The 72,089-nt window shown below is 42.6% G+C and overlaps 2 pseudogenes; both read left to right on the top strand.

Moving 5' to 3' along the window:
- The first annotated feature begins 21,977 nt into the window (after window positions 1-21,977).
- LOC121489819 lies at window positions 21,978-22,484 on the top strand (annotated as a pseudogene).
- A 12,992-nt stretch (window positions 22,485-35,476) lies between these two features.
- Window positions 35,477-55,878, top strand: LOC121488687 (annotated as a pseudogene).
- Window positions 55,879-72,089: the final 16,211 nt, after the last annotated feature.

The raw sequence follows: 72,089 nt of genomic DNA, 5'->3' as shown, positions 1-72,089 counted from the left end.
GGTTTTTTTGGAGTTTTTTGTTTTTTGTTTGTTTGTTTTTGCCAGACCACTATAAAACACCAAATTTCATTTTCTGCAACAAACTGAGGCTACCTGGGCAGAAAAAGAGTAAGAATCTTCAAATTTTCCAAGGTGCTGATTTTTCACTCTGCACTATGAGATTTTTTTCTTAAAGCACAGTCTGAATGTTAGTATAATACCAGCTAGGTGGGATATTTCTGGTTTATAATGAGGCTGTCCCAACATTCCCAGGAGAGATCCCCAGAATCTCTTCCACGGGACTCTGGATAATGGGGCTCAGTGCTGAATGGTATGGTGAACACACTGTGATCTCAGACCTATAGGCAGTGCATTTACGAAGTTACTTGCCATAGAGAACTCCTATACTGGAAGTCCCTATATGTGGGACTCTCTCTACAGGAAGCACATTTTTCTTTAACTCTTAGGCCCAAATTAAGATGAAATTTTATGAGAAACACCTAAAACTGTAAGTGTACATAACCTTATTAATTATTGAAATGTTTGTCAGTGATTTTAAAGGAATGTTGTTTGAATGAACAATTTCATTATACAGGGTCCTTCACTCTGGGTTTCCCCAGATTTGGATGAGCTTTAAGACACACTCTTATTTCTTGGCCATGGCCCAAGGGTGCTGTGTTTTTGAGCTACTTCTCAGCATTATATTTTTACAACAGGAATTCAATTTTCCAAAATAATGTCCTTTATCCTGGGGTAAAGGGATCCATAGACCTCATGAACCTATCCTAGTATCTCTGACAGCTACACTGGGTGGAGTTCAGTCCTCTGGCTTCTCTCCATTTCTGGTAAGAAAGGTCTGTGAAAGTGAGCTAAATCCTCAGCAGATTAGTTCATCAGCCCTAATAAAGGCATGTCAGGATGCTGCCAAGAAGAATCCGGTTTCAGAAGCAACTTTCCTTTTAAAGTGCCAGGGTCATCGCTTCCACCCAAACTCATGAGGATCGCATTGCAGGAAGCAAAATATGATAGCAGGACATCTTAGCAGACAAACGTCTTCCCTCTCTTACCCCAGCCTCCAAAGGAATAGCTCTCTGGAGGAGTGATGTCTACATCAAAGCTGCTTGTCACTCAGTGGGCCTCCCAGATGGGGAAGTGTTTACTTTGGCTGAGAACAACTATATTCTCTGCATCCGGAGCCAGGGGCTGACTGCAGTGGACCCTTCCTGGCTGCGGCAGGGTAGATTTGCAGGTGCCATGCCTCTCTCCCATCATCTAGAAAAGTCGGAGGAAGCTAAGACAATACAAGGGTCTTGAAAAGAGCTGAATATCTCCAAAGTGTTCAGAGGCTGCTGGCTGTGCCTAGACCTCATAAAACCTCTTTTAAAGCTTCTGAGTTGGCACTATTCAGTTCTTGGTAAAATCTGGGACCTTGAGAGATGCTAAGTCTAGATTTTTAAAATAATACATAAGAGGGAAAAATATACAAATCTTCCTGTTTAACTCATTCTTGCATCCATAGACTTCCTCAGGAAATTTGTTTGCATTCAAGTCAGTGAAACATGTGACGTTCCACAGTCCTGGGGTGAGAAGTTTCTCTCCGTCAATCACTGAGCTGTGTAATGTGATCACTCCTAGATGTCCTGAGCCCCAAGCAATTTCCTCAATCATTGGTTGATTGATTCATAGAAATTTGTAGCAATGTTCACTTACTAAGGGCTATGAAAATCTAAGAAGTTTTCCCTAAGTCATTTTTACACACAGGTAAGACTCTCTCAGCTGTGAACTGTTTATTCGGCATCCTGGACAAAAGGAGGAGGGTGGCCCTAAGGGGAAAAAACTGGGGGTCAAAGGCATGCCTGTCCTGTGACTTCTACACATGAGATTGATAGATGCAAGGAAAAGATTATTGGCTTAAGATAACGATAGGAAACAATGGCCAAAATAAGTCAGTACTGAGTCAGAACTATTTAATCAATAGTTTCTGGGTGACTTGTCTCGCCAATTCTTGTTAAATTCTTGAAGAAAAAAAAGACTATTCTCTACATATTTTCCATCCTTCAGAACATGATCCATGAGGCAGTGGCCTCTGCTTTCCCAGGAACTTACTAAAACTTGAGAATCTCAGGCCCACCTTGGACCTACTGAATCAGAATCTTCATTTTAACAAGATCACCAGGTGATTTGTGTGCATATTCAAGTGTAGGAAGTGCTGCTGAGTGCCTTTCATATCTCTACATCACCGATCTTTAAGCCTATTATCATATAAATGCTTTCCTTTAAAAATACTTTACTGAGTTTGATTCACATGCCATATAATTACCCATGTATAGTTTACAATTTAATGGCTTTTAGTAAAATCAGTTTTGCACTCATCATCACAATTTATTTTGTTTATTTTACTTTTCTTTTAGGCTTTATTTTATTTTATTTTATTTCTTTACCACAACCAATTTTAGAACATTTGTATTACTCCCAAAAGAACCACCCATATGCTAGCCACCACATCCCAACTCCCATCCACCCCAGGCCTGCACAACTCCTAATCTCCTTTAGGCTTGCCTATTCTGGATTTCCCACAAATGGGACCATACAATATAAGCTCTTTTGTGACTGTCTTCTTTCACTCAGTATAATATTTTTGGGTTCCACCCATGCCATACCATATATTGGTACTTTCATTTCTTTTTATTGCAAATAATATGCCATTGCCTGGCTATACCACTTTTGATGTGTCCATGGGCACTGTGGATGGACATTTGGATTGTTTCCACTCTGGCTATCTGAAATAAAGCTTCCATGGACATCCTGTACAAGTTTTGTGTGGACATATGTCTTTATCTCTTTGGGGTATATACCTCGGGGTGGAATCACTGGGTCATACTTTGTGTTATTAAGTGTTTTCACATTGTGATTAGCAGAGTACAAGTGCTGCTGTTCCCACGTAAAGGATAAGGAGACAGAAGTCTAAGTGGTTGACTTGCTTGTGGAAGGGAAAGTTATCTGGCTCTGTCTTGGTACAGGGTATAATTAAAAAAGAGTAGGTTAATTGGTTTTTCCAAGCTCACCCAAAAGATTTAATTTAATAAGAAAACTGTAGTCTTTAATTTATCATTTTACTCCTCTAAGTCCTAGAGTCCTAGATAGTGACTGGGAGCCTGGTACAGTGTTTCTAGCTTTTAGACTGTACTCAAATTTTAAAAATACAATGTTTTATAACTTTTAATTTCTAATTATGGATGAAAACAATGATTAGAAATTGAAGGCAGTCTAAAGAAGAGATATTTTTAAAGTTAATGACGCAAAAGCCAAATCCAAGATGAGTTCTCTATCCCTAGCTTTTCCTTCACTATTTTTTAAAATATTTTATTTATTTATTCATGAGAGACACACAGAGAGAGACAGAGACATAGGCAGAGGGAGAAGGAGGCTCCCTGGAGGAAGCCGGATGTGGGACTCGATCCCAGGATCACGACCTGAGCCAAAGGCAGACACGCCCAACACTGAGCCACCCAGGTGTCCCCTTTTCCTTCAGTGTTACACTAAGTAAACTGCATTGTTCCCTCTGTTTCCACCAGGCATTATGAATTTATGTCACAAGGAGTTGCTTGTCTTTAGTTAAACAACAGCTTGATGCATTATTTGTGATTTATTTACTAGGGTTCTGTAGTATCTTTCCACCTAGGAGCCCATGTAATATAATATAATCTTTATATAATCTTTAGGATGTTATTTTAATCACAAATATTTCTAAGGATTCTTATGTTGACTAGACAATCAACAGGAATGGTTCCCAGTATAGCTAAGAGAAGAAGCAATAAAGAAATTATTAAAGTGCCATAAATATGAACTATAAACATAAAAATGACCTATCGTGGATATGCAAGCTAAGGTACAAGGGGAGTGCAAAAGAGGGAAATCTAATTTTGCCTTCTGAGGTGAGGGAGGGGAAGAACTAGGAAAGATCCCAGAGGAAGACATATGGAGGTGAGTTTTGAAGGATAAATCAAAATAATGTAAGACAGACAAGGTTGAAAAGGACTTTTTAATAGCTATTTTGTATATTTATTTGATAGGCAACTAAGCTGTGCATATTTACATTTCAGATTTTGTAATTTTTACAAAGACTTTATTTATTTATTTATTTATTTATAGGGCAGTGCAAGCAGTAGGAAGGGCAGAAGGAGAGTGAGAGAGAGAATCTCAAGCAGACTCTGGATTGTCAAGGAGCCCCATGTGGGGCTCGATCCCAGGACCCTGAGATCATGACCTGAGACAAAATCAAGAGTCATATGCACAACCCACTGAGCCACTCAGGCATCCTCAAATTTTGTAAGTTTTGACATGAATATACAGCCATGAAATCATGCCACAATCAAGATATTGAACATGTCACCACTCCCACACAGAACAGTGGCCCACGTAATCCCTCCCTCCTGCCTTGCTCTACCCATCCTACATTCATCCCACCACCCAAATAGCCATCGATAGGCTTTTTCTCACTCTCCATTAGCTTGTATTTTTCTAGACTTGTGTATACATAGAATCATACAACGTGTACCCTTTTCATTCCATTTTAATCGTTTTGAGACTAACCTGTGTTGTTACGTGTATCGGTAGTTTATTCATTTTTATTGTTGACCAACTTTCTACTGTATGAGTTTACCACATGGTGTTCATCACCTTTTGATGGACATTTGAATTTGTTTCTAGTTTTATCAAATTGCTGCTGAGAACACACGTGTACGAGTCTTACTTTCTTTTCTCTTGGTACATACCTAGTTGTGGAATGACTGGGTAATAGGGCAGATGTTAGTTTAACATTTTATAACCTCTACCAAATGGTTTTACAGAGTGGGGATGCCATTCTACATACTCACCTGCAGTGTATGAGAGGTCCAGTTCTTCCACGTGACCTGGCGTGGCCAGTCTTTTTAATTTTAATTTTAAAATTACATTTTTGTTTTGTGGTGGGAGGGAACATTTCTGAAGATTCTCTTGGGAGAGAGTCACTGAAGAATATATAAGCATTTTAAATCTCTTGCTTCACATGGGAAATTGTTTTGCATAAAATTCTTCATTCCTTCTAACAAAGAGTTTATCTTACTGACTTTCTTTTTTAAAAAATCTTATTGACTGTCACATTTTTTTTTTTTTTAGAGAGAGCATGAAAAGTATGTGGGGGCGGGGGAGGACGGAGTAGAGGGAGAGGGAGAGAAGTCCAAGCAGACTCTGTGTTGCACGCAGAGCCCAACTTGCGGCTCAATCTTATGACCCTGAGATCATGACCTGACCTGAAATCAAGAGTCAGATGCCTAAACCAACTGAGCCACCCAGGCCCCCCGGCCTTCCCATTTTAAAATCCTCCCTTAATAACTCTGAGAATTCCTGTACTGAAAGTCCCCAGGTCCATCCTTCCTGGGACGGGTGTGTAAAGGGTCTTTGAGGGGTTCCTAATACTGGCATGGGCCTTCACTGTGGCCCTACTCTATCACATATCTCTCCCAGGGGAAGGACTCCACTATACCAGGTAGCAGGAATTTGGTCCGGTAGAGACCCAGAAACACAGACCATGGTGGCAGCAGGAAGGTATAATTATGAGCATCCGGGACTGACTTCCATACTATAAGCTGGTCTTTTGCCCAATTATAAAACTTGGTATTCTTATAGCCTGATTAAGACAATAGCTTTTATTTTTCTGCCTCTCAAGCACTGCCTCGCTAGTAGTAATATTTATAAGTATATATTTTTAAATAATCAGTCCATCTAAAATCTTTTTGGGAAGAATTTAGCCTGGAGTTTGTAGTAGAAGATAATCTGTAATGTCTTTTCCAGCTTTGTGGCTCTCTGGACACTATTTCCCCTTAAAAAACAAAACAAAAACACTACTGCTTCTGCTTTTCAGCAGTGAATGTCTCTGCCTTTCACAGATGTTAGGGAACTTTGTCGTTAATGCGACCCCAGTGCCTTGCCTTAACGTTTAGCATGAGAATTCAGGGATTTATCTTTCCTGTCAAGTTTTAACCCACTATGATTCTTCCTAGTGGACAGTCTGACAGTATTTTGAAGTTTATCTCCTTAGACAAATGGCTCATTCCAGCCTAAAAAGGGAGTATACACGATGGTTCTTTTTCAACGCTGGCAGACCCAGCTGAGGGCCATGTGCAAGGGATGAAGCCTTCCCGGCTCACAGGGGGACCCTAATCAGAGAGACATGGATTAGAATTAAAATTAGAATCTGCCCCTTTGGAGGCACCTGGGTGGCTCAATGGTGAGTATGTGTCTTTGGCTCAGCTTGTGATCTGGGGTCCTGGGATCGAGTCTGGTATTGAGCTCCCCACCGGGAGCCTACTTCTCCCTCAGCCTATGTTTCTTCCTCTCTCTCTGTGTTTCTCATGAATGGATGAGTCTACCCCTTTGTTTGAGCCCTCCATGTGGTTAGAGGTCCTGGGGAGACATCTGAGTCATAGGTGTTCTGAGGGCCTTGTCCTGGGCATAAGGGCCTTATGTTGCATCGCGGGTTCGCGGGTTCCAGATATTAACATTAGCTTTCACCTGACGATGAATCCCCCTATACCAGACATTGTTTTTATTTTTTATTTTCTTTCCTCTTCTCACCTTGTCTTTCTCTCTTACCCTCTTTGGCTTTCTCTTGATTTCCACTTTCCATTAGTAGGGAGACATTTCTACAGGTTAAAATCCTGCCCTGACCATTCCTCAACCCATAGGAATTCGCCCCCTCCCCCATCCATCCCCCCTGTCCAGGTGGCCAGCCCTTCAGGGAGTCTGTGCATTTTTCCCCCTGAATCTGCCCACCTTCCCAGGCAGAGCTGCAGACCTGAAATCCTAACCCAGCAGCTAAAACCCACCAAAGAATTTCTCCACCACACTCGTTCTTTCCTGATGATTTGTCAGGTCAATGCCAAGTCCCACTTTGGCATAACTGAACTCTCGAGGGTTTTGACTATAATGCCACTACCATCTAAGTGCTTATGTGCCTTCTGCCTCCTTTGGGTTAATGGCAGGAGACAACACCAGCTCCATTTAGATAAAGATGGAAACAGGACTCCATCAAAGTCACCACATCACCTGGTTACACAATGACTCAGTGGCCAAGGGAGGCCTAAATTTTCAGCGTTCTTTCAAGGTTTCCTCTGAATCAGTAGACCTATTATGCCCTTTGAACCAGTCGAACCTTTTCCATTTCCCCTCAGAGGGTTCTGTTTTCATACCTATACTGAGATTCTGCGCATGGACTCATGGAGATGTGGAATAATCCCCCCAAGTCCACACACCACCCCCTCTCTGCCTCTTTTTGCCTTCCTGGTGTCCCCCCCCCCCGCCCCGGCCTGTGAAGGGGAGGGTCCTTCAGCAGCCTCTTTCGCCACACAGGTGCTGTGACCAAGAACGTGTCCTGCTCCACAAGTGACCCCGACTGTGGAACAGAACCCCCCAAGCCCTGCTCTGCACAGGTCTCCCTCGGTGTGAAAGTGTCTGAGAAGGTGTTACTTGCCAATTCACAGGAAAGTTGCCCACTCTCAAAGAGAGTGAGGGGAGGCAGGAAGCAGCAGTGAGGGGAGGCAGGAAGCGGCAGTGGTCATGAACTAGTGCCCTGAGCTCAGTGCCCATGCAGATGTGGGTGAGATCAGGGCTGACTGTGAGGTCAGCCTGATGGAATGCTCCTAGGTGACACACCCTCCCTTGTCAGGGCAGTGAGTCAGAGGGTACAAGAGCAGCCCCACCTAGCTGTGAGCAAAACTGCACCCCAAGAGCGCGAAAAGGGGAAAAGCTGGGCTGACCCTCCCCCACAACAATGAGCAGCAGGTCAGTCACCCTTTTGCTCTCCTAGGGAGCCAGGCAGGGACTCCACAACGTTTCACTCATTGAGTCTGCGCCATCTTTTTTTCTAACCCATGGAAACTTGCGTTTGCCTCTTGGATGAGTTTGCTCTTCCAAGCTTCTTGGGAGCCAGTAGGAGGAAGCCACTTGCCTCCAGCCTCAACTTCTGTGAAGAAGGGAGAGTTTGTTCGGTGGTGGTCAAGGTCAGGGGGTGCCTCGCTCCTGGCACATGATAGGCAGTCAGCAAATATAGACTCACTAAACTGAGGAATGGGAGGGCTGCACTTGCCCCACTTTCCCTAGGTCTCTCCCTCTTATCCCTGCAATCACATTTTCTCAACAGGATGGACTGAAACTCAAAACAATGCATGGACTCAGAAATGGCACTGATGGGGATGCCTGGGTGGCTTAGTTAGTTGAGTGTCTGCCTTTGGCTCAGGTTATGATCTCAGGGTCCTGGGATCAAGCCTCATGTTGGGCTCATCTGGGAGTCTGCTTCTCTCTCCCACTTTGCTGTTCCCACTCATGCTCACACACACTCTCTCTCAGATGAATAAATAAAATCCTTTAAAAAAGGAAAGAAATGGCACTGATGAGCTCAGCACTTTCACAGATGAGATCCGGCAGCTGGGGACTGACTACACTGGCCTAATTGTGGGACACAGCCTATGACAGAAAAAAAAAAAAAAGTAGTTAGTAAAGAAAACCATATGCCCAAAATGGCATCCCTTAGGCCAAATCACCAAGCTGAGGCTTAACACCTAGCCAAACTGCAATGTCAACCTCCCCCAGAAATGCAGTCGTAACTGGTTAGTTTGGGAATTTCTGATGAGCATCAATGAGGTGATCTGTCAGGTAGGCCCCCCTCCACCCCGGGAGGGAGGATGAGGCAACCCACCTAATAGGCCCCTCTGCCCCTCCCTCTAAGGAAAGTAGACCTCGCCTGGGATAGTCTTGTGTTTTCTTTAACTAATAACTTCCTTGCTCCATCTCCTTCCTAGAAACACCTTCCATTTGGCACAGCTCCTCAGAGCTCCCCGCTACTTGCTACACGGGGCGCTGCCTACTGATAAGTCATTTTTTAAATGGAGCAAGTCAAATCTTCACATTAGCTCGGCTGAATTTTTGTTCTTTCACAGTGGTTCCCACAGAGGTGCCACAGGCCTCCCTGAGATGGGACCAGGGCCTGGGCTGGAGGCTGAGAGACAGGTTAAAGGAGACCTGGGAACCTGACCTGGGCCCTCAGCCACCCAGCACCAGGCGGGTTAGATGGAGAGCCCCAGCTGGGTGCAGCGGGGTAGGTGTAGGCTCTCAGGTAAGGCCCCAAGAGCCTGTCTCCCGGGAGGAGGGCACTGATTTCTTCCTTACAGTCTCCTCCACCTGCCCGCTGTTCTCACTTGCTTCTTACAACACGGAGACAGCCTACTAGCCTAGATTTTTTTTTTTTAAGATTTTATTTATTTATTTATTTGAGACACACACACACACAGAGAGAGAGAGAGAGGCAGAGACACAGGCAGAGGGAGAAGCAGGCCCCATTCAGAGAGCCTGAGGTGGGACTCGATCCCAGGTCTCCAGGATCACCTTGGGCCGAAGGCAGGTGCTGAGCCACCCAGGCTGCCCCTAGTAGCCTAGACTGACCCGAGTTTTGCTCTCGTCTCTTTTATCATCCTTCCTCTTCCATCATCGGGCCTGCTAGGCCACCACCAGGTGCAGCGGGTGCTGTGTGCCAACCCCTCTAGAGGCCCCGGGACACCGAGTCCCAGTTGGCCAGGGGCTCCTATTGGCATCAGGGGAAAAGCTCGTGGCATCACGAGGACCCCTGGTAAGTTCTGTGACGGTGGCCAGGGGGAAGGGCAGCAGGACGAACAGTGCGCGCCAGGGAGCTGGGGCGGCCAGGCCTCTGGGCCAAGAGGTGGCAGCTGAAAGGTGGAGCTCAGTTTCCCCAAAGACAGGTGGCACTCATTCCCGGAGGAAGGAAGGAACATACGGGGGCTGAGAAGTGCGCAGATTGGCAGGAAGCCCGCAGCTGGGGGGACCTGGCTCTGCTGAAGGTAAGGGACTTGAGGTGCCAGGGGTGGGCCTGGAACGTGCACCTGCAGACCCTACATCGATCAGGTCGTGCAAGGCTCACGCAGCCCCTGAATTCAGGGAAGGACCACACACTTCCCCCTCAGCCACCTCCTCCTCTGGGATCACGTCCCTCCCTCCCAGATGCGGCCTCAGGAGGCCTCACCGGGCACCAGGCCTCACCGAGCACCGAGCACCAAGCACCAGTCTGGCTTGGCCTTGCATGGACTCTCCAGCACCACCTGCCTTCCCATTTTGCTGAGGGTGGGAAGGAAAAACCGAGTGAGCTCAGCAACTACATGAATGAGAAAGCCACCCTATCAGGGATCCTAGCAAACAAGTTAAACAAAAGCAGGAAGGATGTTTTAAAGGAAAAAAGCCTCACGCAGGAAGTAGGGAGACAAAAATAAAAAAGAGAAAGGGAAAAGCAAACAAACTGAGGTCACCTGTGAAGACCACTAAGCTAAAGAAGTACAGGATATGCCAAAATGAATCAGAAAAAGCTAGGGAAAGAATCATAGCTAACACAGACTAAGCCTCTTCTTTTTTTAAAAAAAAGATTTTATTTATTCATTCATGAGAGACACAGAGAGAGGCAGAGACATAGGCAGAGGGAGAAGCAGGCTCCATGCAGGGAGCCCTTGATCCCACGACCCCAGGATCACAGCCTGAACCACAGACAGACACTCAACCACTGAGCCACCCAGGTGCCTCCAATCTCAGCCTTTTCTAAGCCCAAAATGTATTAAGCCTCATGGGAACCCTACTTGTTGAACCCTACTGTCCCCGCTTTACAGATGGGGTGACTGAGGAACAGAGAGGCAAGGGAAGTAAAGAAGTGAAGAATGGCTGTATGCATGAATAGGATAGTAGCCTGCCTGTGTCATAACAGAAGTTCACAAAGAAGAAGTTTCCTTGAGGGGTTTGGGAGAACTCCTGCCTCGTGCTCTTCATGTTCTGGCCAGAGAGGGTTGCATTACACGGAGGGAGCATCATGCCACTGAAGTCCACGTCTGGGGCTTGGACATGGCCTGGGTAAATAGCAGTCTTTTTACATGAAAGCCAAAGTGAGTCCTGGAAAAGAAAAGCCTATCTGTACAGAAAACTGGTCCCGAGAGAGAGACGGCAGGCAGATCTCCTTCTTAGCAGACTAGAGATTGAGTGAATGGTTGTGTTCAGCTTCCAGATCCATCTTCTGCTGCAGACCCAGGGACTCATTCATGCCTGAATCTCATTTCGAACAGATGATGAGTAGAATAATGGTAAGTAAATAGGTAGCTGTTTCACAAACCGCTGGGGTGTGTATCTTCTGGACCAGTTTATAGGTGTTTAGCTGTAAAAGGAAGTTAAGAATTCCTTCCCAATTTTCCAGGGAACAGCCTATAACTCAGAAACCCCCCAGCCAATCTCTCAACCCTGAGGTTTCAATGTCTCCGTTCCTTCTGTGTGGGCTGCAGGGTGTCTGGGTGAAAGTCAACAGGAGTTGATGCCAACAGGAGGGCAGAGATTTAGCTCCCAGCAGCCTGGCAGTGCCCAGCAGGAGTGTAGCCTGGCACCCAGTGCATGCAGCGTGGCATCCAAAAGACAGAGCAAGTCCCCACCAGAACCCTGGTACCCAAAAATAGCTGCTGTAGAATCTAGAAGCAATGAAGGGACCTGGTGATTATTGAAGCGTCTAGAGCTATATCCAAACAGGAAAACAGTGAAAGAAAGAAAAAAGAAAGAAAGAAAGAAAGAAAGAAAGAAAGAAAGAAAGAAAGAAAAGAAGAAAGAAAGAAAGAAAAGAAAGAGAAATAATCTTATGCACAAATATAATCTAAGAACAAACCGCAAAGAACCCTTGGGGAAATATTGTGGCAAGAGCAATAAATACAAGTGATTATTATATTTGGGATCATGTGACCTTAACAATAAAATTCAACTAGCCTTACAGAGAAATATTTGAGTTTGCTTTCATTTCAACTTAGACTTTAGGCAAAAATCTGTATTTTAGAAGACAAACATGCTCACAAAAAAAGAATTTTTCTGAGACAAGAAAACATATTTTAAGTTATTACAGTATCAACACAAAGGAGAGTTAGTGTTTAAAAAATTAGTTTCTTAGAAATCCGTGTTCATTTTTGTTTCCTTAAAGCTTTGCTAATTACTGATGAATCTTTTTTCTATTTCTGATTGTTTGGATAATATTAGTGTTTCTGTGAACAAAATCCAACACTCCAGAGTACGGAAAGAAAGCTCATGGCATTTAGGTCAAGGTTTGCTGCGCACCTCTCCCCTCCCTACCCCTGCGCACCCTGGATTTTGATTCATTGTGGTCTTGGAGGCATGACCTTATCTATTAATCTCAATGACATTCTGGGTTCTGAAAGGGCAATACTCTGAATAGCAAATAGTGAGATGAAAGTGTTGAATCTCTAGTCCATCTGGATCCTAGAGCACTTTATTTTCAAGGCTACATAGTACATATGACTAACCTTCAGAGTGATCACTCCGGTTATGCCTAATGCAACAAATACTATTCAACTTTAACAAAATAAGGATTTTATACTGTCTGGCTTGTTCCTAATTCTTCCCTAAGGGCCTGTTTGGTTTAGCATCAAATATAAGATTAAGAGACTCTAAATTTTAGCTGAACAGCCACTCAAGGGATTTAGATGATCTCTTTACACAACAGAGAGTTAGCGTGCAGCTGACACCTCCTGCTCAGGGAGCACAGGTTTATATATACGATACACCTCAATTTCTTAATGTTGGTTGTTTACTTGAAAACAAAATGAAGAATAATATTATTCACCCTCAAAAAAAAGCTCTACTGGTTGTGGAAAATTTGGGAGCCAAAACATATCTGTCAATTTATACTGAATAAAGCAAAAGAAGAGAATGAAGTTTATACTGACTATATAATCACATAAAAATATGTGTATCATCTACGTATGTGCGCATACATGTATCTCCAAACATCTTTAATCTGCACAGCAGAAATGAAATGGGGAATTAGTAACTCGACAGGAATTCAGACTTTGGTCTTCCAAAGCTGACTCCTGTGCTCGTTGTGTTACCTTGTGCTGTAAGCCAAATGGAGATAGAAACTTCCAGGCCAGAGGGAAAAAAATAAGTAGGGTAGTAGCTCTCAGTCCCACCAGCTGGTTAATAAATAAATACTTTGACCTAAGCAGTGAATCATAATATGTGCTTTTCTTGTGTATTTAGACTTAAGATTGCTTTAATAATTTCAAAGAGATAGCAAAGATAGGGAAACAGGCAAGGAGAGAGACAGTAATAAAGATAAAAGGAGTGAAAAGAAATCTCTCTCCCTCTCTCTCTCTTTAGAACAGCTTTTCTCCAAGGGCTTTATAGAGCCACATAAAGAGCTGCAAAATTCCAAAAAGCATTGCTGTGAAGTTACAAACCAGAGGAGAGCTTTGGAAATGGCTGTTGGGGATGGGGGAATGGAACAGAGAAGGTTCAGGAAGGCAGAGGAGCACCAGTTGGCCAGGCCTGGCTCAGCTGAAAATGTTTTCATTGTCACCGTGCACCAGCAGAGCAAAGTCACTCTCTATTTGCAGGTCAGAGGAAATAATATTTTTTAATATCTGACTGTATTGTGCTTGCAGGGTAAATGCAAATATTTGTGTACATAGGCACATTTGAATGACAGCGGCGGATGGTTACCTTTTCCAGAATTAATTATTTCCTTGTTCGTAATGCTTGAGTGCCTATCTAATTGCTGGGTGGAGGGAGAGCACCAGGACTATAGCAGCTCCTTCATTCACAGAGGAGCCAAAGGGTTTGGACCTCGCACATGGTTTGTGTATGCACAGCCTATGTAAAGTTATATTTTTGAGTGTGAGGGTGTGACTAAGCCTTTCAAAACTATTTAGCTTGCCTTGGATTTCTTTGATTCTCCAAAATCTGACGTTTTCTGCAGATGGAATTCAAGTAGTAACCTTTGTTGCAACGTCGTTTCCTCACACATGTGCCAGCTCTTCCGCTAAGCAGACCTCTTGCCCTGGTAAGAAATGCTAGTGATATGGTAACAGCAACCAAATAAAAGATTAGGCGCTGCTGGGGAAAGAATATTACTCATAACTCGGTATACATCCTGTCAATTTTTCTGCCCTGATGAGTAGTGCGTGACGGGAAACTAGGAAGTGATAAAAGACCTCTCAACCCCATCTCCTTGAAGAGAAGGTGGAGCGTTGAGTGATTGCACACCAGGCACCTTGCCACACATACCGCAGAGGAGGGACTGAGCTCATCCATCACCCAGACCACTGTAGACAGCCTCTGGCTGTTATAAAGTATAGGTATAAAAGGGTTTGACATTCAGGTCTGAGTAGATAAGTCAATAGTATAAAGGGCCCAAGAGGAATGTCTCATCCCAAACCAAAATATTAATTAAGAGTGAGGGGAGAAGCATAATCATGCAAGCAAAAGGGTAGCTTTGCCTAGAAAATACATCTTTTGTCCAATTTCTCCTTCCAGTTTATAAACCATGTGATCTAATCCATGTGCCGTGATTGAAACAAAATTTGTCACATCTCTGAGCATGTCAATGGGTAAGTAAGTAGCTTAAGTTTAGAAAAGCAGACCCAGCATTGCAGGTATCCTGGTGGCCTTGACATTGAAGTTTTCATCCAGTGAAGGGACTCCAGGAGTACTCTGGAGAATAACCCACATCCAGTTAGTCCTTGGACATCACCGGTATTGTGGACAAATCACAATTTAAGCAGGCACACCATTCTGTTTTCCGATAGTTCTAATTCTTAGGGAAGCTCTGATGTGATAGGTTGGGGGTGAAGTAGTGGATACTTTTCAAAGTTTGCCTGTCCCTCACCAAGTATCCATGTGCATGAAGTCATATGATTAGGAACTTGTTTTGATCAAAAAGAGGGGGTAGGGAGAATAAAGACTACACAGGGTTTCCTCCCTAGCCCTTTGGCCTGGTTGGAGCTCCAATGGAAAAAAAGAGTTAAGAGCCAGAAAATGAAGGACTCCGTGCACGAGTGGAAGCTCTGCTGTGGAAGCCAGGGACCAACTGGGGCCCCAGAGAGCCTTTGTCTGTGGTTCTCCACGCAGCCCAGCTCGGCTGCAGCCCCCAAGGATGGACAGCTCGGGGACAGAGGGGGAAGGAGGGAGACACTTCCTATGGCCATGGAGCCTTATGTGTTGCTCATTCAGCTGTAGCAAGAATGTGGCTCTCTCGGGTACCTGGGCCTGCAGCCCACACAGAAAAGAGAGAGACAGAAAACCGAAGGAGAATGCAGCAGATGTCTCTGGGGGTACTCTGTGGACAAGCTGGCTATTGGGAAAGTCCTGGAAGCCTTTTGGTTGGGAGGAAACAGGAAGGAGATCTTCTTGCAGGGAGCTAGCTGCCTGTGCAGGGGAAGTGTGGGCGGTTAGGTTGCCCGTTAACTAAGGCTGAAGTATACACAGGCTGGTGAGCCCAGCAACATTTGGGCTGCATTTATGCCAAACCATGGTCCCTTCCTTTGTGACAGGGGCTCATTAAATTACTCCTCATTTCTCCAGATTGTGAGGATCAAATGTGTGACCGACTTTCTCAGCAGTTTAAGTCACAGCTTGCTCTTGTCAATAGGAATAATTAATGACTCCTATTTTTTCACAATAGAAAACATATTTGAATCCTCAGTGATGGGAGTGGTGAGAAGCACTGCAGAAAGAGTAAAAGTGTCCCTTAAAGGAAGAGTGGCTGTGTCATGTATCAGCCAAACCAGGACACTCTTGAGAGTTAAGACAATGTTATTAGTTGTTGTGCTGGAACCAAAGACAAATAACAGGGACTGTTAGGATAAACTGTGCCACACGGGTTCCCTACCTGAGGGTACTTGGTAAGACATACCCAGGCACTAAAATCTAGTGGCAATACCTGTGTTTCTCCAACAACCCAGAATGCAGCCTGAGTACACTGAACCACTTTGAAGCCTACTTCTGCTAACACCAACCCTCCCTGACAATAACAAGGGGGTGGCGGTGGTGCAGACTCTTTGAGAAACCTCAAAGGGTATATACAGATATTTCTTACACATTTTCTTGAAAGGGGGGGTTCAGAGCACACTGCCAGGCATCCAAAAAGACTTTCTCCCCTTTAGGCAACCTGGAGTCTCCACTGCACCAGCCTCCCTGTCACCCCCACCATGTCCTACCCCCCTCCACAAAAGTGTCTCACAACTATTCTTCACTATCACTTTCTCCTCTGTCCCCTCAAACCTGTCCCCTCCCTTTCTGCCCATTTCTCCCTCTCATTGAACATGTGCAGTGGGGGAAAGCGGGAGATCGTGAACACGCATGCATTAATTTGTTGTGTGTGTTCATCATACTTTTTAGAGCCTCATTACAATAAAAATAAACATTTTTGTTAGGGAAAGAGATGACCCCCGTGTGGAACATGCTGGCGGACTGGAACTCAGATGGAAGGAAAAGAAACACAGGAACTTAACAACTGCTGAGCACAGGCCAGGGTTGGGGGCTTTGTTCACACAGTGTGAAAATGGGTACTTCCTGTCTCGGTTTGTCTGACACAGGAAGTCGGTAGACACCATGTGTCAGGAGATATATGAGATATACAATCCCATGGAATTTGTAAACTATGTCAGACAATTCACCTATGCCAAGGGTCAAAAGAGTTGTGTGGTTGGGGATTGACGGGATGTGTGCAGATTATTTATTGGAGATTGCTGCCAGTGTGTCATAAGTTTTGCCCATGCCTCTTACCTAGAGCAGAAGGGGGGCTTCAAAGGACCACTTAGAAGCCTTGTGTCCTAGCATTAGATAGAGTGGATTTGAATTTGACTAGCGACCAAGGAACGTAAGGTCTTGAAGTGCCAGCTCCCTATTCTGATGGCAGAGTGAAGGAGATTGCCAGGTTGGGGCCTGGCCAACTCACCTTTCTGGGTAGGCAAATAATTCGTGAGCGTTTCTTATTGACCTCATCTGATGAGCCCATGATGAAGAGAAGGAATGAAGTCTTGTCTTTGAATCCCTTCAGGGGGCCTCTAGAAAAGCACCAGCCTTCAGGAGAGGAGAAGCTGGAGTTGCTCTCCTCTTTCCACAGGCTTGAGAGGGAACTGAGCAACAAAATAAATTCCATTTGCCCAGGGCGAGGGAACCCAACATGGGAGCTGATCCCGGTTGGAGAGCCTGGGGATTGGCAACCGATGGCCAGCAGGCTGGCTGGCTGCTTTTGTAAATACATATTTACTGGGACAGAAACACACTCTTTCCTTGATGTCTTGTCCATGCAGAGTTGAGTAGCCATGACAGAGACTGTACCTGCGAAGCCTGACACATTTACTACCTGGCCTTTTATAGGAAACATTTGCTGATAGTTGGGAAAGATTCTCAGAAGAGTCTCAGAAATGCCCCAGTAAGGGGAAGAGTCAGACTTCCACCGCTCTGGCACTCGGCGAATAACCATCTTAAAACTTCCCACTGCCTCTTCTTGCTCTCCCCACATGGGTCTGATGGGGTCAGAAACCCCTGTGGCAGAAGTGGGATGGACTCGGCCCTCCCTTCCCATTGTGAAGGATCAGCCCTCAGCAGCCTGGGCTTGGCGTGTGCAGGGAAGGATTAGGCAGCGTGAGACTTTTACTCTTGCGTCAGATTTGAAATTTTGCTTATTACAGAGGCCCGGGCACTATAGATGACTAAACTTGAGAACATGCTGATGACAAGTAAATGTATTTTTCATTCAGAGGTGAGGAAGGAACTTCCACCACTGAGCAAATATACAGGAACAGTGGGAGACAAAAAAAAAAAAAAAAATCAACTTAGCTTTAAGCTAACAGCCCAAGAGCCCAGCCTGTTTAATATATTTCCTGGTTTCACATATATGTCTTCAGAGAGGAAAGCCAGATTCTAGATGAAACTCTCCCACTATTTATTTGATACAGAGCAGTGCTTGTCTTTTCCAGAATTTAATTTTCTCATCTGCAAAGTAAGGGTTGGACCAACACTAGATGAATCCTTCCCATACTGATGGTCTGTGATCCCAGAGCTCGGTGGACATCCTTTGAGATGGATGATGTCTCTTTGGGACTCTTAAAATGGTACATGTGACAATCGCTGTCGCCTATGGGTTACTTGCATTTAAATGCTGGGGAAATAGTGCAGTGTGTCCCTACCCTCACCTCTTAAGTCAGTCCTTGAGTGCTTCTTGACTACCCGAGCCTCTTCCATGCTTTTATGGGATAAAAGGAGCTGGAGCACAGAGGTCTTCATGTAAGACCTTATGTTTTTCTGGCCAGGAGTTTGGCCTTGTTTGTTGTTTGCTATAGGTGTGGTGTCTGAGGCTAAAAATTTCTTAAGTGTCCTTGCTTTTGGGACCCTTGTTGTCTTTCAGGTTTTCTAAAAACTCTTAAATAGGGTCTGAGGCTTGTAGTTTTTTAGCAATATTCCTCTGTTACGGTACAGGAGCCCTCCTGGTGTGGTGGCGACATGTGGGGACAGGGGAGGTGTTTCTAATCCTGCGATTAGGCCTCAAAATGTCCGTGAGGGAGCTGGAGTGGGTGAGGCTGGTCGGTGAGGCTTTGGTAAAATAATTTCCCTCTGGGCAGTCTTTGTTAAGGAGAACAAGAAGCTCTGGGTATATTTCAAAATACTCTGCCAGAAACACAGGGGATTTTTCTTCCATCTTCACAGGAGAACCTGGCAGAGCTCTTGGAGGTCAAATTCATGAAAGTGTGGGGGTCCAGTCCTAGGGGGAGTTTCTAACTCTCAGAGTAAACTGTGGTTCCCTCCACCTACTCATCTGTCTCTCCAGTTTTAGGGGCAACAGTTGAGTTAGGACCTCAGTTCTCTGCTGGGTCTAAGAAGAGTTGTTGATCTTTATTTGCTCAGTCTTTTTTAGCTTGTAATGACAGGAGTGATGAGTTTCAAGGTCTTCACATGTGTGACCAGAAACCAGAAGTCTTCTCACTAATATAGGAAACTATATGAAATCATGAAGGTCTATAATTTTTGTCCAACAAAATGGCCATTTCATAGGCTCAATCAGACTGGAGCAAATGAAGAAGATTCATAGAGTGCAGGGAGACTGACAAATTTGAGATTCGGAGTGCGTTGTTATAGGTACCCCTGAAATTGTTTTAAAGATTTATTTTGATGTTTTGTATTACAATTCCACTTTGGAAATTCAGTTATGTAAATCTCTAAAGCAATTTTCTGAGTACTGTTTCATAGGGAATTCTTACTCCAAGTCCTTCAAGCAATACCTGACACATATTTTATTTTAAAATTATAATCACTTTTAGCACTTTTTACTTTACACAGATGTTCACATACCTTTTCTCAAAGGTGGGTAGAAGCTCAGAGGTGGGTGTCTTTGTCTCAAAAACTTCAAGACTTCCTTATGGCAGTGGGGCCAGTATAGTGCTGTTATTTTATGACAGATACTCATGGAAGACATGCGTTTGCCAACTGAAATTCACGTACACCAGAAATGTAACCATTTCCTTGACTTAAAGTAATTCTGATTTGGGATTCCCATTCTGAGGAGACCAGTAGAAAATTCTGTTTCTATCGCTACCAGTGTCACTTTCTCCTCTCTGGTGCACCAAGATCCCAGAAAGCCTGCTTGGTACTCAAAAGAGAGAAGGACCTACATGTGTTTTGAGCTCATCTTGGCTGCCCCTGGGCCTGTGACCCTTAGACAGGGGCACACTCTCAGCTCAAAAAGAGCTTCTTCCTGCTTTGCCACGAAACACAGGTGTCTCGTTACACCACACAGATTACACCACCCCCACCCCCGCCCCGAGGTACCACCAAAGTCGGAGTGTGGGGTCTTCAATACATCTGTACTTTATGATCTCTTTTTTTTTTCATTTTTATTTATTTATGATAGTCACAGAGAGAGAGAGAGAGAGAGGCAGAGACATAGGCAGAGGGAGAAGCAGGCTCCATGCACCGGGAGCCTGATGTGGGATTCGATCCCGGGTCTCCAGGATCGTGCCCCAGGCCAAAGGCAAGCGCCAAACCACTGCGCCACCCAGGGATCCCTATGATCTCACTATAGAAAGAATGAAAGAAAGAAAGAAAGAAAGAAAGAAAGAAAGAAAGAAAGAAAGAAAGAAAGAAAGAAAGAAAAAGAAGAAAGAAAGAAAGAAAGAAAGAAAGAAAGAAAGAAAGAAAGAAAGAAAAAGAAAGAAAAAGAAAGAGAAGGAAGAAAGAAAAGGAAGGAAGGAGACAAACAACAGAAAGAGTTTCCTCCCTCCCTGGGACACAAAATACATTGAATTCAGTGAGCTCCAACTTTTGTAAAAGGCAGGTTGCCCTCCATTAGCTTCTGCTTTCTGCCTGGCCAGAAGCACCTGTGGCAAGGGCCAGTTTCCAGAAGATGGAAACAGGAAGAAGAAACACATTTCAATCTTCCAGTGAATTCTCCTGCCACACAACCAACCATTTGGTTAAAAAACCAAAACCTATCCACAATAATTTCTTAATCTGATTTGAGGCAATTTAACTCCTGGAAATTCTTTCTTCATCTCCTAGATTTGAATATTCATGATAGAAGGCATGTGATGGAATGACACAACACAAATGAGTCTGCGAGGTGACACCAAGTAACACTCAGAGAAAGATCACTCAGTTTCCTCTGAGCAAAGGCATCCAAAGACAAGCACATTATAACACGTGATTTAAGAAAGGGAAGAATGTAGTCAATATTGCCTTGAAATTAAGACAGAGCTGCACACATAGAGGTTTAACAAGTAGATGACACAATTAACTTGATAAAAAAAAAAGACTCAGAGTTAGCTTCCAACAGAAAATTAGAATACTGGGAACAAACAAGATGGAAATGAATAAGGAATAAAGAGGATGGAATGAAGCCTTACATGTAGCTCAAACAATAACTGTATTAAAGAAATTATTGATATTATGTTTTGTCATTGCGTGATTATCTATAGGAGTTGAAAAATGTTTCCTTAGTCGAGAGAGTGGCACACCTAGACAGAGGATCCTTTTCATTACTTAAAACATACTTCAAATGACCTTACCTGGAGTGTAATTTCAAAGTTATATAATACATATCACAACTGATTATTAATGGTCGATATCCCAGTGTCCTCTAAGACATAGAGATGTCTATGTTTTTAGGTTACTGACATGTACCTACCTTTTCTCTTTTTTTCATGCCTTCCTTTCTGAATATTATAGGCATTCATTAGTTAGTATAATCATTAAGTTATTTGGTAGCCCAGAAATTCACTGAAGCATGTGGTTCTCATTTTATATTTCCACTGGAGAACAGCCTCTGAATTCTTGTCACTGGATATGACAAAAATCCGGCCAAAGCAAGAATCTATCTTAGATGTTTTCAGGGTCTCAGGAGAAGGTAGAAGGGGGTATGAGGGTGAGGCACTTCACTTAAGACACTGAAATCGTTCAAGCAGTAGGGTAAGGCCCTATGAAGTGTTAGATTTTCTTGAGCAAGCCATCAAGTATGCACCTGCACACACACACACACACTCACAGAAGACTAGTTATGTTTCTGGAAATAAAGCAGAAAGATATTCAGATAAACCTCTTTAAGTATAACTCATCTAAAAATCCTAGATGTATATTTATATAAACATGAATATCAGTAGATGATGATGATGATGATAGGTAGATAGACGATAGATAGATAGATGTTGTATGGCTTAGCTGGTAAAGGAAATTCTCTAGTGTCCTGAAGTGACATGAGATCTTGAATCCACAAGGCATGCACTGGCATTGGAGTTGTCTCTGGACGTATCTTGGCGGCCTGGTGACAGAGAGCCTGAAATTTAACAATCCACACAGGGGGATTGGGAGACAAAGCCCAGAGCCAGAACAATGTGAGAGATCATGTATGAGACACCCTTCATGAAACTGTACTTCCATGAGTAGCATGCTCAATTTGAAGGGAGAACTTACTTTGGAGAGGAAGATAGCGAGTAGACCTGCCTAAATATTGGTTTTGATTGCTATTTGACTAGAGAAAGGTAGGGAAAAACTCTTTGTGGGCATTTCTAATCTCAAGACTATACTACAAGTATTTAAAGCAGAATTCCTTCCTTTCTGCTGGAACTGCCATCTTTCAGTAATTCGCCAAAATGACCAACACAAAGGGAAAGAGGAGAGGTACCCACTATATGTTCTCAAGGCCTTTTAGAAAACATGGAGTTGTTCCTTTGGCCACGTACACGCAAATCTATAAAAAAGCTGATACTGTGGACATCAAGGGAATGGGCACTGTTCAAAAAGGAATGCCCCACAAATGTTACCATGGCAAAACTCGAAGATTCTACAGTGTTACTCAGCATGCTGTTGGCATTGCTGTAAACAAACAAGTTAAGGGCAAGATTCTTGCCAAGAGAATTAATATACACATTGAGCATATTAAACATTCAAAGAGCTGAGATAACTTCCTGAAGTGTGTGAAGGAAAATGATCAGAAAAAGAAGGAAGCCAAAGAGAAAGGTACTTGGGTCCAACTGAAGCACCAGCCTGCCCCACCCAGAGAAGCACACTTTGTGAGAACCAATGGAAAGGAGCCTGAACTGCTGGAACCCATTCCCTATGAATTCATGGCATGATAAATGTAAAGAAAATAAAAGACCTCAGGATTATAAAAAAAAAATTAATTTAATTTAAAAAAATAAAGCAGAATTCCTTAAGGGAGTGCCCTTGAGGGAATCATGTTCCCAGACCCCTGGAGGAACACCCTCTAAAAGTAGACCTCCCTCCCACAGATGAGGAAGGAGGATGTAGGCTGTGACCAGGAAGATTCAGCAGAGACAGGAAGCTGTAGAGTCAGATGTGCAAAGTTGATAACTACTGGAATTATCAAAGAATATAAAGCAAATATGCTTAGTATGTGTAAAGAGGACAAAAAGGCAAATTGAGAGAATGACAATGTAATAAGAGATTACGAAAATTGACCAGATTGATATGAAAAAAAACTCAAACGAATACATTCAGATGAAAAACTGGAAATTGGAAATGTAATGACTGGATACATTGTCAACTATGGGGAAATAGAACTGGTGACATATTCCAGATGACAGCTGAGACAGACATGGAAATGGAAAATCTGAGCAATTAAGAGATACGGACAGTGGAGCAAAAATGGCCACTGTTAAAATACATCTGATGTTACCTAAAGGAAAAACCAGAGAAGGAGGAAAGAAGCATTTCAAGACAGTAAATGGGAATTTTCCAGGACTGGTGGACAACTATGTCTTGGGGTTCCATAACCGCAACCAATCCCAAGCAGAGTCAACAACAGGAAATTCAACACTAAGATATATAATAAAATTGAAGACCACTGTAGATAAAGACTATCTTAAAAGTAGCCAGAGGGAAAGGATAGATTGGCCATTAATTGGCCACCTATGTAATTTATTATCCAAAGCAGGATACTTTTAAGAAGGAAAGGGGATGCTAACCAAATAGGAGACCAGGGTAACAGGCATCGTCTGGGCCCGCAACAGGCAAAGGAGAATCCCTGGTCCACCAAATTTATAAAAAAATAACAATTTAATTGACAGCAAGGACAAGGAGAGCCAGGAAGACATCAGATAATATCTTCAAAGTGTTAAACAAACTATTTAATTGGAATTGCATATCAGCAAAGTCTCTTTTAATAATAAGGATTGGGGTGCCTGGGTGAAATAGTTGGTTAAGCATCTGCCTTCATCTCAGGTCATGTTCCCAGAGTCCTGGGATGGAGCCCCACCATCAAGCTCCCTGCTCAGTGGGGTGTCTGCTTGTCCCTCTCCCTCTGCCCCTCCACCCTGCTCGTGCTCTCTGTCTCAAATAAATATATAAAATCTTAAAAAAGAAACAAGGGTCAAAAAAAGACGTGTTTGGATAAGTAAAAACAGAGAGGTCATGATCAATAGACCCTCTCAAAAGTACTTCCTTGTAAGAGAAGGAAAATGAGCCCAGAAAGGGTTTGAGACACAAAGAGGTCAACAAAGAAAATTGAAATTAACATTGACTGATTAAACAACAACAACAACAATAATAATAATAATAGTAATAATGCCTAATGTATAAGGCTACAAAATTAAGCTAGATCTAAATTTCTGTACAAGAATAGCAAAGAAGTCCAGAGGGGAGGTAAATTTTTACAAAAGCTAATTAAGACTCTCAACGCTTTTGGAGGAAGGTAATGCTTATTGATTAAGTTCGCATGTTGTTAAATGAATTTCGCATGAATTAAATATCCATGTTATATTTTCTGGGTCACTACTAAAAAGCGTATGACTTACAAAATACTAGAAAGACAATATTAAGGAATGAAACAAACATGTAATCCAAAGGAGGGCAAGAAAAGCATAAGAGGGAGATAAACTTAGAAGAGTGGGGTAGGGGGAGAACAATTAGAAAGTATGAAATAGGGGATCCCTGGGTGGCTCAGCGGTTTCACGCCTGCCTTTGGCCCAGGGCGCGATCCTGGAGTCCTGGGATCGAGTCCCGCGTTGGGCTCCCTGCATGGAGCCTGCTTCTTCCTTTGCCTGTGTCTCTGCCTCTCTCTCTCTCTCTCTCTATGTCTATCATAAATAAATAAAAATAAATCTTTAAAAAAAGAAAGTATGAAATAATAAGCACATTAATTATAAGTGGACTAATATCTCCAGTTCAAAGATAAAAATAGACCAGATTTTTTTTAGAAATCTTATCTATAGGGGCACCTGGTGGCTCAGTCAGTTAAACATCCAACTCTTGATTTCAGCCCAGGTCATGATCTTAGGGTCAGGAGATCAAGCCCCTCATGGGGCTCTGCACTCAGCAAGGTGTCTACTTGCTATTCTCTCTCTCCCTCTGCCCCTCCCCCTACTCATGGCATGTGCATTCTCTCTCTCTCAGATAAATCTTTTTTTTTTAAGGTTTTATTTATTTATTCATGACAGACACAGAGAGAGGCAAAGATATAGGCAGAGGGAGAAGCAGGCTCCCTGCATGGGATGCAGGACTCGATCCCAGGACTCCAGGATCACGCCTTGAGCCAAAAGCAGATGCTCAACCACTAAACCACCCAGACATCTGAATAAATAAATATTTTTTTGAAAAAGAAAGAAATCCAGCTGTATTCTGTTTACAAGAAACAAACGTAGCACTTCAGAGCACAGTAAGGTTAAATAAAAAAAAAGATAAGGGAAGGTAATATGAAGCAAATACTTACAAAGACATAGGTAGGATGGCTATTTTAATCTTAAAAGAAAGAAACCTTAAACAAAAAGCACTAATGATAAATGAAGAAGATCACTATATATTGATAAAAATTTCAACTCATAAGGAAGGTTACAGCAATTCTAAATTTGTATAGAATTCAATAAAATAACCTCAAAATATATAAAGCAAAATTTAGAAGAATTACAAGAAGAAATTTACATATCATGATAGTTGGAGGTTCCAATATACCCCTGTAGCAATTGATAGATCAAGCAGGCAAGAAAAAGCAAGCTTGATCAAAAGGCCATTATATCTAAAAATCATATTTGGGGCCATAAAGCCACTATCAACCAAATAATTTTTTAAATCTACATGGTAGAGATGATAATCTCTGACCTCAACACTATTGAATTAGACGCCAATACCAGAAAGGTAATCCCTCACTGCATCCCTCAGAGAGCCCGGTTTTGGGGAAATAAGAATAAATAATCAGTGGGTCAAAAGAAGTCCCAACTTCCTAGAAAACAGAATTACAAAGTAGGGTAAATGCTACATGTCATTGCAGTCAAAGCTGTACTGAGCAAAAGGGGAAAAAAACCTTAAATGCTTACATTTTCAGAAAAGAAAGAAATATATGCACTAGCATCCAATTTAGGAAGGTAGATGAGTGCCAGAAAAAAGCCAAATAATGCAGAAGAAAGGAAACACTATTCCTTCCCTGTTACATTATAGTTTTCATTTAACATTGTTGCTCCTCGTTTTCCTTTCTTACTTTTATTGGTCTGATCATAGCACTTTGTGCTCCATGTTCATCTCGTTAATTTAGGAGTTTTACCGTCATGTGCCATTCGCACGATGACCTGCCTTTTCCCTGCTCTGGAAAGCAGACCGAGTGTGTCTGTTGCCCTATTATTTCAAAGCTGTTTCTCCCACGGAGACCCGCTCTTTCCCTACTGATTTCCTCTTTCTGATTTCATCATGTTTTGCTCACAGCCCTAATGGAATGAAATCTTTAGAATTCTTTCATTTTCCCCCTTTCTCCTCCATCCAGACGTCTCTTGCCCCCTAATTAAACCCTGGAATGTTTTCGCTTCCTCTTGCACTCTGAAGTCTGAGGTTTTGCTGAACTAGTTGGACAAAATTTTACTTAATATTTGTTTTGTGTGTTTGTCCTCAGGGTCCATGTGCAGGATTGACATTACACGTTATATTCTTATCCATTAATATTTAATGATGTATTTCTAAAATCGATGCATTATTCATCTCTAATTGTTTCCTGCTTTCCCCTTCCCCATCTTGAAGTCTCTGTTCCAGTTCATTGGTCTCTGGAAAGATCTTTTTCTCAAGTATTTACCTCAGATGGGGCATTCTGTGATTTATTCTCTGAATTAATGCACGTCCTTAGATATCTTCCGCTCACTTTAACAGGTAAACAACTGCAAAAGCCTAGTATAGGATTCTGGGGGTTCCTTTCAATCTCCTCTAGCTTCCAGTGTTGCAGATAAAAAGTCCAGCAACAGTCAAAAAAGGAAAAGCCTGGAAACTTGTTTTACCCAGCTAACGCCTCAGCATGTGTTTGCCTCATCAATCTAACCAAAAATTCTGAACCTTTTTACCCTGTACACTCATCTTTCTTTGGCTTAGGAAAATTTTCTCCTAAGTGATTTAAAATGATTTCTTCTACTTCCTATGTTCTTTCTTTCTTTAGAATGTCTATTAGTCAAATGTCTGGTGTCCTGCACCCATTTCCCAAATTCTTGGGAAATAATTGGGAAAGCCTGTCCCTTGTGATTTCCAGCATGTGATGTGTTTCACTCTGTGGTTCATGATGTGGATGGTCCCCTCTCTTGCAGGCCACTAACACAAATCTCACCAGTCATCATCTACGCTCTGCATTCATGCATTGATTCGGTAAGGTTTTTAAAAGCTCTAGGAAATCTTTCTATTTTATTTGTTATTCTGTAGTTCTGTTCCTAAGTGCTTCTTTTACTTTTTTTTTTTTTTTTTAAATTTAAGAACTGATTTGTCTGATTCAGCAGGTCTCTTCCCTGGGTGTGCGATGTGAATGTCGAATCTATTTGTCCTCTTTGGCTTCTGGACGTCTTTAGGTCCTTGATTTTTTTTTTTTTTCCCCTCCATTGGCCAACTGGAGTTCAGGCCTAATTTTTCAGAGCTACTTTTAAAAATCAGGAAACTCTCAGGCCAAGAGGTCTCACTCCTGTGAGCCTAGTATAGAGGCAGACAGTCCCCTCTGAGGCACCTAGGAAGCATCCCTGCTCTTAGGTCACCCTGGGCTCTCCCAACACCCATGGCAGGAAAGACATGCCCAAACTTTTGTGTATGTCCATGGGAAATCTTGACACACTCAAGTAAGAGAGGATGAACACTCTATCCCTGGGGTCTACATCTTGATTCATTAGCCCTATCCCTTTCTCTGAGCTCAGCTGGCTCAGCACTGCTTCCTTCTTTGAGAGTCCAAAGCCTCATTTATATACACAGTAGATGCTGGTTCTTGAGAGGCAAATTTTTTGGATTGGGAAATGGAAGGGGAATCTCATTTAGGTCGCCATAGTATGAAATCCTCTACCCAGGGCTTTCTTCTGTAAAATGAGAAAATTTAGACTAGTGTTAGATAATACTTAAGAGCTCTTTCAGCATCAAAAATCTACAAAACAGATTAAATAAGAATTCATGACTGATAATTTATGGGACTAGTGTTTGCATAAAAAATAGTTTAGGGAAAAAATAGTTTAGGGCAAGTGTTTTTTTTAAATGTTTATTTATTTGTTTTAGAGAGAGAATGTGTGAGCATGGGGAGGGACAGAGGGAGAGAGAGAGAGAATCCTCAAGCAGAACCCCCACTGAACGTGGAACCTGCACGGGGCTTAATCCAAAGATCCTGAGATCATGACCTGAGCCAAAATCAAGAGTCAACCACTTAACTGACTGAACCACCCAGGCACTCCTTTAGGGTAAAAGTTTTTAAGAAAAGAATAGTTTTTGAGCTGTAATGCTTTTATGAAAACCTAGATAACGTGGTGACAGGAGATCTAGCTTGGAACTAGATGGTAAGATACTCTGAGTTTTCAAATCTGCTAATTCCGATCGATTATAAACATAAAATGTTTTCTTTCCATAACTTAGAACAGTGCTTCTCAAACTTCCCTGTACCCACAAATTGTCTGTAAATATTACAATGTAGGTTCCGACTCGATAGGTCTGGGGGATGGCCAGAGAGTCTGTATTTCTTACCAGTTGGTTTGTCCATACTGCTTGTCTGTGGCTCACATTTCAGCAGCAAGGCCTGGAATATTTGTAGTAGTGAGTAGACCTCTGGTGGCCATAGGAGAAATATGCCATCATTTGTCATGCAGCTATAAATTCTTTTTCTGGGAATGTTAAAAAAATATCCCCCACAAAAGCCAGCAACTGATATATCTCTGATATGATATAGATAAAACCAACATAGTTTATTAGTTTGGACACTCTTAGTCTAGAATTTGGTGTCATTTCAGACAGACTACATTGCTAGTGATCATCAAAGATGGGATATGTTTATTCAGTGCTAAAGGAAATGCATTAAAAAAAAAAAAATGGAAACCAACCTAGTGGTAGCCTTTGTATACAAGTAATGAGTGAACTTCCAATGATTAGTCTTTATTTAATTAAATAGTTTTGTCATTCTTTAAGGCTGTTAATGTAATTCTCTTATCCCTGTGAAGGGTGGCCATAATTTAGTTTTTTTATGAAACATTCCCTAATTCAGGCCCATTTCTGAATCAGAAGAGCCTACTCTTTAATTATGAAAAATGAGGGCAGTTTTATAGTAGGTTTAAATTTCTCAGTCTTTTGGCTCCTTTCAGTCTGTGCTTCTCAAACAGAAAATAAAATGTGCTATGCCATTTGACTAACTCCTGTCAGTGTTTCAAATTAAACAATCTATAAACCCTATAAAGGTGTTCAGTTTGGGGAACTATTTTTTCCCATTTTTTCCCTAGCTGCAAATATGTCTTTTTATTTTGAATGTCAATAGATATATTTCCTGGCTTTGCCATGGTAAACAGATTAAATGTTCCAGAAATCATCCACTTTTTTGAGATAACCAAATTAGTATCACTTCAGGAAGGAAGATAAACATCCTACACCAAGAATGTGCTATTTCTCAAACTGGAAGTCTGTCTAATGGAAACAAACTTGCATATTGGTATCGATATCAACTTGAGAGTGGTATAAACTTTGTCCTCCTGTGCAACTCCCTTTTGCCAGTCCTGAGCAGTTTCCAGAAAATGGTTCATTGGCTCATGGAAACTTTCTTGACTTCAGTCATGTTCCAGTGTCCATGCATTTGATCGATAAATCAGACTCCAAAGCAGGTCTCTTCCTTTGCTGGCTTCCCCAGTATCATCATAGACAGTTATGTTGTGAGAATTACACAGATCTTATATGTTGTGGGAAGTTCTGGAAGTCTATTCAAACCTCTAATTAGTCAGCTCTAGAGAAACATCTGGAATTATTATGACCACTGACCCGGACATGGCAGTTACCAAAAGAAGGATTTGTGTAGATCATTTCAGAGGTTCCTGTTCTGGTGTTTAAGTAGAGGTTTGGTGAGAAATGCAGGTAAACGGTTAATTACAGATATATGTTTTTCTATCTTTAGAGTCTCCAGAATCACACAAAATTTCACATGCATTTCTGACTCAGGAATTGACAGGTGGTTCATGTGTACAATCAGACATCACCTGGTAACGGCCCTGATACCCATTAGTTACTAAATGAAAGGAAGAACTCTATTCCTCTACTCTGCACTCACAACACTTCTGACACCAGATGCGTGGGGTTTTTCTCCCATCGACCAATCCTCTGACACCAGCTGAGTGTCCTACAACTCAGCAGAAGACCCTATGGGTTAAGGGCTCACTTTCACAAGACAACCCCACTTCAGATGCCAGCTGAAGGTAGTGTGTCCCGGGTCATCTACCCTCCATTCTGATTGGGCCACAACATATCAGGGGTTCCAGGGACCACCCCCACCCCAACTCAGGTTCAATAATTTGCTAGTATGTCTCACTGAGCTCAGGGAAACACTTACATTTACCAGTTTATTATATAATAAAGAATATGATAGGGCACCTGGGTGGCTCGGAGGCTGAGCATCTACTTTTGGCTCAGGTTGTGACCCCGGAGTCCTGGGATCGAGTTCCATATCGGGCTCCCCACAGGGAGCCTGCTTCTCCCTCTGCCTGTGTCTCTGCCTCTCTCCGTGTCTCTCATGAATAAATAAATAAATAAATAAATAAATAAATAAATAAATAAATATCTTTTTAAAAAGAGAGAATATGATAAGGACACAAATGAAGAGATACATAGGATAGTCCAAAAGAGTCCCAAGCGCAGAAGTTTCTGCCCCCATGCAGTTAGGATGTGCCACCTTCCCAACACATGAACGTGTTCACCAACTCAGGAGCTCTAGAACACTTTACAGATGTTTACAGAGGCTTCGTCACGTCGATGTGATTAATTATCAACTTGTTTTCTGGTCTCTCTTCCCTCCCTTGAGAATAGGGAGTGGAGATGAAAGTTCTGAGATGCTAATCATGGCGTGATCTTTGTGGTGACCAACCCCCATCGTGAAGCTGTCCAGGAACCACCCAGAGCCTCCTCATTTGAACCAAAGACACTCCCAACACCTGGGAAATTGCAAGTGCCATGAATTGGAGTCAAAGGACACTTTCGTTGGTTTCAGTTATAGCCTGTAGCCGGTCAGCCAAGGTCAGGAAGCAGATGGTTCTCCTTCTGATGTATTGTCAGAAGATCAAGATGGCTTAATGCTGCATCACAATGCCTATGTCACTCACCTTGCTTCAATTAGTCACACAGGCATTTTATCATCTCACATCACCACAAGAAGAAGGGTGAGTGCAGTACAGTAAGATATTTGAGAGAGAGAGACCACATTCACAAAACTTTTATTATAGCATATTGTAATAATCGTCTATTGTAAATATTGCATAATTGTTCTTTTATATTAGTAGTTGCTGTTGTTAATCTCTTACTGTGCCTAACTGATATTATTATAGGTATATGTATATAGGAAAAAGCATACTATATATAGGGCATGGTACCAGCCATGGTTGCAGACATCCACTGTTCTTGGAACAAATCCCCCACAGACAAGGCAAGGGACCACTGTACTAAAATTCAAGACACAATTCAAGTACTTATTTTACACTTTAAAACCCAACTTATTCCTTCCTTAAGATTATTCCCCTTCTTGCCTTTCATCCTGTGGAGCTCTTCTATTAAGTGAGACGAACAACAAAAAGGTAATAATCAGAGTGACTATTCAAGCTAGAATGGGAAGTAGCTCCAGATGGCAAGTCACACACAAAAACACTGAGTGTATTTTTCCCTTATCTGTGTACCCACTGTGATGACCATAGAAGTCGTTTGAGAAACTGAAACACTTATGGGTTCTGTGATTTCAGCAGTTGAATAAGAGATGTGAAAATAAGAGGCAGCTGAGGGTAGACTTGGGGAGATTTCACCTCCCAGGAAGAAGTGACTTATAAGCTTGAAACTTCTTATACCACCAATATTGAATACTTTGTGTTATTACCTTTGTTTACCTCTAAAAACTAGAAATAGGGCACCTGGGGGCACTCAGTCAGTTAAGCAGCCAGCTCTTGGTTTTGGCTCAGGTCATGGCCTCAGGGTTGTGAGATTGAGCCCTGCATCGGGCTCTTACCGGGCGTGGCACCTGCTTACGATTCTCTCTCTCCCTCTCCTTCTGCTGCTCTTCTAAAATAAATAAATAAATAAATAAATAAATAAATAAATAAATAAATAAATAAATAACATTAAAAAAAAATAAAGCCCAGAAATATGCTTAAAACAGAAGCTTAGGGGGATCCCTGGGTGGCTCAGCGGTTGAGCACCTGCGGGATCGAGTCTCACATCGGGCTCCCTGCATGGAGGCACCTCTGCCTGTGTCTCTGCCTCTCTCTCTGTGTCTCTCATGAATGCGTAAATAAAATCTTAAAAAAAAAATAAGCTTAAGTGTGGAACAGGTATTGTTAATTCACACATGAAATGGAATCAATTCAGTCAGATTGCCTTCTTCCTACACCTGCAGAGCCCTGAAGTAGCAGAGTGTTCACTGGCGGAGGGGAAGGAGAGATGAGTCTCCAGCACAGAATTCTCTCTTCCTGGGGCAGGTGGGACTGGCCTCGGTCTTTGGGTTGGGATGGGGCCCAAGAGTGAGGCATCTACTGCTGGCCGTTGCAGTGCCGTGTACAGACAGGTAAATCCTGAAAGTCACGTCCCCAGAGGAATGCAAGATCCGAGCCAAAACAAACATTCGACACTGGGTCAGCCATCCTAGGGGCCAAATAACAAGTAGAAACTAGGGTAAGGTGCCAAATGGGTTAGAAAAACAAACTGAAAGAGGCCAACTGCCGAGTGAGAGTATCACAGGCGGTACCCGAGGAGGCAGCTATTTGAGGCCACGCTGACTGCATTTAGAAGAACTAAAATAGCTGAACTAACACCAACCCCACCGCCCCCACCAGGCTTTCTCCTGTCAGGCTTCCCTGGATTTGCCTAGTAGAAGGCTCTGAAAAAGTCTGAAGCTTGCATTTCCAAGATGGAAGGAGGTCACTGTTGTCACAGTGGATAAGTCACCAAGAGTCTTGTTGGGACCCAGTGTTCCGGGTGAGTTGTTGAGGTGGGGTAGGCAGTGCAGGGGTCTATGGGGCAGGGTGGGGGTGTTTGCAGAAGGAAGCTAGAGACAGAAAGCTTGAAGGGCCCAAGTGGGTTTCTGGTTTCTGAAGTGTTGGGTCTATAAGATTCTGGAGGAAACCCAGGCATCTTGCATTGAGATGCCCTTCTCTAGGGACGGACAGCTATCCATTTATGACTTTTGAACCTCCGCATACTACAAGGTTTTCTAGAAACCTTTTTACATGTCACAGCTCCTCCTGCCCCCAGGTACCTATCAGCTGCCAGGCCTGTTGTTATAGAATGGATGTCCTTGGGGAAGGAGTAAGGAGTTGTTCTGGCAAATGCCACCGAGCTGAGGTGGATGCGCTAGTTATTTTGGTTTCTGTAGAACTGTAGAAGCTTCCCACATTGCCCTTTTACCGAGTCAATGTTGATTAGCTATTTATAAAAGTCAAACATAGTAATAGGGTTTCATGAGCAACTCTCCTGAATGCTTCCCACACTCTACAGCAGACTCTCCCCAGCATCCCTGACCCCTTCCTTCCTTCCCAGGGAGCCCTAATTCTGTTCAGGTATCCACCCCCACCTGACCATGTGCCCCAGGAGAAGTCACCCCATGCTCTCAGCATCAGGCTGGCTCTGATTTGTCCGAGAATCCTTCCATTCCTTTTGACAGTTTCTGTTTCAGGAAGGAATCTATAACCAAATTTTGGCCAACAGAGCTTTAGGGGGAAGTGTGCCAGAGGTTCTGGGAATGTGTCCTCCTAAAAGAGAGCCATGGAAAGAAGCTTCTCTTCCTTAGTCTGTGATGACCTTTAATCTCATTCCTGGAATCTTGCTACTTGCGAGGTTGAAGCTTACACAAGGAGCAGAGTGGACCGAGAGAATCACAGAGAAACACAACCAGGGTTCTGATAGACCGCCCCTTCTGGAAGATGATAAATCTCCTTATTGTTTAAGCTGGTTGAAGCGAGGGTTCCTGCTTATTGATGTCAAATCATCCTAGTGATCCAATGATAAAAGGCAGCTGTGTTTTCTCCCTGTATTACCAATGAGGAAATTGGAACTGGAAGAGATGAAGGAAATGCTTTCAAATTTGTACGGCTCCTTTGGTAGAGTCAGGATCTGAACCCAGTGTGGCCCAACTCCTAAGCCTGTTTTTCTTAATACACACAACTGGAGTTCCCAGGTGACACAGTTCATCTGACTCTCGGCCAGAAGGGTGCATGCATGTGGAGGGTTTTGATTCTCCAGGGAGCCCTCAATCCAGGGTGGCTGACACTTTGTCAGTGTGCCTGTCCTGGGGTTGTTCTGGTAAGGATGGTGCTTTTGGAGCCCAGGACATTTATGGGAGAACCAAGGATTTAGGTGAGAACAAAAGAGGAGCTCACATGGAAGAATTGGATTTGTCTACATTATATAAAGACTCCTATTCATGCTTCGTGAGTCACCTTAAATGCCATTTTTCTCAGTGAGGGTTCCCTAATCCCAGGCTTGGTTGATCATTGTATTATATACTTTCATAGTGCCCTAAACGGCTTATACTTATCCCAATTATAATTAGGTAATTGTTTGATGTCTGTCTTCCCTGCAGACTGCAAATCCCATAGGCCTCTGTGCTTCCTTTTCTCTAAGCCCACCTCCACCCATCCATTTATTTGGTTTCCAGATGTGAATGCATCTGTCCAAAGAGACAGGACACCTCCAGGGGATGGGCTGGGCCTACAGGCAGTGCTGCAGGTGGCCAGGGTTCTAGGTCCAACGCCAGGCTGCAGGAGAAGGCAGGAGGGCTGGGGCATCCATAGAGAGCACACCACTGTGAGGGAGAGTAGAAAGGACGTGGAAGGAAACCAGACGTGGACTTCATGTATTTCAAGATTTTAGCTAGAAATTCATATGTAGAAAGGAAGCATTGTGCAACCTCTTTACCATCAGGACAGACAGACGCACACAGAGAAGGGCCTGGACCTTTCTTTTATTACTACCATGAAGTTACATAAGATTTTCTGGACTGGTTTGAACATTTAACTGTCATTTATCATTTATTTCCTATTGGCAAGAATGTTAAGAGAACCCCCCAAATAACCATTATGTATGAACTTTTGGCAAAATATAATCATTCCTTGGTATTGAGGTGATTTTGTCAGCGGTGGTGGTGATTTTGGCTCTTCAAAAGCCAAGTACAGTGCCTAGAACCCAGCATGTGCTCAATAAGTAAGTGTTCAACAGAGGAAGGAAATCGATCATTGACTGTACTTGATTTCTAGGCAGAACATAAACAGAAAGAAATGAGTTTATTTTAACAAAGTGCAGATCACTAAGGATGTTTCTACAAATGGGATTCCCTTCAACCAATATTGGCTGAAGAAGAAGGAAAAGTGCTTTTAGGAACTGTGAGGCTGTCAGGAGCACAGAGGAGGTGCAGGAACCTTTCTGTCCAAGGCCAGGGAGGGGGGCCTACTGTTTCTCTGCTTCTTCATCATTGTCAGGTGTTTATTCAGCGCGTTCTCACAGTGTATGATCAGTATCCCAAGGTGTTCAGAAAGAGGTAGAACAGTTTCTGTAGGAAGGAAACACCACAATCACACTGACCTTTTAAAGTCAGAATATGATCACATTAATCTGCTGCTTAATGACATCCCACTTGGGCCCTCTGCTCTGCCCTGGAGCTACCCACTGCCTTCTCCCTCACTCTGCTCCTCCTGCCATGGTCCTGCTGCACCCTGGTCCAATGCCACCCAGGGTCACCCCCACCTTCAGCCCAGGGCTTGCTGCTCTGGCTTCCTGGTGGACCCGTGTGGAGATGGGGCCCCCAGATCCTATCCCAGGGGTCCCAAAAGCCTTTAAGAGAGACACCAACAGCAAGAAGAGGCATCTATCTGGGAGTTGGAGCCCACCAGGGTGATAATGGAAAGCTTCATGTCCTCCTCATGTCCAGAAGGCAGAAGCCCAGATTTCTGGGGAAAAAAAAAAAAATTGGACCAAGAATAGCTGCCCATTGCAGAGTTTGCTAAATTTTAAAGCATCAGCAGAGCTAGCCCTGGGTGAGAACAACTAAGTGTTGAAAGTAGCTGGTATGTCACCCTGAAGACCTCTCTTGAACTGGGGCCTTGAGGATTGGAGCCAATTTTCTGCAAAGATTTTTAGAGTTCAGCTGAGATGTCTTTCTGCCCAGATCGTCTTGCAGAAATCACACCCCCATTTTCATGGACACTGCCACATAGCTGCAGGGTTATCAACACTATGACCCCGAGATGTGTGGCTTTGACTTCACAGGTGCTATAGAGGGTGTTTTGAAAACGTCACAGCAAAGTGTTCTCTTGCAGCCTGTGCCCACAGTCCCATGGGAGTGGACCCTCACCCTGAGCAGTGGAAGGAAACAGCAACAGTGAGAGAAACAATCTCTTTGCATTCTTTGATACTCCCAAGGTTTTGGCAGTGGTTATGGTGACAAGGATGGTGGGCTGTACGCCACTTCATCGACCAGGGCATTAATGTTGGTCACCGCCAATCCTGTGCCAAGAACGTGGGCTTGTATGGTGAGCGTGTGGGAGCCTTCACTGTGGTCTGCAGAGATGCTGATGCCAGAAGGGTGGAGTCACAGTTGAAGGTTTTGATCATCCCATGTATTCCAACCCTCTAATCAATGGTGCATGGATTGACTACTCCTGACCTGTAAAAACAGTGGTTGCAGGAAGTAAAAGATGTGGCCGACTGTGTCATGAGCATGTGACTAATGTGACATTAGCTAATGTTAATTAGCTGAGCTCCAGCCTCAAGAAAGTGGGCTCCTCCCCTAACTGGCAGCATGTCACTGACCAGATGGCATGTTTTGTTTCACAAGACAAGAGCTCAGAACCAAGGAGTTCTCCATCTACATGACAAGGGCTGGCCGCATCTCTGTGGCAGGGGTCATCCTGGGCAAGGGGGGCCCCCCTGTCCATGCCATTGACCAGGTCACCCAGTTATTTCCCTGGTGGGAGGGAACAGACACAACCTTCCTGTCTTTGGCCTCCGCCGTTGTGAGCTTCACAAGGAGAAGGAAGGAGGGCAGCTGGTGGTGAGCAGGTCATTTCTTTGAACCCAGTACTTACACTCAAACGCTGAATGTGTTTCACAGAAAAGAACGTGTAGGGAAATAGGGTAGAGGCAGGTGTCTTATATTTTGTGGCTCAAAAACCAAAGTCCTGCTCATCCTTTAGCTCCAGCTGTTCCAAAAGAGTTTACACGTACAAGAGAGACACAGCCTCCCCACCCAAAGCCATCGATCACACCTTTGCAACATTCTAGCAGCTTTCACGGCAGCACCCGATGGTGCTGGGGACACCTCTGTAGATCCAGCAGGAGAGGAGCACCTACCAGAGGCCTTGTGGGCAGGGCTCGTCGTCACATTTGCAGTCAGGCTCGTGTTTGTCCTCCCGTGGTCCCGCAAGCTTATCCACAGGCCTCGTTTCAGAAATCCTGTTTCATGAAAACCAGCAGGTTTTCATGCCACTGCAGTGAAGAAAAGATAAGATGCCATTTCCTGTCTTATTTTTTAAAAAAGAAGACGGTTCTTCTTTGGAGTACTTTGAGGAATTTTAATGTTCTTCTCTTTTCCCTTATCATTGCTGTTTTTTTTCCTTAGGCGCAGAGAGATCTGTGACTAGCCTGGATTTTCATCCTGTTCTACCGCTTGGTTGACCATCAACCCCATCCTGTAGGGTTTACTTATTTGAAGAATGAAGAACATGATTTACAGCTCCTCCCCTCGCCTTTCTCATCAGAGAGTTAGCAGAGGGAAGGCAACTCCACTTTTGGTGCAGCATCCTCTTCAGTGAGTGTTTGTCTCCTGCCGAGATGTCGCCTGTGCCCAGTTGGACCTCTTCCTTCATTCAGTGTGGCTGCGCGGTCCCTCATCTCACCTCAAGCAGGCGATGCAGGCCACAACCAGGAGGGTGGATATCCGGGCTTTGGTTTTAACCTTTGTCTGCTGCCAGCTGGGTGCAGGCTTCACCCTTTGGAAAGATAATAGCCATCTACTCCAATCATGTAGACTTTTTTGCAGCCTGATTTCTCTGTTAAAATAAAGTTACTGGGGATGCCTGGATGGTCTCTGCCTTTGGCTCAGGGTGTGATCCCGGGATTGTAAGATCGAGTCCCACATGGGGCTCCCCACAGGGAACCTGTTTCTCCCTCTGCCTATGTCTCTGCCTCTCTCTGTGTGTCTCTTGAATAAATAAAATCTTGGGAAAAAAAGAAAAATAATAAAGTTACTGTAGGAGTGACTCGGTGGCTCAGCCCTGCCTTGGGCTCAGGTCATGATCCTGGGGTCCTGGATCTAGCCCCACATTGGGGCTCCTGCTGCTCCCTTCACCCACCCAGCTCATGCTCTCTCTCTCTCTCTCTTTCTCTCTCTCTCTCATTTTCTCTCATAAATAAATAAATAAATAAAGTAAGTAAGTAAGTTACTATAGACCTGGGGGAGAAAAGCATCTTGCTTCCCAGAGGATAGAGAGAACCATCTTCCAGCCTATGTGCTCTACCTAAGTCACCAGGCTTTTCTCAAGGCTCTGTCTGCCCAGATCTCTGCCTTTCAACCTTACCAGTCTTTGCATCAAAGGATGGAATGCTTGATTCTCCTGTCCTGTCCACACATTTCTGTCTTCCTGAGGTGACCTCACTGTCCCTTTTACCTAGCTAATGCCCACTCAGCCTTCCGAGGTCAGATCAAACTTCATTTATTCAGAAAACATTCTTGAATCCCCTGGAATGGGTCCAGTTGCCCTGCCATCTTTTCATGCAAGCTTGATGCTCCTTTAAAACTACTGATCCAAAGAGTAATTAAGTAAATGGACAATTGTAGGTTTAACATTCGTCTCTCCTCTAGAACTCAGACTTGAGGAAAACAAGCATGTCTCTCTTATCCTTCTGAATTCCCAGGTCCTAAAATATGTATTGTATGTTTTTGTTGAGGGAATGAATGAATGAATGTCAAGGACAGTTATGCCCTTATACTCTCCTACTCAGGTTTCTGTTGTGGGCTTTGCATACTCCATCCATCCTATAAAAGTCCAAGGTGTTCAGGGTTCTGTTCCCGAACCTTTATTTTTCTCTTTTTACTTTGCCTTCCAGGGAGATCCCGAAGCAGCAGGTGCCATGTTTATGTTCATGATTCTGCCAAAACCTCTCTGTAGAATCCTCCACCCTCAGAACAACCGCCTCCCAGACATCCTCACATTGACCTCGTACAGGTATCCGCATTTCAATTTTGATGCAAGCCCCTTTGTAAAAAGCCTTGCCTGGTTACTGTCATAATTTCACATCTTACTCCCTCCCTCACCTTTCTCAACAACCAGCAACTCCTGAATGCAGGCCTCTCTTCTTGATGGCTGGGCCTTTGCACAACTGGATTCAAACATATGAGAAAGAGTTTAGGGAAAGATGGAATGGGGGCTTTTCATGGGGGAGTCACACAAGGTAATTATTCCAGGAAGCTTTATTTCACTTATTCTGTTACTGTATTATATTTCCACCAGAGACTCAGATGACAAAACAGCATGAAATATTCATGAAGTTTGTGGAAGATAAATTCGCAAGCTTTTGATTCAAGAGAAATTTAGCACTTTGGAAAGGTAGCAGAAGCAGAATACAATTAAATCAGAGGAAAAGCAGAGGACTGCAGAAAGGGGAGAAATTTAAGATGGAAAAAGGAACATTTGCTGTAAGTGAACATGGCTATCAAACATCAAGAACAAGAGAATGGAATCCTAGTAGACAGTGGATTTAAATTAGCACTCTAGTACCACACTTTCAAAGCTAATTTGCTTCTAATTGTAGAGACTCTATAAGGTGTATAAAGAGGAGAAACCAATTGTTGGAGTGGAAAGATCACTGGTCCAAGAGTCTAAAGACCGACACTCAAGTCATGGCTCTTCCATATGATAAAATTTCAGTAGAATCGGAAGTCATTAGACTTGGCTGAAAGCTGAGAGGTCATTCAATCCAGTCTTGTCACCAAAAGGCAAGGAAATGGAGCCCACGTATGTGGGGGGCCCCCAAAGCCACACCACAGGGAGTGGCAGAGGGAGTGCTCTGACCCCGATGTCCCCCCAACCTGGCTACTTCACTGGCTTCTTGCTCAAAAACAGGAGATGCTATTTCTCCACAAGCCTTTAAATATGCAATGTCAGTGGAAATATAGTTAAAAGGAGCAGTCACTGGCTGCCCTCATTTATGAAGCAATGCTGATCAAATTAAAAATAGCAATTATCATCAAAATAAACCATTTGACTTCCTCCACTTCTCCAGAGCAGTTGGAGAGACTAGAAAAGACCTGAAACAGAGCCAGAAAACCGAGGCGCGGATGGTGGTGTACCAAGCTCTGAGGAATAGTTAGGGACACTTATTTTCTCCAACGACTCTTTATTAAGCATTTAAGCATGTATTAAGGCACTCAGGCAGGTGCTCACGCAGAGATTCAGAAAAGACACACCTCAAACTGAACACCAATAAAAAATACATTTATAAAAAGAAAAAAAAAGACACACCTCAATGGAGCCTCCCAGCGAGCAAGAGGAGGCAGCCAGGACATTCACTAAGGTGACTTACCTGTGGCAGAAATAGGTTCCAGGCCCATTGGGTCCCCAAGGAAGGAAGGGCAACATCTCCTTTGGGAGAGCCACGCACAGCAGTCATGTTAGATCAGAACTATGTGGAGACGCTCTTTAAGAGCGACCACCCTGAATGGTGCTCAAAATGGGGAGAGAGAATGAGCTTACCTTGCTGTAGCATCAAAAGAGGTAAAGTGTCTTTACATTGAAAGTTACTCCAAAAATTATTTGCTGTAGATGCTGTTGAATCTTTTTGCTTTAATTTTTTTTAAAGATTTTATTTATTTATTCATGAGAGTCACACAGAGATGCAGAGACATAAGCAGAGGGAGAAGTAGGCTCCCTATGGGGAGCCCAATGCAAGACTCGATCCCAGGACCCCAGGATCACTCCCTGAGCTGAAGACCGACCCCCAACCACTGAGCCACCCAGGCGTCCCTGAATCTTTTTTCTTAAAAAAAAAAAAAAAAAGGTTATGATTTGGCTGAGATGGCTTAACTATGTTAACTAAGGTTTTCAAGACTCATTCAACTCATAAAATGCTATTTTTACAAAAACACAATTACTTTAAAAATTGACTCGAAGCGTGAGCACTTAAGCACTCTAAGAGCAGACAATTAGTGCTTGTAAAACAGTGAATCATACTCCTCCACGGAGTCTCCCAAAGACTGTTCTTTATAGTTACCTCCGGAACTTGCAAGCCTTCACAAATGGGAGCAGAACTATTTTTAGAGCAAAAACAGGAACCAGCAGAGGGCAGTAACAATTACGTACCATCATTTTATTCTGAATGTAGCAAAACTATGAAGTTTGGCCCCTGGCATTAGCCATTAGTCCAGTGTGTGTTTGTTATATTTATATTTAGTATGTAGGGACTTTTATCAGCACTCTTTATTCGATTACCTCCAACAAAAGCAAAAACAATAAGGTTGTTAAAATGCTCGTTTGAAAAAGCACACGATCACAATGGAAACAACCACAGAAACAATAGATAACTTGCAAGAAAATCACATGCACAGAAGACATTAACTCAACATCGCATAGAACAATTTAGTATCCCGAAGAATGTGTTGAAAGAGCTACTCTAATCAGTCAGGAACATTTAGCAAAAGATTGGGAAGAAAAATTACCAAAGTGAAAAAAATGGGAGTGGAGAGAGCTTGGCAGGTTTAAGAAAAACGCTGGTAGGCCACCCAGCATTTCAACATGGTGAAAGTAGCAAGCCACTATGACTTGGAGACAAGTCATGGTGACAAGGCATAGATGCCCAGGCCTCTTTGGATCTGCACACTATGGTGTTGTGTCCAATGCACATGGAGCAGCTGCAAATTTCTGCAAGAAGACTCAGTCCTGCACAGGGGTACAAGGCTTAGTGAGGGAACGAGGACTGGACTCCGCTCCCTTTTGCCACCTCTCCTGGGTGACCAACCTGCATAAACAAATTGTTTGCTGGGAAACTCCAGAGCATGTGCCAGTCGTCCTGGGGAGGGGATGTCTGCGCAGCAGATTTCCCTTATGTTTGGAATTGATCTAATTTGGAAATAGGTGTCGAGTTACAGGTGTCAGAAGTTGTACTACCGAAGGCTTCAGTAGTATAGGCCACCCGTAAATATGCCACTTTGGTGTATGAATTCTTTGGAGCGGGTACCTGGGTGGCTCAGTGGATGAGCATCTGCCTTTGGCTCGGGTCGTGATCCTGGGGTCCTGGGATTGAGTACTGCATCAGGTTCCCTGCAGGGAGGCTGCTTCTCCCTCTGCCTCTGTCTCTGCCTCTCTCTCTGTGTCTCTCGTGAATAAATAAATAAAATCTTTTTTTTAAAAAAAGGATTATTTGGAGCTGAAGGCACTGAAAACCAGCAGGGCCAAGAAAGATACCCTGACCTCCTCTTTGCTTCCTGAAAGCAAGATAAAAACTCCCCTATGAGAGTTGTCCTCTCTGTATCAGGAGGAAAGAAACATTCTTATCGCCAGGACGAGGAATGAGGCCGAAGAGGATTCTGTACACACAGATTGTGTGTCTTCCTTTAGCTTCTCCATGTCACTTAGTTACTTTTTCATAATTGCCTGTTCACTCTTTGTTCACTTGGCATAAAAGAATTTCTATTTTGACACTTTTTTTGAGTCTTTGTGTTTTGGGGGTTTTTGTTTGTTTTTTTGTGGAGACTTCCATGTCCATGGAAAAAGAAACGCTTGTGCTTTTCTCCTGTTCATCAATCTTATGTCTATTTAATTGTTGGGCCCAGCCAGAGACCCCAAAAAGTTAGAGGTTATGTTGTGCTTCCTTTATATTAGTAAGGAGGAAAAGACGCTGATTTTAAAGGTCTTAAAAGAATAATTTGTTCAGCTACATGCTGAGAACACATTGGAGGACCACAGCCATAAATTTCTTTTAGCCATTAGAACCTACAGAAGGAAAAAAAATGGTTTTCAGGGTGTGGTTGGTTGTATGCAAATATGGCCCCCAACATTCTCACCTTTGACACTTGCCCTTGCTTGCTTCCAAGCCAGTGGAGCCCTGGAACCTATTTCCTCTCCCCTTGAATCCAGACTGGCCTTGCAACTTATTTTATTTAACTTCTGTCCTTGTCAGAATGCAAAAGAAATGACATCCTGGGACTTCTGAGCCCAGGATTACAAGGTTGGCAGCTTCAGCTCTCTCTCCAGGGAGCCAGCTGCTGGGTAAAAAGTCCAACTACACTGAGATCGATGAGCTGTAGAGCAGCCCAAGCTAGGAGTGTGGAAAGAGCATGGGGAGGAGAACCAAGACACACCTGGCTGGGGTCCCAGCCCATCAGCCCACTGAACCCAGACACGCAAGCAAGCCCAGGGACAGCCAGGAAAACCACCAGACCCTGCATTTTGTTTTAAGCCTGGAAGTTTTGGGGTCATTCATTTCACAAAGCCCAGCTAGATCATAAAAGCAGAGGAGCTTCTGTAATAACAGGTGTGAGAATACAACAAAAACAGATGCTCCCATGGGATTTCATGGAAAGTAAAGTGAGGGATTGGTCAGCAAAAAATCCAAGTATGAGGTAACAAAGGTAACAAGAAAAAATTGCTAGTAGAATTTCTGAAAATGGAATGGGCTATGCCTTGTCCCTGGAGGGCCAAGACAGATGACCACGGATACAGGCTGTTGGAAGGGATTCCCATAAGGTGTAGGACACTAGCATAGATCAGTGGTTTTCAAACTGCTTCAGCGATGGTACGCTAATATACAAAATTAATAAAATACTATGTTACTAGTAAAGTATTTTTAAGTTTAAAGCATAACTTCACTTATTAAAAGGGCCATCCATGAGATCAATAAATGCATTCAAATTAAAACAAAGCGTAGGGCACTTGGGTGGCTCAGCTGGTTAAGCATCTGCCTTTAGCTCAGGTCATGATCCCAGAGTCCTGGAATCGGGCCCCACACCAGGCTCCCCCCTGCTCAGTGGGGGAGTCTGCTTCTCCCTCTCTCTCTGCCTGCAGCTCCCCCTCTTATACACTCTGTCTGTGTCAAATAAATAAATGAAATCCTTAAAAAAATAGACTGTAATGGCAGCTATATTTATTTCCTCACTATCCATTTCATTTCTATATTTTGTTTTGAATGTACCATATCTGAAAAATTCTAATTAACCTAGAAGTACGCTGAGAGGAACTCAAGTTTAGGAATTTTTGCCCCAAAGTGAAGGAAAACATCCAGGACATGGTAGGTGTTCAATGAATACTTCCTTAATGTGTGAAGAAGGAGTGAATAATGATTTTGTTCAACCTCAGCTGATGATACTTATTCCAAGCAGCAAATGACCATTGGATGGGGGTACCTATTTCATGGAGGGATGGCACTGGCGTTCCCAAATGGAGGCTACAGATTCCATGCACTGTGCTTGGTTTCAGCCTTTGACTGGAACAAGTATGGATGCAGAATGGCTCGGGGGGGCACTGTAGCTGACTTGATATTTTTAGCCACAGCTATTTTTACTGAGGCTGTTCTATCTGCAGATGTAGCATCTTGTGATGAAAATGGCTCCACTTAATAACGTTTTTCTCCCCTTCCCCTGCCACTTGCCAAGACCAAGGTGGCTGAAGCAGACACGGGCAAAGGGAAGAAGGAAATGCAAGAGACAGCACCTGCAAGCACAATGACCTCGAGGACATTGGTAAGAGGAGGTCCTTCTGGGCAAAGTCAAAGGTTCAGTTGTCTTGGAGGAGATTTTCTGGAATCTCTTGCTTTGTCAATCTTTCTGCTCTCCCTTGGTCCTCCATAGCAGTGTATACATTCTCTCTCTTAAATGCCACTTGTCACTCTGCATGGCAACTAGGAGTTTCTGTCTGCGTTGTCACATGTGCCCTGAGATCCTCAAGGGAGGGAACTCTGTTGTGGACAACCCCCATCCCTAGCTTGGTGGGTATAAAAGAAATGCTTGCCCAAAGTATTCCCAACAGTACTCTTTTTCTTGCTCTCGATCCATGGTTTTCAAAAGGAATCCTATTTCGGATCGCACCTTAATATCAAAGGGTTTTGAGCCACCTGCGTGGCTCAGTGGTTGAGCATCTGCCTTTGGCTCAAGGTGTGATCCTGGGGTCCTGGGATCGAGTCCTGCATCAGGCTTCCTGCAGGGAGCCTGCTTCTCCCTTTGCCTGTGTCTCTGACTCTCTCTATCTCTATGTCTATCATGAATAAATAAATAAATCTTAAAAAAAAAAAAAAAACTCTGAAGGGGTAGCCAGGGTGGCTCAGCAGTTTAGCGCTGCCTTCAGCCCAGGGCCTAATCCTGGAGACCCAGGATCAAGTACCACATCAGTGTCCCTGCAGGGAGCCTGCTTCTCCCTCTGCCTGTGTCTCTGCGTTTCTCTATCTGTATCTTTCATGAATAAATAAATCTTTTTTTTTTAAATATCAAAGCATTTTAAACTCAAATGTGGCAGCAGAGCTCTTAAAAGTTGCATAAATATTTACCTGTGATTCGTTAAGTGTTTTTTCTTTTGAAGGTTTTTCCTTTTCCTTGCTGATGTTTGGTCTCTGGAAACATGTAAAGGCATGTACAATTTTTGTTTGATTGATGTAGCTTTTACAAATTAAATATTCATACAAAACTAGGACCTCTCTCTTTAGATTATAAGCATGAGATCTTTGCACACTCCACTGGGGTTCCTCTCTGAAGGCTCCTCACTGCCCCAACCAAGGCTGCAGGTGCCACCATGGTCCCTGTCCTCTGGCAACTTCCACGGACAGGTTCAGTCACATCCTTCCTTCTTCCTCTTCCCTCCAGAGGATCACATCCCCCTAATTTAGCTGCCCAACTCTGTCAATAGACACTCTTGTGTCTTGTAAGACACTCTTTTCTCTAATTGTTCTATCTTGTTCTATGCCACCCTGGCAGACAAGAAATTCTCTACTGCCACCTCTTTCCCTGCTGTCTTTCTAAGGTAAGGGAAAAAAAAAACCAACAACAACCTTAACTCATAGGTGAAGAGTGAAAGAAAAACACCTGTGGTAAGAAAAGGCATGTATTTTCTCCAGCAATTATATGATGATAAATAGTGCCACCAATCTTTAAAATCCAGAAATGTCTTCGGAATCAGATTAGTCTTTATCCACCTCCTCAGCCTCATGACAGGAAAGCAACTCCTCTTCAGCTGCCAACAGAGTTCACACTTTAAAAACAAAATCACTCAATAGTTTCTTTCATTTTCATTTTTTAAAAAATTCCTGACAATCCGGTGGTATTTTTCTTCCCAGTTTTGTTTGTCAATATCTAGCGCTTTTACGTAGTAGATAAAGGGACCACCGGTCTCAAAGACCAGCCTGCAAATTCTTAAAACATTGCTTCCATAGAGAACGGGGTGCTGAGGTCCAGAAAACCAATTGAAAGCACACTCTTGGAACACGATGTTTGCGATGTGGGCAACAGTCCACAGTTATTAGTCTGTATTCAGAAAAATTGGTTGTGTTGCTAATTCCTAACTTCTTGTGTGGCCATTTCTTATGGGTAATTTACTCTCTCTGGTTTAGCCTCCTTACTTTATGGGATAGGTTTTTTTTGTAGAATTTTAAAACAATTTTTTCTACATTCAGCAGTCTTTTCCCTCAGTTACATACACATGTACAATAATCACATCAAAAGAGTCAGGAATCTGGACTATTGAACTGTATTAGACATCTATTTTTTTCTGTCACACATTATTCAGAAAAAATAAGTCACAGACATAAAGCAAATTCCTTTCTATTCTACTCTAGACTGGATTTTTGGTATTCAATATTTCAAAGTACTGTGCTTATTTACATTACTTTATGCTTAATTTTATGTAATTCTATAATTTTTATTATTTAATATGTACATTTGTAGACATAATCATATAGGTACTTGACTATATATCTTATTTTTATTTGTAATTTTCTCTTCCGTGTTATAAATAGGAGAGCTAATAAAATTACAGATGAAAAAATACATTTATGAAAGTGTATGCCACTCTGTTGAGAGAGGCTGGAGAGGAAGGTCCCACAAAGCAAAGCTAGATTGTTGGTCCCACAAAGTCTGAGGTGGGTGCCTCTAGCCCAAATTCTAAGGTGCCCTGCTGGAAGGCAAGTACTAGAAGTGTTGTCCTGGAAGGTAAGCTGAGATGAAAGCTGGGAAAGCAGATCTAAGCCACACTGCCCATGAAGAAGACCAGGAGAAAATCAGAAGCTGAGGTTTTGAGTTGGAAAGGAGAGCATGAACAGGGCTTTAGGGAGGCAGGAATGCAGTTCCTAGAATTAGAGTGCCAGTGCCTGCATCCTGGGGCCATTTAAAGGGGCCAGAGAACTTGAATTTTTCCCAAGAACTCAAACTTGGTTTTATATTGTAAAATTGACCAATGTAAGTAAATATATCAAAAATCTAAATAAGAAAAAAACATGATCATCTCAACAGATGCAAAAAAGCATTAACAAATCCACATCCATTCCTGATGAAAGCTTCCAGCAAACTCACAGTAGAAGGGTACTTGGTCAACCAGATACAGTATATCTATGAGAAACCTACATATAACCTCACACTTAATGGTAAAGGACAAAGCAGGAATGTATGTTTGAACCACCTGTATTCAACACAATGCAGGAGGTTCTAGCCAGTGCAATGAGGAAAAAAAGAGAAATAAAAGGCATTCAAATTCGGATTTGAAAGGAAGAAGTGAAACTGTCAATTCACTAATGACACAATGGTGTTGAAAATCCTAGAAAATCCACCAAAATTGTGTTTAGAAATAAATGTGTGCATTTGATAAGGTTGTAGGATACAAGGTCAATACACAGAATTCAGTTACAACACCATATACTAGGAACAAACAATTGGAGATTGAAACATTTTAAAAATACCTTTGACAATAGTAACAAAAATATGAAATACCTTCCAATTCATCTTTGAAAAGATGTGTAAGATCAGTTAATTGAAAATGTCAAAATATTGCTGAAAGTAAACATGTAAATAAATGGATATATATATATATATATATATATATATATATATATATACCATGTTCATGGATCAGAAGACTCAATAGTCTTGTCTATTAGGATAGTAGTGGATGTATAGTAATAGTACAAGATGTCAATTCCCAAAATTGCAGTCCCAGTGTGCTTTTTTGATAGAAATGTATAAGCTGATTATATGCTTTATAAGGAAATACAAAATGTCTGGAATAATTTTTTAAAACTTTGTAATGGAACAAAGTTGGGTGACTTACACTATTTGACTTCAAGACATACTCTAAGGCTAGAGCAATCCAAACAGTGCAGTGCACAACAATAAACAAACAGATCGGAATAGAACAGAATCTAGAAATAGACTCACACACATATGGTCATTTGTTTCTTCAAATTTTCAAGTTGAAAGGGCAATTTAGTGGAGAAAGGGTAGTCTCTTCAACCAACGGTGCTAGAAAAGTATATACCCATATGAAAGAAAAATTATCCTTGATTTGTATCTCACTATACATAAGCATTAACTCAAAATTGATGATAGATCTAAATGTGTTGTAATAGAAAATGAAGACTATAAAACTTCTGGAAGGAAAAACATGGGAGAAAATACTTGTGACCATGGGTTAGGCAAAGGTTTTTTAGATACACAACCAATAAATGAAAAATTGTATATCATCAAAGATGATTTCTACTCTCAAAGAAACCTAAGATAATGAAAAGATAAGCCGTAGCATCCAGATTAAGTAAAGAATCTCAAAAACACAAGTGTAAGAAAAATAATCCGATTTAAAATTGAGCAAAAGATTTGGATGGAACAAAGAAGATATACGAATGGCAGGTGAACATGTGAAATGATACTCCATATAATCAATCATCAGGAAAATGCAAAATAAAGCTACAATGAGTATGTGCACACATTTACCAGAATGTCCAAAATTTAAAAGTCAGAGAGTTGAGGATGTAGAAGAAATGGAACTCTCATTCACTGCTGCTGGGAAGGTAGATGATACAGTCAATTTCGAAACACATTTTGACAATTTCTTAGGAAGATGAAAAAACACAATTACCGTATGATCTAGCCATTCTATTTCTTGTTTAGCTAAAGAAATGAAAGCATCTGTCCATACAAAGATTTGGACACAAATGCATATTTCGGTTTTTATACATAATAGACAAAAACTGGGAACAAACCAAGTATTTATCACCAGATGAATTTGATTAGTAAATTAACGTGTATCCATATAATAGAATAGTACTCTGCACACAACTGAAACAAACTATTGATACATGCAACAACATGGCTAATTCCCGAAATGATTACTCAGAGTAAAAGAAGATGGACACACATACACATAAAGCGCTTAATGTATGAGTCCATTTACATAAAATGCTAAAGATCGCAAATTAATCTATAAAGACAGGAAGCAGATCAGCGATTGCCTGGCATGTGGGCTGAAGCTGGAAGGAAGGGGCGGGAGAACACGTGGAGGTGATGAATACGTTCATTATCTTGATTGTGATGATAGCTTCATGAGTGTACACATGTGTCAAAATTTATGAAATTCTATAATTTAAACACATTCAATGTTTGTGTATCAATAAAAAAAGTTTCTTTCATGTGGAAAGATTTCCAAAATATGCTTTCATGTGGAAAAATTGGAAAGTTTATGGGAGCATTTATAGCACACCACATCAGTACAGGCTTGTTTGTATGTTGAGATCAATTAATCCATCAATTGATTGATAGATAGTACGGCCATTGAATGAAATTTCTGGAGAATTCATAAGACACTGTCAGTAGTAGTCCCTTCTGAGTAAAGAGAAATGAGGGGGTTTTTTTTGGAGGGGTGTGGTACGGAGGACAAAGATTTCTTCATTTTGCACTGTTCTATACCACTTGAGGGTTTTATATGGTTTGTATATTACTTTTATTTAAAAAAGTCTTTTTCATCAGAAAACAGGTCTGGGAAGAACTGGGCAAACAAGACATATTTCAAGAGTACCCTCTGCCCAAGGTAAATGGAAGAGTGCTCAGCTTTCAATATCTATAGAATTATCTATAAAGCCTGATAATCCTGCACCAACTGGAAACCAAATTTTTGTGTTGCCAAATTGCAAGAAATTGTCAACATTTGTAAAAAGCTGCTGTGCTGCAGCATCTGTATCACAGTTGAGACCGCGATTTGTCCCCTAATATTTGTTCTACCCATTTTGGAACAGCAATGGAATTTTAATAGTTCTGAATAATCAAATAACTGCCTTGCCCAGCTTCTCTCTCCCTCCCTGCCAGCCTGTCTCTCTCCTCTGCCTAGCTTCCCATCCACTCTCTCTCTTCCTCCCCCATAGACACCTCATAGTAGTCAGATGTCGCACACGATAGCTGCAGGCTACCAGGACAAATGTCCCACGAGGAGCTGGCTGAAGTTTCATGTCCATTTCTATCCACCTGGGAGGTCACATAGCATCACTTTTGCCACTTTCTAAACGCCTGGCCAGGTTCAAGGGGATGGAACGTATCTACACCAATTCTTGATGGAATGTGGCTTTTACCACCTGGTCCATGAGGGGAGGCCAGGACCTGCAGAGCAACAAGATGAGGGGCTCTGGGCCATTGGCAACCATCACACTAGCCTTTACCACCTACTGGGACTCTTACTTTTGTCTCGTTTAAGAAAATATTATTTTGAATTTTCCATCACTCACAGACAACCCTAACCTGTAGTGCCTAGCAAGGTCAGCAGGACGAGCCATGAAAACCTTAAAAAGAACAGGTATTAAGAGCAATCCTATAAGAATGCAGGAAAAATGACATTCCACTCGTCTACCGCTCTTGGAAATTGAGTTGTTTTTAGGGCTTTGTAGGGGGACATCTTAAGTTCTACTTCAAGGCAGTCCAGGGGTCACCCTTAACCAGAGTACATTTGCAGGATTCGAATTGAATTGTGCCTGCAGGTGTGTGGGGGTGGTGCACGTACCTTGAGGGAGGTGAGGCAGGGGTGCCTAGTACGCATGCTCCTCTGGCTTGTCTCATTAGATTCTTTGACAAAAACTCACAAATTCTCAGATTACACTACTTTCCACTGAAGCTGAAAATCACCTCTTCACCCAAAGCCGTGTTTAACATCCATAAATGAGGTCTGGGGCAGATTCCAAGGGCTGCTTCATGTTAAGGAATTATTCAAACAAGCGAATTATATGGTAAGCGGCTCTATACAACACACACATGAGTAACACAGTGCCACCCACTCCCACCAGGACTGCATTTTGCTACATAAAATAGTCCTGCAGGCACCTTTTTTCAGAAAAACTTTGCAAAGCACCTGTGAAATTATTTTGTGAGTCGTCTGTCCATGACCATTTCTCAATCAGGGGTTCCCTGTGTCTTGTATCCTTTTGTGCGACTTTTTTTTTTTTTAAGTCAAGGATCCTAGGAGACTTAATTCTGATGCATTTTAATGCCATTCTTCATTGTTAGTCGTTCTCAGAAAATTATAAATATTTCATGTTGGCTATTGCCAAATGTTGCACATCATGGTTCTACATGAATAATCTTTTGCTGATAATTGCTAGCGAGGCTTATGTTCTTCTGACTTGCTAGAGTTCATGGAGATTTATTGACTTAGTACTAATTAAATTGTTGCCTGCTGCTTTTGAAATTCTGCCACAGGAACATGCCTGTCATTAGCGCAGCCTTGGTGCGGAAGCCTGATTTGGATGGAGACGCAGCCGTTAGTTTCCTAAGTGCTCGCTGGAGATGGGGGTGGGGAAATGGGATGGCTTCACAGACATTAAGGTTCTACAGCACAAGAACATAACCATGGGCATTGTTTTGCTGTTCCTCATTTGGGCATTTATTTTTGGTTTCCTGAGGTTTGGGAACTGTATGTTTAAACTTGCTACATTTCCCTTCCAAAATTTCTCTACGGATAGGATTTCTATGTGCTGGTCATCTTGATTTTTTTTGATGTATGACTTTTAGGAAAAATTTTAAAACCAGTATATTTTGCTGCAAGATTGAGAATCTGTGAATTATTTGGGATAATTTTACCAAAAACAAAATACCTAGGCTTTTCGATTTAGGGTACGACTGAAGAAGCTTTAGGAGTAGAACTAACCATCCTTCGTGGTCACAGTAAACCTATGATGTCCTTGGGGCGCCTGTTGGTCAAGTATCTGACTCTTGGTTTCTTGGTTTCGACTCCGGTCATGATCTCAGGGTGGTGAGATTGAGCCCCCAGAGCTCTGGGCTCTGCAGAGTCTGCTTAAGATTCTCTCTCCCGCTCCTCTTCCTCCCTCCATCCCCTGCTCCTACATGGGCACTCCCTCTCTCTCTCTCTCTCTAAAATAAATTAATTTTTAAAAAAAGCATATCATGTCCTTTCACTTTAAGTTTTTCAGATTAGAACTTATAGAGAAGCCAAACTATGGTCTGAGTACAACTGCCTTCTGCTACCACCTAGTTGTGTGGCCTCTTTGTCACTGCTATGTCATTCAAACTCCTCTGTCTCAGTTTCCATCTCCAGGAAATGGTGAGAGTAAACATACTAACCCGAAGAGTTGGCATGAAGATTAAGAGACCCCCTATTTGGGCAGCCCGGTTGGCTCAGCGGTTTAGTGGTGCCTTCAGCCCAGGGTGTGATCCCGGGGATCCGGGATCAAGTCCCACATCAGGCTCCCTGCGTGGAGCCTACTTGTCCCTCTACCTGTGTCTCTGCCTCTCTCCCTCTGTGTCTGTCATGAATAAATAAATAAATAAATAAAATATTTTAAAAAAAGAGAGACCCCCTATTCACAGCCTGTGAGATGATCAGGAAATGTGGTTGGTATTGTTTATGTTTACTTTCATCATCATAATTATAGTAATAAAACTCACATACATGCTGAGGTTTGGGTTTTATGCAGTTTTCCCATCTGCCATTTCGTTTGACCTCAACCAGACATAATTTAGTTTTGTGTTATTTTTGTGATTTTGGTTTAGAAATGAGGAAACTGAGATTCAAAAGGTTAAGAATTGTTTTGAGACCTGAACCATGACTTCGTGCTAAAACTCACATCGAGCTCTGCTGACTCCAATCTTTCCCAATCGTTTTACAACATCACTGTGTTTTCCCATAGTATCGCTGAATTTAGAACTGGACGACATGCCAGAAAACAGTTATTCTGAGTCCTTAATTGTAGAGATGGGGATAACAAGGCCCCCCCAGGAGTAAAGATTTGCCCAAGATCACAGGCTTTGGAGAAGACCCAGATTTCTTGCTTATCATCTAAAAGCCTTTTGCCCCAACCATCATCAGATAACAGAAATTCCAGGAAAGCATGAAGGATATGGTGATAACATTCCCACATAAAGAATAAGATTTCCTTTCAGTAACTTGAGAATTTTAATATCATGACTTTTCTACAAGCTAGCTGCTACCAAAAAAGGCAAATAACATCCTTCTCATTGGTGAATTATTGTCACACCCACAGGAGCCCTTCAACTTCCACTTTGTAAGCACTTTGGTTTTGTCTTCTGGTAACTTCTCCCTTTATCATAGGAAACGAAGGATCCCATGGTAGCTGCCCTGCCTCATTGTGATTATGCTCATGTTTAGCACTTTCATGGGCTGGGATGTGTGGCTTCAATCCGGGTCAGTCTTCACATGCAGCTTCTGGAAGCAAAGAGGAATAAGGATGTATTGTAGCACACGTCATCTTGTAGCGTCAGTAGGATAAGGGCACGCAGTTTGGTGGTGGCAACTTTCTTATGCACTCCACAACAAAGGAGAGGTATCACATTTTGTGTGAAGTCAGCTCTCCAAGCTTGGCCCTGGGTTATGGGAGATGGAGGAAATGATTTAAATATAGGAAATATGTCTACTGTCATGCCCAAATTGAATTGCTCACTGGAATGGAAAAATTTCTGGAAAGGGCTTTCTCTCCCAAGTCCTTATCAGATCGCTCCCTCCTCTGACGCAGAACTACAATTCTGAAACCCTGCTCTTGCCTTTCAAACGTGACCCATCTTTTCCCCCTCAGAACCTTCACACACGCTCTCTTTTCACCTGTAACCCTCCTTCCATGCTGGGTTGCTCTTCATGCTCATTAAAAATATGTTCCTTGGCCACTGTATCTAAAATAGTTCCCCCAGCCCTGTTCTTCTCTATATCCTACCTGATCTTTTATGGTGCTGGTCACAATTTTAAATTATTTGTTTGTTGTTGCAATAAATATTCTCTCTCTCCAGCTAGACTTTAAGATCCATGAATCTAGGTGACATTGAACTTGTAAGTGCAGTTCCTAGAAGATGCTTAGTAAACACACGCTGCATGAATATATTTGGTTTGGCCAATTAGATCGATAACTGAGATCATTACTAAGGGTCAAACTGAAGTACAACATTTAGGGAAAACAAATGTAAGATGATATTAAGGTGTGACAAGCGCATAAAAACTGGTGGTTTTAAATCAGAAAATGTGCTGATTAGCATTTGTCCTAGTAGGTATAATTCCAGCGTAGCCTAATTACTTCTGTAATACCAGAAGTAGCCTAATCTCTGAAATAAAAATAAAAGTGGAATAAAGCTACTCCGTGGGCTGTGATTTCTCTGAGTCCCGCCAATTCTCCTGGGGTTTGGGCAAAGGAGCCCAGTGTTTGATCACCTCTGGATCACCTTCCATTTTTGCTGAATTATTTAGCTTTGGGGATCTATACTATATGTACTCTCTTTGCCCTTATCCTCAGCTGCCACAAACACACAATGCACTGCTCACCTCTGATGTCAAGTTCCTGCTGAATCCTTTTGGTAGCAGTGCAGCTTTTTCCTGCCAAGTTCCGTCTTAGATATTTTACCATAAATTCTAAACTACTTTGGAAGGTATTTTCTTCTCAGGGAAAACAGTTCTATCCCTAAGAGAAATTCTGATGCTGTTAAAAATAATCTTTTGTCTCACCTTGCTGCATTAAAATTCATCTGAGTGGCAAAATCCAAATGAAACTCAGATAAGCAGATTAAGAAACTTATTGTAAGGATCGTGTGGTCTCTAATGGAACTCAAGGAAGAACTGAATAGCCAGGACTTGGGACGGTGTCTCATGGTAAAAACAAGTCATTTCTGAGTATCATAGACAATTCCCACAGAGGAGGAAATCCGCGTGAGCTGGCCAGGGAACCCCCAGAAATGTCCATCATGTGAGCTGCTGAGTGCACAAGATCTGTGGCCATTTCAGGTGGGTCACTGAGTACACATAACACTTTTACTTATATAACTGTTTTTCAGATTTTTAAAAAACACAATCATTGCTTCACTTGGGAAAAAAATGGGGGAAAAAACCCCTTATCACTCAAGTGAGATACGGATGAGAGAACAAATAATTCATTTTAAACTAATGATGCCAGAAATTATGTTGCCCTTGAAGTGATGATCTTAAAGGCCTAATATTTACTCGGTGTTGCCTTTCCTAGCACTTTCTGTGCACCTGCTACATGCCCCTGTGAGATATGTAATAAATAATCAACTCCTACAAAATATGAGCTGCAGTGTAGGAAGGCTCAGGACAGGGACTCCAGCTCGGCTCTCCTCCTTGTTCTCCCCTCTGGCCCATAGAAGGCGCCCCTTTAGATAAGGAGTAGCGATCCTCTGGTGTACAGGTGGCCTTTCTGTCTGTCTTTCTGTTTTTATCCATCTCTCTACCAATCTTTTTAAATAGGCTTTAAGTCCCTTTATTTTTCTTGTATGAAATTATGTGGTGGCCGCGGCTGCAGCCTGGGGCCTCTGCTCGGAGACTGTGGTGTGGTCTTCACAAGATTCACAAGATGTTCAGTGAGTCCCTGAGAGGGACACCTGGTGAACACTCTCTTTTTCTAGAGATTAGGGCAGAGGTAACTGTAGGTCTTGGAAGTGGCATCCTAAGTGGCCTTGGCAAAGCGGCCCACAGTGGCGGCACAGCTGAGGCGTACCAGTCTTCCACACCAGACGCCCTTGGCTTCCAGGGCTCGGGGCCCAGGTGCCGTCAGTGCCCCAGGCACGAGCCACAGCAGCCTGCCACCCTGCACGGGACCCACCACCCTGCACGCAACCGGCCATAGGACGGGAGATAAATCTACAGGATCCAAGGGCTGGGTCAATCAGTAAAGCTCCTGAATGTCATTCTGGGGAAGACCAAAAGGATGCTAGAGGGGGTCGTTGATCAAATGTAAGCCCTCCCAATCCCTAAAACAGTAAGAGAATTATAGGCTTTTGTTGGTTCATTGGGTTACTGGAGACCTCTTATCCCATTCTGGCACAGATACTAAGACCTTTGTATGCCTTGGTTAAGAAGGGAAACCAAGGGGGTTGGGTGCTAAACAGCAAGAGGCTTTCTTAATGGCAAAATTGGTAGTAAAACAAGTACAGGCCCTGGGGGGTATTAATGCCAGATGTGAGTTATGAATGTAAGTTCATACCCAGAGGGTTTGGCCAGGGCTTGTGGCAAGGACAAAATGGGAAATCAATTATAATTATTTGCATAAGTTCAATAAGAAACTGTTCTCCTTTTAAGATGACACCATTAGAAATATTGGTTATATTACCAAGGCTTTGATTGAAATGCTATATTTGAGAGAGAGATGCTTAGACTCCGTTATAACAAGATAGGTTTATGGAACTCAGGTTGACTTTATGCAGCCAATGAAGCCCCTTGGAAAAAAATTGCCCTGGTACCTTGCTTACCGGGTTCCTGGGAGCTTTACCAGGTAAGTAAGGGAGATCACTTTTGCAGGCTCAGGAACTTTGGGAGATTTGGGGGGGGGCCTCGAGAAAAGAGGAAGCAATCAAACCTGTAGATATTACTGGAAAGTCTGATGATGAGTATTTGACTTGGCTCTTAGACTTGGAAGGCTGTTAAAGGCTCACTCTGAAATTCTTTATGGAAAATTCTAGCAAAGCCAATTTAAAAGAATCTAAATGGTCAGTCACTATTCTTGTTACCCTTATGCAAATAGGCCAACTTTGTTAAACCTGACTTGTCTTACAGACAACTTAATCTTAATTTTGCTACCTTTGCTAGAAATGGGGCCGACTTTAGTGAAGAAAGACAAAATTGTTTTCCTAACATACCTCTATGGGTGTTAGATTCTAGTTCTGATTAATTGTCCTTGAATGTTTATTATTTATCTATAAAACCAGGCTGGATCCTGAATTCTGGTTTCTTTGCATACCTGGCTAATTTTCTATCTGATTGCTTGCACACGACAGGCCTGACTCTGAAAGCCCACCTGCAGGCCTGCCTCCTGAAATGAGACCAACCACTGCTTCACCGAACCGACCTAATTTACCTTGTTATGAAATGTGGAACAGGTGCTAAGACTCTCCAGGAGAGGTCCTAAAGAATGGCTCTCCGAAGGGTGGGGCTCAACTTACCACTAGGAACATCTGCAATTGGATGGAAGACAGTTTCATTGCTCAAATCACGATTGTGCCCCTTCTCAGCTGGAAGTAGCTAGAGTGATCGTCACTCCTACATGTCAAGAAGGAGGAATGGTGAAAGCCAGGGGTGGCACTGGCTCATGGGACCAAACAGCGACTGTGCTAAAACAAGACTTGTCATATCTATTGCCTGTAAACATTCATCTTCTGGCCCCTAGTCTCATGTTGCTGACATTCCTTTCTGGTGCATCAGGAAATGTCTCCCTGTCATGGACCACCACTTACATGGAAGCTCACAATTACTACCACCATTGAGTCAGAGGAAGGGATCACTTTACCAGGTCACTCATGTTGCTCTTTATATTGATGCTGTCAGGTAGGGATGTCCCCTCCCCATATCTGACCCTAGGGTCCTCATGGCAGATTGACCTGCAAGAATGATAGTCAGTAAAGATGTTGACGGTGGGGTGGAGGAGTGCTGACAACACTGACTCCATCTTTGGCCCTCCATCTTGCGCTTCCCTCTGGCATACAGATGGTGCCACTTTGTATCTTTCATTTTTAAAATATATTTAAAAATTTATTTATTCATGAGAGACATAGAGAGAGGCAGAGACACAGGCAGAGAGAGAAGCAGGCTCTCTGCAGGAAGCCAAATGGGGAACTCCATTCCAGGACCCCGCGATTGCAACCTGAGCCAAAGGCAGACGCTGAACCACTGAGCCACCCAGGTGTCCCAGATGGTACCACTTTAGATAACTAGTAGAGATTCTCTGCTGCACAAATGGCACAACTTTAGATAACTACCCTGTGACCCATCATGCCCCTCACCTCATAAAAACTGTGGGTGGAGGTCCAGGTGGGCCAAGCCAACTTTGGGGGCAGATCTCTGCTGGATCCCAGGATCCCACTGGCTGGTTAAGTTACTCTGAATAACTGTAAAAGGTAGGAGTGGCTTGCTTTGTTTGTTTGTTTTTGTATAAAAATGCCTCCTCAGAATTGAAGATACACTGCTGACCCTCTTCCACCTTCTTTTTTTTTTTTCAAGATTTTATTTATTAATTCATGAGAAACAGAGAGAAAGAGAGAGAGAGAGAGGCAGAGACACAGGCAGAGGGAGAAGCAGGCTCCATGCAGGGATCTCGACGTGGGACTCAATCCCTGGTCTCCAGGATCACACCCTGGGCTGAAGGCGGTGCTAAACCGCTGAGCCACCCAGGCTGCCCCCTCTTCCACCTTCTAACAGAGTTATTTTGCCATTTCATATATGAGAGACCTGAGTCTGGGTGTTCAGAACTCATCTAAGTTTTCACATCTAGCAACGATTAAACTATCTTTCAGGCTTCAAAGACTATGATTAAAGTGTTCCCGCTGTAATACGGAGGATATTTTTAATAGAATAGTTCCTTAAAAACCCTGTGGCCTTATCTAAAAGCAAATTTTTTGTCCAAATGAGAGCAGTCTTGAAGAGCACAGATCCGTCCAAATCCCTGGAAGGGGCCGGCAGGGGCCCGGGTCCTCATCTTTAGATGTGCCAGCACCATCTAGTGGTTAAAACAAAAAAGTTACAGACCTAGTGAGTTAACTTTCTTCATTGGACAACTATCCCCCTTTTTCAGGATGACTCAGACTACTTTGAGGCTTCCAATTAAAAACAAAAACGACCAAATGTGTTTATCTCCTTTTTCCTTGGGAAAAAGTCTTCAAATACTAAGAAGACAGAGTACAAAAGGCGGGGCCTGACTAAGCAGAGGAAGCGCAGAGCAACAGCCGGCTGGAGGCTGTAACTGATGGAAGCTGAGGCTCTGCACCGAGGCTTTATGATGTCTGAGTGCAGGAGTGAGGCCAGAGGCTGGAAGGGGGGGGTGGGTGAATTAAAACCATCCTTCACCCTGCTACCCTCTAGGAGTCAGGAGGTTTACACTTGGGTGAATTTGAACTCAAGGACAGCAGGCCCTGCTTAGACAAGGAGGATACAAAAGGAAAATCCAAACCCCAAATGGTGCATCCTCAACTCCTTCCCACACTTGGATCCCACGTTCTTTACTGGAGGAACCAAAGGGCACTGGGGGAAAATCTGGCCATCCAGAAGTCCCTCCGGGAAAAGGCTGCTGTCTTCCATGAAGCCAGCGTTCACCAACCCATCCCTACTTGTTTCTGTCTCCCTCTCTCTGAAATGAGTGGATGGCCCAAAGTCATCACAACTTTGGGGGAAAACATGCAATTTGAAAAATGAAGTCCATCTCAAAAAGAAAAAGAAAAATGAAGACCAAAATCAACAAAAAATTAGCGTAAACAGAATCTACAAGGAGGGAAACAAAAGTTCCACTTAGTATCGTTGTTAACCTTAGAAATAGAAAGGGCCAGTTATTTCACCAGCAAAAGATGTTTTTTTGCGGGGGAGGTGGGGATTGCGGTCCAGGACAATCTGCCACAAAGCTGGAGCCAAGTCTGGAGAACAAAGGAGAGGCTTGCTTTCTTGAGAAGAGGGGTCAGTTGGGAAGGCTGTTACGAGCTGAAAGTCCATTGGAGTAGCCTGGGAGCTCCGAGTGTGGTGGCTTCTTGTTGGCTGAGCTGTTGCCTGGAGGATGAGGAAAGCATCTCTTTCTCTGGCTGGAGTAGTAGAGTAGCATCCACTTACAAGGTCAAGTACATCACTTGTTGGGTCTGCAATTGATTACAAGCCATACAATATGAAAGCTCCCTTGCTGAAACCTTCCGACTCCATTTTAGTGAGGTTTCCCATTACTAATGTTTATGTTTCCCCCTTTTGATCAACATCTTTCCTTGAAAGCATTGCTGATCAACAGTCAAGTTCCTTATATTTCGTGGTTTTGTTCTCCATGTCGGGAAGGACCTTTCCTGGCTGGCATGTCTCACGTGGAAGGGAAAGTGCAGAGTGGTTGGAAACCATAAGCCCATTTGGGTAACAGGGAGAGTTAGGGAGAAATGCTCAGGAACTTCCTGTATCTTCCCCAGAGAGTGAGTGCTGAAACCAGTATCACTTTATTGCACATCTCCTCTGCAAAAGATTGATAAACAACAAGTCCAGAATCAAAAGCAATGTGGTGATTCCAAATTGTGTGTTGGTTCTAGACCAGGGCCCTAGATCTGAAAGTAGCCATCTGAGAACCTTTATTAGCACTTCCTTAGGGAGGAAAAGCTTCTCCATATGGAGTCACCTATGCCTCCTGGAAGTCTCCTCTTGAAGTGACTATGAGGCAGAAGCATTGAATGAAATAACCGAGCACATTTGGGAAGATACAGCCCAAACACAAAGCAATAGTTAACAAACTTTTTGCAAGAATTGCAAAACTTCAAAGACATTTTAAAACTGTATCATTTCAAAAGAGCTGTTTAGAACCCTATGTGTGATCAGTAATAGTCTGCAGTTTTAAATTCAGAAACAATGAATTTGGATAGGGATCCAGAGTCCATTAGTAATTCAAGTAAAAGAAAATTTTGTGAATTCTGAACCTTGTAACTCTTCGGAAATGCTCACAGGATCATAAGCTGTTTTTGAAAATGTTATAAATCCAAAGAAGATCCCTCCTTTTGCAAGAGATTGGGAAATGCAGCTAAAGGGTATTTTCTTTCCACAAGAGAGCTAGAAGAATCAACAGTGAGAAAAAGGTATATAGGGTGGTCTGGACATCTTGGGAAAGCTGTCTCTCCAGATCTTGCCTGTTTCACCAGGAAATCTTTACTCTTAGGTCACGAGATGGCATGTGGGTCGAGTCAGGGTTTGATGCTTTTTACAGATGTGCCATATGGATCCAGGTTATTCTCTGGAGCTTGGTGGCCAGGTTTCGGGTAGCAGTACCTGATGAAGGCCTTTCCAGAGAAAACTGAAGAGTGTCTTTCTAGAGGTATCTTTCCCAATAGGCAAAATCAGGTTACAAGGTGTGATGCTTAAGATCATTGTTCCCTAGGAGTGCACTGTGAAAAGACTGCTCTACCAAGGCATGGTTATTTTTAATAGAAGTAACTAGACCTTTACGATATTGAAGTATCCTCTTTATCAACCTGGGTCAAAAGAGGAGCAGTCAAGTGCAATGGACATCCTGCGACTGTCTCAAAGGGTGAGAGTTTCTAAGTTCCAAAGAGGGTGGATCTGAGATTTAGAAGGCCCAATAGCAATGCCTTTGGCCAAAGTAGTTGGAGGGTCTCTACAAATGTTGCCAGTTGAGCGTTAATAGTGCAGTTATTGTGTTCAACTAATCCTGAGAATGGAGGATGATATGCACAATGGATGTGTTGTAATACTAGCCAGCCAGTGTAGACTGGCCAGTGAAATGGGTTCCCCGATCACTATGCACTTCAAGAGAGGTTCCCCAGGTGGTGATAAATTTTTTCTAATAGAATTGGCCTATCTACAGGGAAAACTTTGGACCAGTAAGAAAACATGCAAACCATGACTAAAACCTACTTCTGTCCATGAGATGAGGGAAATAGCATGAAACCCATTTGCCAAAACTCAAAAGGTCTATTGGACAATTTAAAATATCCACAGGTAGTATGGACAGGTTTCCCAGAACTGTATTTTGGACAAGTGTGACAAGCAAGGTAGACAGTCTTGTTGTAGCCTTCTTAATATTTCTCTACAAATATTGGCCCATGAATGCTATGATGGAGAGCAGTGATTTAATACATGTACAAAGTAGTTACAAAGTAGTAGGAATTTTAGATTTTCAGGTAGAGCAAGATTGTTGTTTGGTTCAAATTAGAGTTCTTTCTCTCTTTTTATCGAAGCAACAGTTATGAGATTTCCAAAATTGTTTCTCCTTTTCTGGGGCCAAGTGTTGGGCATCTCTGGTCAATTTTTCCAAATTATAATTTGGAAGAACTCCCTTTGGAGGATGACAAAGGTTCGGCTATCGTCTCCCTGAGAGCAGCATTTTTGGCAGAAATATCAGCAGAATGGTTTCCTTTGGCCTCCAGAGAGTGGAGTTTCTAATGCCCAGTAATGGAACCTTAGTAATAGCAAGAGCTGCCGGCAAAAGTATAACATCCGGTAAATTTTAGACAAAGGAGCCATTTTGAATCTTATCCTCATTGGAGGTAAGGAGACCTCGCTGCTTCCATAACGTTCCAAAATCATAAGCTACCCCAAAGGCATACTGACTAGCAATATAAATATTTATGGTTTTACCCGTGGCTAAAAAGAAGCTTGTATAAAAGTTAGGTGAATAACTCAGCCTTCTTGGGCTGAACTGGCCAGAGGTGAAGGTGCTGCCTCAGGGACTCCCAAGGGAGTTGCAGTAGCACGCCCGGCATGATATTTGCCATTTCCATCCTTTAAATAAGAACCATCAGTGAACCATGAAAAGTCTACATTGGTTAGAACTTTCTAAAAATTGTCACAGGGAACCAAAAGGTGATCTGTCAACATTAAGTAGTTAGCAGAGAGTTCATCCATGAAGGAGTAGGGAAGGGTGGCAGGGCTAAGGCTACCGCAATGAGAAAAAGTTAACGGGAGGAGCAGTTAACAGGAGAATGTCCTAGAAGGTGAGGCAGTAGGCTGGACAGGGTTAGGTGGGATGAGGCTTCAGAAGGATTTGCTGCACAGGGCACAAGGATGCTTAATGGAAACCCTTGGCTGTTCCCTCAGTGGCCTTAATCCAAAAGGTGGTGGCAGGAATGGCTCTAAGTCAAGGTGGATGTCCCCAAGCCACCACAGGGCCTAGCTGTTGGCTACAATACCCTATGGGATGATGATAGTCCCCCAGTTTTAGGCAAGCACTCCAAGGACATTCCCTCCCTTTCATGTCAAAGAGAAGTTGATGATTAGGATGTCTGAGGGCGGGGGGCTTTGTTAGAGTTTTCTTTCAGGTCTCAAAGACTGTGTCACCCTCGGTTTCCCAATAGTAGGTTAGGCTTGTCCCTTTTTACCAAAGTATTCAGAGGCTGAGCCTAGAGAGCAAAGTTTGGAATCCAACTTTTAAAAAAATTCCAGTATAGTTATGTATTCCAGGACAGTGTTATGTTCGTTTCAGGTGTGTAATATAGTGATCCTACAATTCTGCAGTCCGTGTTCCTCATGATAAGTGTACTCGTAACCCCCTTCACCTGTTTGACCCATTCCCCCGCCCCTCCCCCTCTGGTGACCAGCAGTTTGTTCTCTATAGTTAAGAGTCTGGGTTTTTGTTAGGCTCTTTTTTCCTTTGTTCGTTTGTTTTGTTTCTTAAATTCTATATGTGAGTAAAATCATGTGGTGTTTGTCTTTCTCTGGCTTGTTTCACTTAGCATCATTCCTTGTAGATCCGTCCACGTTGTTGAGAATGGCAAGATCTCATTGTGTTTTTTTTAAATGGGTAATATTCCATTGTATATACCCGGCATCTTTACCCATTCATCTCTCGGCGGACATGGGTTGCTTCCATAAATTAGGCTGCTGTAAATAATGCTGCAATGAACATAGGAGTGCATATATATTTTTGAATTAGTGTTTTCCTATCTTCTGGGTAAGTAACTCAATAGTGGAATTACTGGATAAGATGGTAGTTGTATTTTTAATTTTTTAGGAACCTCCACAGTGGCTGTACCAGTTTGCAGTGGCACCAACAAAGCACACATCCTCACCCACACTTGTTTCTTGTGTTTTTGATTTGAGCTATTATGACAGGTGTAAGGTGATACCTCATTGTGGTTTTGATTTGCATTTCTCCGATGATGAGTGATGTTGAGCATATTTTCGTGTGTCTGTTGGCCATCTGTATGCCCTTGGGAAAATACCTGTTCATGTCTTATGCCTGTTTTTAAATTAGATTATTTTGGGGGTAGTGTTCTATAAATTCTTTATATATTTTGGATACTAACCTGTTATTGGACATGTCATTTGCAAATATCTTCTCCCAGTCGGTCAGCAGCTTGTCTTTTTGTTTTGTTGATTGTTTCCTTTGCTGTGCAAAAGCTTTTTATTTTGGTGTAGTCCCAATAACTGATGTTTGCTTTTCTTTCCTTTGCCTCAGGAGACATAAGTAGAAAAACTTTGCTATTGCTGATATCAGAGAAATTACCACCTGTGCTCTCCCCTAGGATTTTTATAGTTTCAGGTCTGACATTTAGGTCCTTAATCCATTTGGAGTTTACTTTGTGTGTGGTGTAAGAGGGTGGTCCTGTTTCATTCTTTTGCAAGCAGCTGTCCAGTTTTCTCAGTACTACTTGTTGAAGAGACTGGCTTTTTCCTAGTATGTATTCTTATCCCTTTTGTCATAGATTAATTGAGCATAAAAGCATGTGTTTATTTCTGGGCTCTCTATTCTGTTCCATTGATCTATGTGTCTATTTTTTGTGGCAGTACCATACTGTTTTGCTTACTACAGCTTTGTAGTATAACTTGAAATCTGGGATTATGACACATCCAGTGATATTGTTCTTCAAGATTGCTTTGGCTAATATTCAGGGTTTGTTTTGCTTTTTTCATTGTGGTGGTGTTCCCATACAAATTTTAGAATTGTGTGCTCTAGGTCTGTGAAAAATGCTTTTGGTATTTTGGTAGGGAGTGCACTAAATCTGTAGATTGCTTTAGGTAATATAGATATTTTAACAATATTGGGTTTCCCAATCCATGAGCCTGGAATATCTTTCCACTTGTTTTGTTTTCAATTTCTTTCAACAGTGTTTTATAGTTTTCAGAGCACAAGATTTTCACCATCTTCGTTAAGTTTATTCCTAGGTATTTTGTTCTTCTTGGTGCAATTGTAAATGGGATTGTTTTATTAATTTCTCTTTCTACTACTTCATTATTAGTGTATTAGAAATGCAATGGATTTCTGTGCATTGATTTTTGTATCCCAGATTTTACTGAATTCATTTATCAGTTCTAATAGGCTTTTGGTGGAATCTTTAGAGTTTTGATATATAATATCATGTCATCTGCAAATAGTGAGAGTTTTACATCTTCCTTACCAATTTGGATGCCTTTTATTTCTCTTTATTGTTTAATTGCTGTGGTCCTAGCCGCAGTACTATATTGAATGAAAATGATGAAAATGGACAACCTTGTCTTGTTCCTGACCTTAGGGGAAAAGCTGTTTTTCCCCTTTGAGGATGACATCAGTTGTGAGTTTTTCATATATAGCCTTTATTATGTTGAGGTATGTTCCCTCTAAACCTACTTTGTTAAGGGCTTTTATCATGAGTGGATGTTGTACTTTGTCAAATGCTTTTTCTGCATCTATTAAAATGATCAGATGGCTTTTATCCTTTTCATTATTGACGTGATGTATCATATTGATTTAGCAAATATTGAACCACCCTTTCAATCCTAGACTAAATCCCACTTGATCATGGTGAATTATTCTTTTTAATGTATTGTTAGATTTGATTTGATTATATTTTGTTGAGGATTTTGGCATCTATGTTTATCAGAGATATTGGCCTGTAGTTCTCTTTTTTTGTAGTGTCTTTAGTTTTTGTATCAGGGAAATGTAGGCCTCATTGAACAAATTTAGTAGCTTTTATTCCTCTTCTATTTTTTGGAATAGTTTGAGAAGAATAAGTATATAAACTCTTCATTAAATGTTTAGTAGAATTCATCTGTGAAGCCATCCTGTCCTGGATTTTTGTTTCTTGGGAGTTTTTGTTTTTTAATTACTATTCAATTTTCAAATTTTCTATTTCTTCTGGTTTCACTTTTGGGAGCTTATAGGTTTCTAAGAATGTATCCATTTCTTCTAGGTTGTCCAATTTTTTTATCAGATAATTTTTCATAATATTGTCATAATCTTTTTCTGAGTGTTGGTTGTTATTTCTCCTCTTTCATTTCTGATTTTGAGTCCTCCTCTCCCTCTCTTTTTGATGATCCTGGCCAAAGGCTTATCAATTTTCTTGATCTTTTCAAAGAGCAAGCTCTTAGTTTCATTGATCTGTTTAGTTTCTATTTTTTTTCTGCTCTAATCTTTATTAGAGGCATACAAGATAGTATGCCTATAGCAGTGTGTATTAAGTTGATCTAGATTTAAGCTTGAACCCCTTTGTTACTCCTCTTCCTCCCCTTCCCACCAGGTTTTGAGTATATGGAGTCATACTTTACACCCTTTTATTTTGTGAATCTCTTGACTGATTTTTATAGATATATTTAATTCGACTGCTTTGGTACTTCCTACTGTTCTTACTCCCACTCGTGTTCTTTCTACTCAAACAGTCCCGTTTAATATTTCTTGTAGGGCTGGCTTAGTGGTCATGAATGAAAAAAAAATTTGGAAACTCTTTATCTTCCCTTCTATTCTGAATGATGGTCTTACTGGATAGAGCATTCTTTGTTGCAAGTTTTGTTTTCTTTCAGCACTCTGATTACATCATGCCACTCCCTTCTGGCCTGCAAAGATTCTGCTAAAGAATCAGCTGGTAGCTCTATAGGAGTTCCATCCATTGTGTGTAACTGTTTTCCTTTCTCTTGCTGCTTTTAAAATTCTGTCTTTATCATTACTTTTTGCCATTTTAATTATGTGACTTGGTGTGGATCTCCTTGGGTTGATTTTTGTTGGGGGCTCTCTGGGCCTCCTGGATCTGGATTTTTGTTTCTTTCCTCAGATTTAAGAAGTTTTCGGCTATTATTCAAATTTTCTGCCCCCTTTATTCTCTCTTTTCCTTCCGGGAATCCCTATAATGTGAATGTTGCTACACTTCATGTTGTCATTGAGTTCCTTAAGTCTATTTTCATTTGTTATTGTTTTTTTTTTTTTTCTCGCTCTTTTGTTCAACTTGATCGCTCTCCATTACTCTGTCCTCCAGGTCACTGATCCATTGATTGGCATCCTTTAGTCTACTGTTTATTCCATCCAGTGAATTTTCAATTTCAGTTATTAAGTTCTTCATCTCTGATTGGTCCTTTCTTATGTTTTCATCTCCTTGTTGAGGATCTCACTGAGATTCTCCACTCTTTTCTCAAGTCCAATCAGTACCTTTATAATGACAATTGCTCTGATTCTCTATCGGGCATATTACTTATCTCCATTTTGTTTAGCTCTCTTGCTGTGTTTTTGTCCTGTTCTTTCATTTGGCACATATTCTTCTGTCTCCTCATTTTGTCTAAATCTCTGTTTCTATGTGTTGGGAAAGTCAGCTATGTCTCCAGCTCTTAAAAGTAGTGGCCTTATGAAGAACAGATCCTGTAGAGCCTTGCAATACAATGTCTGCTGTTCACCAGATCCTGGCACTTCAGGGGTGTCTCCTATGTCTGTTGCATGCACCCTACTGTTGTGGCTGAGCAGTGTTTGCCTTCAGTCTAGTCATCTGCAATGGTTCTCTTTGCCTGTCCCTGTGGCATTTAGTGTATCAGTGTGGGGCTACCTTGGGCTTGGATTGTGTTGGACCAAGTATTTGCCAGAGCTGAGGTCACAGCAAACTGCAACGTGCTCTCCCTGTGTTGTCCCCTGTGGATGTTGTTGGTGGGTGGGGACTACAGTCGGGCCAGATGTCTGCCCCCAGCCCACTGCTGGGAGTGTGGTTATCTTTCCCTTTTCCCTTAGCAGGAATCACTCTGGGATGGTACTGACTCCTGTCAGAGCTGCTTGCACACTGCCAGGCTTTTGGCACCACTTTGGGTGGTCCCCTGCCAGACATCTATTGGAGGGGTAGGTCCACAGGAGAATGCAGGGAGGGGGCTGTGGTGTTAGTGGCTCCAGGTCCCCTCCCACAACTGACCTGGAGCCACTTTAGAAAACTTTTCACACAGGTCTGGAGGGAGCGAGTCCTCAGGAGAGCACTGGGTTGGGGTTTGTGGTGTCAGCCAGGTGTGGTCCTCTGGGGAAGGAAGCCTGCAACAGCCTGGGATGAGGTTGGCCAGGCTGGAGGGGAAAGGTCTACAGAAGTCTGGGGATAGGGCCTATAGTCTGAGTAAGGTTTGCCAGGGTCTGTCATGGGGAAAGGAGTCCCAGCCTGGCTGGAGGGGGCAGGAGAACACAGGGGCATTGGGCTGTTAGCAGGTTAGGTGGAAAGTGTTTGAGCTGCTCTTGTTCTCACAGGCGTCCATGTATCTAGGCTGGGGAGTGAGGAGAGGGAAATAATGCCTTTCTGCCAGCCCCTTTGTTCTGGAGAAGTCTCCTAAAGTTCTCTGCTCCTCCAGCACATGTTCTGGGATTAGCTAATACCCCAAACTGTTGCTTCTATGCTGTCTCTTTAAGGGTGAGGACCCAGTTTCCTGTTGTCCTCCTGGCTGTCCCAGAGCAGAACCTGCTGATCTTGAAAGTTCTAGGTGTTAAGCCCTACTGATTGTAAGAACTCATGAGATTAGACCCCTTTGGTTTTAACAGCCTAATGTCAGGGATTTGCCTTCCCTAGGTGAGTTCCCTGTGCCTGGAGGTTTCTAATGTAAGGGTCTGTTTCTCTCCACACCCACTGGTGTCCCTCCCTCCCATGGACAGTGCCATGGTTCCGTTGAGCTTCTGACTGTGTCTCTGCCCTTCCTACCATCTTTAATGTGGCCTCTTGTCTACATTTAGCGATGGAGCATCTGTTTTGCCAGGCTTTGGGGCATTTTCTGGGCTATGTACACTGATGTGGGCGTCATCTGGGTGTATCCGTGGGATGAGGTGAGCTTAGGGTCCCTCTACTCTGCCATCTAGCCTGGAAATCCAACCATGTAATCTTACAATCCAATTTTGGCAATAGCCAGTCAGTCTAAGAAAGCCTCAAAACTGGCCCTTACTTTTAGGTTTTGGGAAACTCAAGATGCCTTGAACTTGATCTGGATCCAAACCTAGTCCTTGTTCTGAGGTCAGATCCCCTAAATATCTAACAGGAGTTTGAGCAAACCACAACTTTTCTTTGGAGACCTTGTGTCTCTTTAAGTCCAAAAGCTTTAACAGATGGTTGCTATCTTCCTATGAAGAGGATTGAGAAGGGGAGCAGAGGAGCAGATCACCTACATTTTATATAACAAAGTAGAACCTACAGAAAAGTTTCTATCATCCAAATCGGCCTTTAAGGTTTGTGAAAAGTTATGCTCTGTGTAACTCTGTGGCATTGCTGTTCCTGTGATCGCCGTTATTTCCAAGTGAAGGCAAAAAAAAAAAAAAAAAAAATACTGGCTATCCTTATCAACTGGAATACTGAAACATGTACCAGAAAGGTCAATTACAGTGAAACAAAATTTTTAGTGGGACTGGATGTCAGTATATGACTGTTGGGAATACTCATATTCCTGAGGAATAGCAGTGCTAGACAAATCCCCATCCTTGACCACTGGGTTTTCTCACAGATAAAACAGGGGTATTACAGGGACTAGTACCAGGAATAATAAGGCCCTGAGCCTCGTAGTCCCCTATTTAGGGCTTGTTTCCCTGAAAGGCTTCCTTATAGGGTAATGATTAATTCTAGAGAGAGGTCTTGAGGTATCTATTGTAATCCTGATGGGAGGTACACGGTAGATTCCGCCAATATCAGTTGAAGATTCCACCCATAAAGAGGGTGGTAGCTGATCCCATAGAAATAAATGATCAGGGCAGCCTGGGTGGCTCAGCAGTTTAGCGCTGCCTGCAGCCCAGGGCCTGATCCTGGGGACCCGGGATCGAGTCCCACATCAGGCTCCCTGCATGGAGCCTGTTTCTCTCTCTGCTTGTATCTCTGCCTCTCTTTCTCTCTCTCTCTCTCTCTCTCTCTCTCTCTCTCTCTCTCTCTTTCTCTCTGTCTCTCATGAATAAATAAATAAAATCTTAAAAAAAAAAAAAAGAAATGATCAGCAATTGCAGACTCAGCTATAGTGTCATCAGAGACAGAACAAAGACAAGATGCCAAAGGATCATTTATTTCCCCTTGTTCGCTATATTTTGGTTACAACTGTAAAATACTGATTTTTTTCCCCTTTTGAGAAAACTTGTGGCATGACATTTTCCTAAGAAACCTCAGCCCAGTAAATGAATAGGGGCAGAAGAACTAAGGAAAAAAGAGTGTGAATCTCTCAAAGCATCTAGACAGGAACCTGGTGAGGTTTACCAGAGACTCCCACTCTTTGAGCTGTTTTGGTGCTCTGAGGACGGGGCTGCTTTAGAGCAGTGGGGTTAAGCACTGAGGCTGTCGCTCTAGTGTCAATAAGGACAGGGCCGTTCATTCCCAATCTGGAGAGTAGTGTCCCCAAGCTGATTAAGAGAGGATTTGGAAGAGCCTCCGAATTTCCTCAGAGACCCATCCTCGGGACTTAAAAGGACATTGAAAAGGTTGGCAACAGGGCTGAAGGCACATGAAGCTCTCAAATTTCTTACAATCTTTTTTCCAATGTCCTGGTTTCTTGCAATAATAGCTTCTGGTTTTGTCGAGGGACTTTCGTTTGCTGGAGTTGGGCATTGAAAATGTTAGCAGTCCTTCCTCCAGATGACTGATAGAGCGGGTGAGCAAGCTGGTTTGCCAGGTGAGTTAAATCTAGAGTGGACCAATCTACTTTTCCATTTTTTTCCTGGTCCCTCTAACTAAAAGAGAAAGATCCCAGATTAACGCATTAATAAGTATAGTTAAATGCTACCCGGTTGAATTCAACATCAAAAGGGAGCCCAGAATTTTCTTTAAAGACAATTTGGAGTCTGTTGTAATAATCATGAATGGATTCAACAGGCTTTTGGGTATAAGCCTGAATTTTGTTCCAATCAACAGACTTAGGAAAAGCCATTATAATTGCTCAATGAAGATCTCCAGCAGGTTTTCTAAGATCTTGCCAAAAGTTAGGGATCTGTTTCTCTAAATTCTATTCAGGGTATTCCCATTGGGCTAGTTTCATCCAACGTTAGTCTGGCCCTCACTATAAAGCATGCGGACCAATTGATATATATCTGAGAAACCGGGTTGGTAAGTCTGAATCACTATGTTAAATTCTTTAGCAAACGTATGGGGGTGCTCCGTCACTTGAGAAAGCTCTTTAACTTGCAATTCAGCCTTAGACCAGGGAACGTGAGAAACTTGGGTTCTATATAGATTTTCAGAAGACTTAACTTTAAAGGGGCAGGTTTTAATAGCTTCAGAAAAGGAGGTAGCAGAGGGAGTTTCAGAGACAAGGAAGAAGTGAGTCCCAATGAACTCCATGGGTACTGCATCTGTTTGCTCACCCGCCCTGGAGCTGTTGGGGGTCTACCCTGAATCCCTTCACTGATCACCTAGTAAAATAAGTTGTGGCAAAACTCTAGGCAAGTCTGAGGAACAAAGGAGAGGCACACTTAAGGAGAAAGAGTATAAGTTGGGAAGGCTGTTATGAACCAAATGGCCGAGTGTTTACCAAAACCCAAGTTCAGTTGCTTGCCAATGGACAGCCAATACTCAAGAACCAAGTATTGGTAGGAAAGGAAAGGTTGTCTTATTTAGGAACGCAGCAACCTGGAATAATGGTGGGCTAATGTCCAAAGACCATCTCCCAAGTCCCAGACCAAGCAGGGAGTTTTTAAGGGAGAGACACAGAGGAGTAGGGAGGGTTTTTGTGCAGGGGAAGCATTCTTGATGTGAACTCAAGCACACCTGTGACCATCAGGGAAAGCTGTTTTCTAGCATGGTCAAGCTGAATCTTCTGGAACACCTGGGTCCTTGTTTTCCTAAGGTTAGTGTTCTGTCAAAATCTCAAGCTATATTTAGTCAAATTATAAGCTCTAGGGATCCCTGGGTGGCTCAGTGGCTGAGCATCTGCCTTCGGCTCAGTGCATGATCCTGAGGTCACAGGATCGAGCCCCATATCAGGCTCCCTACAGGGAGCATGCTTCTGCCTCTCTCTCTCTCTCTCTCTGTCTGTCTTTTATGACTAAATACATAAAATCTTTTTTAAAAAGTTATAAGCTTTAGCTTATATAACCTGGCAAAGGTTAATGGGTTAAAGACATGTAGGGTTTATGCTGCTTGGAACACAGTTATAGGAGTAAGCTGGGAGTTCAAAGTCTGGTGGCTTTTCATTGGCTGAGCTATTATGGATGAGGAA

Source organism: Vulpes lagopus, chromosome 4 (genome assembly GCF_018345385.1).
Source record: "Vulpes lagopus strain Blue_001 chromosome 4, ASM1834538v1, whole genome shotgun sequence".
Taxonomy (NCBI): Eukaryota; Metazoa; Chordata; class Mammalia; order Carnivora; family Canidae; genus Vulpes; species Vulpes lagopus.
The sequence above is the reverse complement of the archived record's forward strand: the minus strand, read 5'-3'. Positions and strand labels throughout refer to the sequence as shown.